We start from the raw sequence: 70139 nt of genomic DNA, 5'->3' as shown, positions 1-70139 counted from the left end.
CAGCACCAGGCACTGCAGGACCCTGCAGACAATTCCTGAAGCACTTGGAGGTTGATTCTGCTCCTTAAGGGATGTTCCTATTGAGCTAGCTCAGGAACTGAAATGGGGAGTGGGGCCAGAGAGGAAAGGGCAAACAGGGATGGACTGATTGCATGGGAGGGCACAGGGAGGGCAAGAGGAAGAAATCTGGATAAGGAAAGACTAAAGAAAGGAAATGTGAAGCAAAGGAAATGCTCAGGGCAGTCTGGGGGTGGCTGCCAGGCAGCCCTGGCTCTGAGCAGCAACGTCTGCAGTGGGACAGGAAAGTCACAGCTCATTGGAACAAACTTTCTGTCTGACTTCAGAGGCCACGACAAACCTGAGTGGTTTCCCTCTGGTCCCGCAGCCCTTGCTGGCCCCAGGGGCTGATGGCATTTGTGCTCCCTCAGGTCCCTCTGCCCACAGCAGCACCATGGCGGTGCTGACGCCAGCTCTGTGCAATGCAAACAGGGGCTCCTGAGGCAGTGCTGCCGTGTGTGTGCCTGCAAGGATGGGGCACCTGTGTGAGCTGGGGGAGAGGCCAGGGCTGCAGAGGGGGGATGTTGTTGGCAGGTGCACGAGGACGCTCTGGGACGCTGCCCTGGGGTGTCCAGCGCACTGGGGATGGATCAGCCCCTGCTCTGCTGCTCCTTGCCAGGCTCTCCCCTTGCAGGGACCTTGCAGAGCACCAGCCATGCTGTTTGGGCCCAGCCTGCCCACGGCCAGCCTGGGGCTGCTCCCGGGGCTTTTCTGTGCTCAGCGTTGGCCTGGCCAGGTGTTCTGGAGAGAGCCTGGGCAAGGAGCCTCCAGCCCCCAGGCCCTGCCCTGAGGTGTCAGCGCTGCCCCAGCAGTGCCCATGGCCTGTCCCTGCTGCAGCCCTGGCACTGCCACCCCCAGGGCTGTGCCCGGCCCCGAGAGCACTCAGGCCCTGCAGCAACACCAGGGGCAGGAGGGCAGCGGGGCAGTGGCACGGGAGCAGCACTGGCAACACCAAGTGCTGCTGCTGCTGCTGCTGGGCACAGCTGCTGTGTCAGCACTGATCTGCCCCAGCTCTGCGCACAGACATTGCTGCTGCAGCTCCAGAGAAGGGAACAAAAGGGGGATCTCTGTTGAAAACTCTGCTGGGAGAGAGATCCATTAGTTCGTTTAAAACCACCAAAAGTGCATGCCCTCATTGATGTGGTCTGTGGGCCACAATGAAGGTGGAGAGAATCAAAATGAGAAATTGCAGAGAGAATGGCTTTTCTTTGTGGACTATATTGCAACTATAAAATAAACACAAAGATTGCCCAATATGAAACCCGCAAGAAGTATGAAATATGATTTTTATTGCAAGTGATTAGCAGAAAGTGCCAAGAAGCTTACTGTTTCATACGCCATCTAGTCATCAGTGTCCACACTGCAGCCTTGAGCTCCTGGTTCCTCAGGCTGTAGATGAGGGGGTTCGTGGCTGGAGGCACCACTGAGTACAGAACAGAAACCACCATGTCTAGGGTTGGGGAGGAGATGGAGGGGGGCTTCATGTGGGTAAATGTGGCAGTAATAACAAAAAGGGAGATCACAGCCAGGTGAGGGAGGCAGGTGGAAAAGGCCTTGTGCCTTCCCTGCTCAGAGGGGATCCTCAGCACAACCCTGAAGATCTGCACATAGGAGAAAACAATGAACACAAAACAGCAAAACACCAAATATAGACTAACAGCAATGAGCCCAAGTTCCCTGAGGTAGGAGTGTGAGCAGGAGAGCTTGAGGATCTGTGGGATTTCACAGAAGAACTGGCCCAGGGCATTGCCATGGCACAGGGGCAGGGAAAATGTATTGGCTGTGTGCAGCAGAGCATGGAGAAAGGCACTGGCCCAGGCAGCTGCTGCCATGTGGGCACAAGCTCTGCTGCCCAGGAGGGTCCCGTAGTGCAGGGGTTTGCAGATGGACACGTAGCGGTCGTAGCACATGATGGTCAGGAGGGAAAATTCTGTTCCAAGAAAGAAGAAAACCAGAAACAGCTGAGCAGCACATGCAGAGTAGGAGATGTTGTTGGTGTGCCAGAGGGAATTGTGCATGGCTTTGGGGACAGTGGTGCAGATGGAGCCCAGGTCAGTGAGGGCCAGGTTGAGCAGGAAGAAGAACATGGGGGTGTGCAGGTGGTGGCCGCAGGCTACGGCGCTGATGATGAGGCCGTTGGCCAGGAGGGCAGCCAGGGAGATGCCCAGGAAGAGGCAGAAGTGCAGGAGCTGCAGCTGCTGCGTGTCTGCCAATGCCAGCAGGAGGAAGTGCCTGATGGAGCTGCTGTTGGACATTTCTGCACTCTGGGCATTGGGTTCTGTCATGGAGAAAGGGACAGTGAAGAGATAGAGGACACACCTGTAACTGAAATCGAAACCATTTCCCTGACATCCTCTCCTCTAACACACACATAGACACAATTTACATTTTAAGAGTTTAAGAGTAGATTTGTAAACTTCCCCCATATCTCTCCTGGTATTTCTGGATATCTGAAATCTCACCAGTTCTGCTCCCCTCAGGGAGACCAGAGCATGTTCTGTGAGGCAGAGTGATGAGTGGAGGGAGCAGGAAGATGGTCCAGCATTCTGACCAGTTCAGAGTTTCTCTAGGCTTTAAACTTGTTCAGGTGGAGGGTGATTATCCTCCCATGTTTCCCTTAAAAACCACCAGGTACTGCTGAGAGGAGATGGATCCACCAGAGTCCAGCACCACAATTGTAACCAAGGACTGCTGTTGATCATTTGACCAACCCAACAGCATGTCAGCCCTTGTCCCGCCCTCATCATCCCCCCACATGCCAGTGTCCTCAGGGATCTGCTGGGACCAGTCCCTGGGGAGCCTTGGTCAGGAATGGCCCTGGGGGCTCCTTCATGCTCCCAGGGACTGCAGGTTTTTCCATGAACTTGGGGTTTTGTTCTTGCCTTGGAGTCTCTGAGAGCTTTGTGCAATCATGGCCTCCAATTGTCTGCTGTAATTAGTCTCTTGAGAGCCTTTCTCAGTAACAACACTCAGTGGCGCTCATTAATGCTTGAAGGTACTTCATTTTTTTGAGGTAATTTCCTTTGTCCTTTCTTCTCTGAGTCTGGGAGGTTTTTGGAGAATCATGGCCTCCAGTTCTCCCTTCCAAGGTGTCCATGAGGATCCTGTGTTAGAGATAGACCTTTGTGGGACCCATTAATGCTTTGAGACACTTTGGGGTTTTTTTCTGGCATTATTTTTTTTTTAGCATTATTTTCTTGGCATTTATTCTGACTTGGACTCCTAGAAAGGTTTGTGCAATGTCCTGTCAGGCTCTGAGGTTCAAGGGCGCAGCACCAAATGCACCACGGAGCTCATTGTGATCAAGGAACTCCTGACAAACCATGGCTCTGCCTTGATTTCCCTCTGGCCTGGTGCAGTTCATCAGGAAGGTTTTCAAATCCACTTAGGGAGAAATATTTCAAAGAGCTTCTAAGAAATATCCATTCCTATTTTGAATGAATGGTTTTTAATACTGCTCTGTTTAGAGCAGAGTTGACTGCAGCACTCTGTGACTGATATTGATCCAGGGTCTCTCCTCAGGAGGTCTGGCCTGCTCAGAGGAGCTGTGACTTGAGGTCTGACCCAGTGTGGACAACCTTGCTCCATATTCCCCAACTCCATCCTGTCTGTCCTCCCTCATTTGGGACATGCTTTGCTTGGAGAACTGGCTGCACTCAGACAGAGACAGGATTTTCCTTTACTTTTTTTAGAAGAACATAGAATTCCTAACTTTCCAGATATAAAAACAGACACACTCCTCAGGTGTGTGCCAGCCCAAGGTGCCACCAAGGAGGTTCCCCTTCCCCAAGGCAGAACCCTGGAAAGAATGTTTGAGACCTTTGAACTCCTTGGTTCCAGGAGGTTCATTGGTGTCACCATGGTCTCTCTCCTTGGTTCCATGTTGTTCATTGGTGTCACCATGGTCTCTCTTTTGTTCCATGAGGTTTATTGGTGTCACCATGGTCTATCTCCTTGGTTCCAAGAGGTTCATTGGTGTCACCATGGTCTCTCTCCTTGGTTCCAGGAGGTTCATTGGTGTCACCATGGTCTCTCTCCTTGGTTCCAGGAGCCATCACAATGTCACAACAGCCCCCTGGTTCCATGAGGTTCCTGCAGCAGGACTTCCCCTGTGGCACAGCACAGCTCATCTGTTCTGTCCATCAGCTGGGCCATCACTCAGGGCATCTTCCCCCTCTCAGCAATTGCTGACATAACCCAGGCTGGACATCTGTCCTGTGCTGAGTTCTCTCTGGTGCCAGGGAGGTGGAATTCCCAGCTGCCCATGAACATCCTGCCTTGAGAGCAGACTGAAGGGAGGGAGATAAGCCTTGAATTTCTGAGTGACACACACTTCACTTTAAAAACTATTAAATATGAACAAAATTTTCACTATACAAAACTCTTGAGCATAGTCCCTGGAAACAGGTAGGGCTTCACTCCCAAGTCTGGATGAATCTTTGTGTTTCCTTTTCTGGAAGCTGAGTGAAAGGGCTCCATGTGCACTCCCTCATCAGTTCAGTGGTAAGTTACATTGACTCCTGATCTCTGCTATTTCTTCACTAGCTGTAATATAGGTAACTTTATTGTGCACTGCGTTTGTATCTACCTGTACTTCTTTTGTTTATCCTGGGCAGTAAGTAGTCCTTTTAAAGTCTCTTGTCTGTTAATAAATTTCCATTCTCCAGAACTTGTGAGCAAGAGGAATTTGGGGATCAGGTATCCTGAAACAGAGCTACTGCCAAAAATGGGAGCATGAGCCAGGACTTGTCTAAGCTTTCACTCAAATCAAAATAGATTTCATTTCAAAATAAAAAGAGAGAAGACAATTTTTCATATTTTTTATTTTCATATTTATAAACTGATATCAGCAATCTCCAGTTGATATTGATCTCCAGCACCTCCTCATGCACTCTGAACAGATATGAACATCCAGACCCTTTATGGCTGACAATCAATCACACTCTGCCCCTACCCCCATCCCACCATTTCCCTCATCCAAGCCCTGGCACTCAGAGCAGCGCAGTGCAAATCTGAGCTTCCTCCAGTCCAGGCTGTGCCTGCAGCTTTCAGCTCCTTGGCACCAAGTCCCAGCTGCTTTCCTTGGAGAAGGAGCTGCCCCAGACACAGAGGGATGTTCATTTGGGGTCAGCAAACAGAAGCCAAGGCAGGCCCAGCTCCATGGCAAACACAAGTGCAGCCCAAGGAGTGCTGGGCAATGGAGCCACATGCAGGGGTGTCCCCAGGGCTCAGGACTGGGGCCAGGGCAGTTCAATGTGTTCCTTGCTGATGTGGACCAGGCCATGGAGGGCACCCTGAGTCAGTGTCCAGGGGAGCCCAAGCTGGCTGGGAGTGTGGCTGTGCTGCAGGGCAGCAAGCTCTGCACAGGGATCTGGCCAGGCTGGAGCCATGGGCCCAGGACAATTGGATGAGCTTCAGCAAGGCCAAGGGCCGGCTCCTGCCCTGGGCTCACAACCACCCCAAATCCCTGGCCGTGCCCTGCCCCTGATCCCCACAGCCTGTCCTGTTTCCTTCATGCCTGCATTGCCAGGGACTTTGTGGGACAAGGGAGCTCTGCTGTGGCTGTGGAGGGAGGTGCAAGAGCCACCAGTGCAGTGGGCACCAGAGCTCATCAGGTTTGTGTCCTTTGGGGGTCAGGAACTGCTGAGACTCAGAGGCACAGGAAGGCTTCTCTTCGTATGCCAACATAAGAAGTGTATCAATGTTATAATTTAATAAACATCAGAATTCTTCCCTCAGCTCTGTGCAATGTCAAACCAGTATCAGATATGTCCACCATGCACAAGGGATTTCCATTCAGAAACAGTTTTAGAAAAAGAAATTAGAAAGGGTGATTCTATTACAAATGAAAACACAACTAAGACTGATGTGAAATTATCAGAGAACAAGTGGAGAAGGAAATCTGGGAGCAATGGGAAAGCCATAGAACCATCTGGTCTAGTGAAGAGACATCCTTAGACATGGCCATTTAAACAGGAGAGCGGGTAACACCCAAATGGAGAGGGACATGAAATAATAGACAGCATAGTAGTAACACAGGTAGAGGGGAAGAGCAGGATTTCTTTTCCTGTCATCAGTACATATCCAGGAAATTTCTGTTCTCTCCTGGTGGGAAGACATGGATATTTCTTCAAGTACTCAAATGCCCCAGCTAGTGAGATGTGTTCATGCACCTTGCAAGTGTCAGGTTCCCTACACCCCCAGAGGGCTCCTGTCCCATAAAAATCTGCTCTGGCCCATTCCAAAATCGAGCGCAGCATTGTTCCAGGATCATCAAGGTGCTGAGGATGGAAGGGACCTCAGCAAGTCTGCAGCCCAAGCTGTCAGAAACTGGGTCAGACCAAGTGGTTTAAGGCCAGATGTGATCTGAATTTGATTATCCCAAAGAAGAGTGATAGGGCATTATCTGAGAACCTGTCTGAGCCCATGGGAACAAAGGTTTTCCACATGTCCTGTCTGATCTCCCCTCTTTCCCCCTTTCCACCCATTGTCTTTTGTCTCCCCCCAGGGCCCCCGGTGAAGATCCTGGCTCTGTGTTCTCCATCAGCTCCTGGCTGGCACTGCCAGGCTGGGATGAGGAGCCCCTCAGCCTTCCCTGCTCCGGGCTGGACAAGCCCAGCTCCCTCAGCCTCTGCTCACAGCCAAAGGGCTCCAGCCCCACCTTGGAGGCCCTTCCCTCACCCTGCTCCAGCTGCCAGACATCTTTCCTGCCCTGGGCAACCCAAACCAGGCCCCAGTGCCCTGGATAATCCACGTCCTTGATGTCCTGGTCCCACAGCCCTGGGTGCTCCTGCCCTGCCTCGCTGCCAGGGCACACGGCTGCCTCCTGCCCAGCTCCTGCCCACCAGGAGTTTTCTGACAGGGCCTGGTGGATACAGGGAGGGCTGTGGATGTTGTCTACTTGAACTTTAGCCTTTGACCCCCTATCCCACAGCATTCCCTGGAAAAGCTGAAGCCTGTGGCTTGGAGCGGTTCACCCCTCCCTGGGCTAAGAACTGGATGGACATCGGGGCCCAGAGAGTGGTGGGGAATGGTGCCACATGCAGCGTGTGTGCAGTGGTGTCCTGCAGGGATCAGTGTGGGCCCATTTCTTATTTCTTATAAAATTATTAGGATTTTTTAATTTTTTTTGTTTATTTTATTGGAGGGTTGTATTTAGGCTTCATGTTTGAAGTTAGGTTTTATGTTTATAGTTAGATTTTGGGTAATGTATATCTTGTTGGGGTTTTTTTGTTAATTAGGTTGGTGAATAAATATTGATTGCATTTTGTTTTATTATTTTTTATTTTGTTTATTGAACTGTTGTAATTTTTTGATGATCTAGAATTCGAGTTTTAGTTAAGATTGGGGGGTTTTTGTTGGTTTATATTTAGTTTGGATGAGTATTAAATGGGTAGTTTTTAGGTGGATTTTTATAATAGTAATTATTTTGTTAAGAATATATGGTTTAAATGATAATTTAAAATTAGTAATATTATTAGTTTGGTTAGAGATGATAAGAGGGTGAGGTATAGTTATGGGGAATGGTTAAACTATGATTTATATTAATTTTGTTGGGGTTTTTTGGGATTTGTTTTTTGAATTTTTTTGTAGTTTTGTTATGGTAAATTGTGTAATTTTGGTATGATTTGTATATATATATAGGTTTTTTTTTTAAGAATATTGTAAAGTTTTTTTTTTTGTTGTAAAAATATTAATGGATGAGGAATGGTGTGGCCATCAGGAGCCGAGCTGCTGTGCCACCCCTGACCTGCCCCCACCTCTGCACACAGATATTGCTGCTGCAGCTCTAGAGAAGGGAGCAGAAGGAAGCTCCAAGGAAAGGACATCTGCAGTAAAAAAAAAAAAAGATAGGGAGATCCTTCAGTTAATTTAAAGCTACAGAGAGCAGAGCCCGTCCTGGACAGAGTCTGGGCCAGAGCAAAGGAGGAGAGACAAAAATATATCACAAATATGGGCATGATTTTGTGCACAAATTATTAGACTAAAAGGTAAAAACTTCTGGCAATGAAGGAAAAGAAAGAATTCTCAAAAATGATTTATATTACAAGTGACTAGGAGAAAATGGCAACTCACAGAAATTGGCAAAGTTCACTGTTTGTGAAACCATCCAGTCATCAGTGTCCACAGTGCAGCCTTGAGCTCCTGGTTCCTCAGGCTGTAGATGAGGGGGTTCAGGGCTGGAGGCACCACTGAGTACAGAACTGACAGGGCCAGATCCAGGGATGGGGAGGAGATGGAGGGGGGCTTCAGGTAGGCAAAAAAACCAGTGCTGAGGAACAGAGAGAGCACGGCCAGGTGAGGGAGGCAGGTGGAAAAGGCTTTGTGCCTTCCCTGCTCAGAGGGGATCCTCAGCACAGCCCTGAAGATCTGCACATAGGAGAAAACAATGAACACAAAACAGCCAAGTCCTAAAAGGACACCAACAGCAATGAGCCCAAGTTCCCTGAGGTCGGAGTGTGAGCAGGAGAGTTTGAGGATCTGGGGGATTTCACAGAAGAACTGGCCCAGGGCATTGCCCTGGCACAGGGGCAGGGAAAATGTATTGGCTGTGTGCAGCAGAGCATTGAGAAAGGCACTGGCCCAGGCAGCTGCTGCCATGTGGGCACAAGCTCTGCTGCCCAGGAGGGTCCCGTAGTGCAGGGGTTTGCAGATGGACACGTAGCGGTCGTAGCACATGATGGTCAGGAGGGACAACTCTGCTGAGATGAAGAAGGTAATGAAAAACACCTGAGCAGCACATGCAGAGTAGGAGATGTTGTTGGTGTGCCAGAGGGAATTGTGCATGGCTTTGGGGACAGTGGTGCAGATGGAGCCCAGGTCAGTGAGGGCCAGGTTGAGCAGGAAGAAGAACATGGGGGTGTGCAGGTGGTGGCCGCAGGCTACGGCGCTGATGATGAGGCCGTTGGCCAGGAGGGCAGCCAGGGAGATGCCCAGGAAGAGGCAGAAGTGCAGGAGCTGCAGCTGCCGCGTGTCTGCCAATGCCAGCAGGAGGAAGTGCCTGATGGAGCTGCTGTTGGACATTTCTGCACTCTGGGCCCTGGGGTCTGTTCAAGGAAGAGAATGACAATAACTCAGTTCTATGTGATATGATTTAGAATCCCCTCAAAATATTGTTCTTCCAGGGGAGTAGCTTTGATTAACTTTTTGATTTTGGGGTCTGCTGCTGCTGATTTACTGCCTTATATTCAACATTGCTCTCATCCTGAACACTTTGGCCTCCAGAGAGATAACAGGACTCCCTGTGCCATTTGCTCATTACACCACCCTCTGTTTTGGAGTCATTGCACTTAAAAATGTGCTTGAAAAATAAGGTAGCCGGTGTCAAGGGTAAAATTCCAAAATAATTTTCTCTGAACTCTTTTCTTTTTCTCTGTGCAGATGGACAGAGAAAGGGATATCCGGGGATGCTCTAGCTCTCTGTTGCACAGAGTTGTGTCTATTATGGGAGCTGTTTCCCTCTATCCAAGGCTTTTCCCTGCCAGTGCTCTCAGAGCCCAGCCCAGCCCTGGGGGCTCAGTTCTGCCCTGCAGACCCCTCCCAGCACAGGGCACTGCCCAGGGGCATCTCCCTGGCAGCAGGGCCTGAAGGGCAGCTCAGACAAACTGAGATGCTGCAAGCCAAGGTGCTGCTGCTGCTGTCTGTAGGCAGAGCAGGCTGAGGAGGAGGCACTTTGTGAGGCAGATCTGAGGCACATCTGCTGATGCCCCGTGGGACAGTGCAGGAGTCTCAGGGACACAGACACACCTGACAGCCCCTTTGCCTTGCCTTGAGGAGAGAGCTGAGAGCAGCCCTGGCCATGCAGCAGCATCTCCAGAGCAGGAGGAATCTGCCCTGATGGGGGATGGCTCCTTCCACCTCCAGCTTCTGCCCACAGTCCATGGGGAGCTGCCAGGCAGGCTGAGAGCTGTCCCTGGCAGGTGGCACATGCCCTGGGCTGGCCAAGAGCCCTGAGGGCTGCAGGAGCTGCTCTGCAGGACAGCCCTGGGCAGCCCTGGCTGCAGCCCCAACTTCAGCCCCTGCAGCCATCCCTGGCAGCAGCACTGGCAGAGTCCTCCTGACACATCCCCCAGGCTGTGGGCTGTGCTGGCTGCAGGAGATCCCTCCAGGAGCACAGGGGACATTGCCCTGCACCCACAGACTCACCATGTCCACACCTGTGAAGATGTTTCCCCAAGTGAAGTCTCAGCTCAATGTCTTCCCAGTCCTGATTGCCTTTATCCTGTCTGTGCCTGGCTCCTGTCCCCTCAGTGCCTGCAGGCAGTGCCCTCAGCCCTGCTGGGCTGGGAGAGGAGCTGCTCCTCAGCAGAAATGTCTTTTTGAAGCTTTCCTTGATTTACCGTGGGAGATGCCTCTGTGCCAGGAGCTCAACCCATCTCAGATGCACAGACACAGCACAAGGACTTTAATGACTCTCTTGGGGACTGGGTGCTGTTTACATCGGACTCAGTCCCTCAGAGAGTGTTCAACAAACTTCTCAAGAACTCAAAACTAAAAGAGAACTCTAAACTTACCTGAAGTTTTAATGGATTCCACTGAGGGACACAACTGAGTAAGTGTCCCAGGTTCCAGTTAGAGCAGAACACTGGTGGCACAGTGATGACAGGAGGGGACAAACAAAGCAAAGGTGTCTGTGATGCTGAGCAAACCTGGATGTGTCTCAGGAGTGCCAAGGGCCAAGGGCTGAGCCCCAGCCCCTGGCAAGGCAGATCCTGTCCCTCCCTCCTTGCTCAGGGCTCTTCCCGGGGCACTGGGCTCTGGGGATGTGCAATGCCAAGGGCAGCACCATGGGGCGGCCCCTGCCAGGCTGCTGAGCAGGGACAAGGAGGCAATGAGGCCCCAGCACAGCAAGGCTCACTTGTCCCCTGCTGGCCAAGGGCCCAGGGCCAGCAGCCATGGCCAAAGTGCTGCAGCACTTGGCTCTGGCAGGGCCTTTCAGCTGCTGCCCATCCCTGTGCCCTCTGCAGCCCAGGCTGTCCTACGGTGTCCATGCCCTGCCCCTCTGTCCCTGCAGGCTGTCCTCATCCCCCGGCTGCCCCACCTGGCTGGCCCCTTCCTTTGCTGACAGCTCTGCGTCCTGCCTGCCTCTGCCTGCACACACAAAGCCTTGGGCTGCTCCAGACTCCTTCTGGGAGATGTGTTGCACCACAGCCCTGCCCTGGAAGAAAAATTCCTTTCTCCTTGGGTCCAGTCTAGGCTCTCCTTTCAACTTTAGTTTCAACTCCACTGAGCACAGAACTCCTTTGTCTCTGTATCGTGGTCTTGTGCCCAAAGCCACCCAACCCCACCTTGGGTGATCTCTGGGCCCTCTCCAAGGTGTTTGCTATTGAAAAGATTCTGCTCATAATCTACAAAAAACACTGGAGGAACAAGGCAGCCAGACCTCTCTGTCCTGCATAATTCCATCTGGGAGCAATTCTTGGATATGTGGAATTTTGGAGGCCACATGCCTGTTCTGGCCATGGCCCCTGGAGGAGAAGCAAGATTCCTTTCCGTATAAAGGAAGGAAGAGTGCACCAGTGTTTCACGGGTGGATGAGAGGTCACCTCCTGAGGACAAGGCCAGCTGGAGTGGTCTGGTCTTGTATCTTTTGCCTTGGAGAAACCCTTTTATATGTGGAATATTTTAGGGGGAGCTCCAATTTCAGCGATGGGTAACAGCAAAGACAGATGGTTCTTTTCCATAGGAAGGAAAGGCAAAAGCCCAAGTGCTCCAGGGGCAGATGAGAAGCAGCCCTTGACATGCTAAATTCAGCTGGACGTGCCAGGTGGTCTGTGGGATTCCCAGCCAGCCAGAAATGTTCCATGTCCCTTTGGTTCCACGAGGCCCCGCAGTGTCAGAACGTTCTCCTTGCTTCTGCAGGATCACAATGTCCCTTTGGTTAAGTGGAGCCCACAGTGTCACAATGGTCTCCATGATTCCATGGGGCCTTGCAATGCCACAATGTTCTCCATGGATCCACGGTGCCCTGCAGGATCACAGTGCCCCTTTGGCTGCACGAGGCCCTGTAATGCAACAATGGCCTCTTGGTTCCACACAGCCCTGCTGCTTCACACCGGCCCCTTGGCACCATGCAGCCCAGCAGTGCCACAGTGATGTCCTTGGGGCCACGGGCTCCCAAAGGTGTCACCACCATCTCCATAGGAAGGAAACAGCTGACCCCCCGTGTTGCAGGGGCAGATGTGGGGCAGTCACCAGAGGCCAAGCACAGCCAGACCTGTTGCTATTTGCAGATTCTGTCTGGGAGTAATCCCCAGATATACGGAATTTTAGAGGTGGAATACCAATTTCAGACATGGAAATCTGGAGGACAAGGACAGTTCTTTTCTGTAGGAAGGAAAGCACAGAACACCAGTGTTTCAGGAGCAGATGAAAGGCGGCCACCAGAGACCAAGGGCATCCAGAGCTCTCTGTTCTGGCAGCTTTCACTTGGGAGAAATCCTTGAATGTATGAAGTTTTGGAGCTGGAATCCCAATTTTGGCCATGGGCGTGTGGTCGAGATGGATGTTTTCATCCATAGGAGAGAAAATTGCAAAGCCCAAGTGCTTTGGAAGAAGATGAGAGGTGGCCACCCTTAGGCCAAGCCAGCCAGACCTGTCTCTCCTGGAACCTTTCATCTGGGGGAAATCCTTGGCCACAGGGATTTTTGGAGATTGAATCTCAATTTTGGTTGTGCCTGAATGGAAGAAGAGTTCTTTTCATTAGGAAAGAAAAAACGGAGGCCCAGTGTTTCAAAAGGCAGATGAGAGCCAGCCCTCAGGAAGCCAAGGCCAGCCAGACTTGTCAGTCATGGCAGCTTTTGTCTGGGAGCTGTTCTTGGAGATAGGGAATTCTGGAGGTGGATTCCCAAATTTTGGCCATGGGTGCCTGGAGGTGAAAGTTGCTTTTTCCCTGTAGGAAAGGAAGACACATGTAGCTACAAGGTCTTTTAGAGCTAAAGAGTCCAATAGAGAATTAACACCTGTATCATTGATGCTTTTAACCCAATAACTAAATTCCCATGTCCCTTAGGGTGACACTGCCTGACCAACCAGAAACTGCTACCTGAAACCCATGAAGAAGGAGGAGGAAGAAGGAAGATGGAAACTGGAAGAGACAACACCAAAGATCCTCCATTTTGTCTCATACCTATTGCTGTATTATAAAACCCTCCAATTTAAAACCCATCACCATTGGAAAGCACACACTTCTATTTCATTATACACTCGTGATTTGAACTTCATCACTCCTATCTAGAAGCCATCTCCTGTCGGGGTTTTTTATTTTCCGATACTTAAGGCACGAGACTCGAGGGCAGTCTCCCCGACCAACCTCTAAAGGTCCCCTGATATCAGGGCTAAGGTGGCGAAATGAGGAACGGGTCCACACCACAATTCTGCAACTAAATACTTTAATAATCATAAAAGAAAATGCGGGACGAGGCCCAAAACTCGTGCACACACTATAAGAGCTAAGGGCAGAAGACAAGGCTGAGGGAAAATCCCGGGTATTTATAAGGGATGATGAGAGGTGGGTCCAGGGTGAGAATCCAATGGGTAAAGGGAAAAGTGGTGCAAGGGAGGAGTAATATGGGGCAGTAACCAGTAAGGTAGGATGGGTGGGACAATGCGGTGAACATAAACCAATGGGGGTACAAGGATACAAGAACTTTCCAGAACTGGGAGGAGAAAAGGGATGACATAACTGGGAATAGAGGCAACCAATGGGAAATGAGGGTTATAAAGCTTTGCCATGAACAGTTTTAAAACCTTTGACAACTTTCTTAGGAACTGTTATAAACTTAAACAAATGCCCTCCAAGGTCTGGGGCCAAGGGGCAACTCACCAAAAACACTGGTCTGGCTTTGGATGTCAGCCAGCTCGATTCCCATATCTCCCCCTTTCTGCTTAACTATAAAAATAGAGCTAAATGATTTTGTAGAACTTTGTAAAAACATTGTAACAAGCAAGGAACAATTAACAGTACAACAACAACAATTATGAAGATAAGTAACCCAGTTTTCATTATAGATAACACCCACCCTTTGATTCCCCAACTTTTCAAGAGTCCATTAAAGCAGTCCGTGTCATCATTGATTTGTAACTCTTTGACTCCATCTTTGAGAGATTGAATACTTTTGTGTATAGATTCGCTATGATCAGAAAGGTTCATGCAGCACATGCCTTCGAAGTCCTGGCATCCATGTCCTTGTGCCAACAGCAAACAATCTATGGCAGCTCTGTTTTGCAATGTTGCATGCCTTATACTGTCAACATCTGTCAGAAGATCACTTAGAGCAACGGAAGTAGCGTTGGTTTGTTTACTTAACCAACATCCCAATCTTCCCAACTGGGTGACTGCTTGTGCAAGCAGCTACCCAAGGTACAAGAGCAGAGGCGATTATCCTTTGTCCCCTATTCCAAAACTCTAATTTACTGTTACAGTCAGATTGGAATTGATGTGCAAAACACTTTTTCCTGTTTTTGCTATTACCAATTAGTGCTGTGACATTGGGAGTTAGTAAAGTAAGCCTACCAAGGCTACATGGTCCACCTTTAATATGAGACGGAATGGCAGGCCATGCTCTGTCCCCACAAACAAGAAATGTACCTGGAGGTAACTGCAGAGGAGTATCACTTGATTTAGATGGATGTCGTGAGGTATAATTACACCATAGGCTCTCATTTTTATACCCTGGATGGTGGGGGGGAAACATCCCACAACACTGGTTCATCTGTTTTCACGATTTGGGGCTTACCTCCGTTAGCCCTTATCATCTGAACTCTCTTTTTATAGCGAAAGGTGATGCAGTAGTCCATTTTAACTGAGCCAAATAGTTCCAGTTCTTGAGGCTCTAATGGCGCATGTGGAAGATCAAGAGCCCACGAGTCCCAAAAGTCTACAGGGTTGTATTTTAACTTACTTTTGGGACTGTTACCTCGCATGGCATTGATGGTCTTTTTATTTACTGGCCATTCGTCTGCTGGTAGACCTACCAGGCATGTTGAAAAGGGGTTATCTGGGGTGGCAACAGATAGACATAACGTCTCTTGGTGCGTTATGTTGGCCAGGGTAATCCAAATGTTCTGTTTTGGCTGTTGAACAATTCTGCTGCTGGCAAAGGGTAGGACATTAAAGAGAACAAGTGCAATGATTGAGAGTCTTTCAGAGGTCATGGTCCCAACGATGACTTGCGATGAGGAGCTGTGAAATAGTCAGTCATAAGGAGTAGTAGTTGCAGGCTTGTTGTTAGGAGTTGGACTACTGGGACTCTCTGGTAGGTCTTCTTTTAAAGGCTGTAGGTAAGGTTTGATGTTCTTGGCTGGCATCCACCGAGGTGCCCTATCTGTGGAGACACAACCATATCCCTTCCCCCAAGTTATTAGTTGGAATGGTCCCCCTAAGATTTGATTTGTTTCAGGATCTTTTACCAAGACTGGTGCTCTTTCTTTCAGTTGAGCCTGTGTTGTATTAGAAAAATGACGGATAACTGGAGGGTTTGGTTCCATAAACGAATTGTTCAAAAAATTAAAGACATATAATGCTGTACTTAACCTTCTGTGTTTGACAAGATCTCTATTCCCCCTTTTTGTTTATCTAAAAGATTTTTGAGGGAACCATGGGCTCTTTCAACTATTGACTGACCCGTGGGGGAGTGAGGGATGCCAGTGGTGTGGATGACTCCCCACTGATTGAAAAATTGTTTTATTTTGTGTGAAATATAAGCTGGACCATTATCAGTTTTTATTTCTTGGGGGATACCTAGGATTGCAAATGCTTGGAGAAAATGTTTAATAGCATCTGCTGCTGTTTCTTTGGTGTGAGCGGAGGCAAAGATAGCACCTGAAAAGGTATCTATAGAAAGATGGATGTATTTGAAACGACCAAATGAAGGGTAGTGTGTTATATCTGCTTGCCACAATTGTAAACTATGGAGTCCCCTAGGGTTGACTCCTGCTCCAATAGCTGGTAGGGAAAGTTTTTGGCAACTAGGGCATGTGTTTACAATGGCCTTGGCTTGGTCCTTGGTAATATCAAACATTCTATGCAAAGCTGGAGCATTTTGATGGAAGAATGTATGGCTAAGCTTTGCCTGCTCAAATATGTTAGGTAATGTTACTTGTGCTGTCATGGCAAGTGTGTCAGCTCGATTGTTACCTTGTGTCAAGGGTCCAGGAAGGGTAGCGTGGGAACGGATATGCATAATGAAGTAAGGGTGCTGCCTTTGGGAAAGAAGAAAAACTCTATTTTTCAGTAAAGAATATAACCGTTCATTTGCAATGTCCTTCAGCAACGAATTTTCCGCCCTTTCCACGATCCCTGCAACATATGCTGAGTCAGTAACAATATTAACGGGGCCGGTGAATTTGCAAAATGCCCTTACCACTGCCGCCAATTCAACAATCTGTGGTGAGCCTTCAACAATTTCAATATCTGACAGCCACTCACCTGTCATAGGGTTTTCCCATGTAATTACAGATTTATGAGATTTTCCTGACCCGTCTGTAAACAAAGTGAGGGCTTTGAGGGGCTTATCACTCCTTAAGGGTTTAGGAGATAAATTGAAATCAGAACTTAGAAGTCTATGCTTAGGGCAATGGATAGAAAGTTGTCCGGGGAAATTTATTAGAGCGATTTGAAGGTGTTCAGATTGTTGCAGGAGCCAATCTAAATAGGAAGAAGTCAAAGGCAGAAATATAATCAAAAAGTCTCTCCCAGATAAAGACAGCAAACGTGTTCTAGCCTTAATAATTAACTGAGCTATTATTTCTGGCTTTGTAGTGATGGTCTTTTTGGGTTGGTGGGAAAGGAAAATCCATTCTAAAATCAACAAAGGATCAGGTAACTCAGGATCCCACTGAAAAATTAAGGCATGAAGTTGAGGACCCCTCCCCAGAACCACTAATAGGAAAGGCAACATAGGGTCCATCCGGTGTGCTTGCCGGGTTTGTATTGCAAAAGACACTTTATTCAAGGCGTGTCTTGCTTCCTCTGTCAAGTGTCTCGGGGAGTTTGGGGCCGAATCTCCCTTCAGGAGGTCAAATAATGGCTGCAAGTCTTGATTTGTAATCCCCAATAAGGGTCTCACCCAAGTGATAGCACCAAGTAACCTCTGCATGTCATGTAACGTTTGTGGGTTCTCTTCCAGCTGGAGCAGTTGTGGCTTTATAGTTCGTGATGAAATTTTATAACCCAAATACCTCCAAGGCTGCATTTGCTGCACCTTTTCTTCTGAAACGGTTAAGCCAGCTTTTTGGACTGCTGAGATGGTATCCTTCACTGCAGTGTCCAGTGTGACAGTATCTTTGGCAGCTAACAGGATATCATCCATATAGTGAAGTATCAACACCTGTGGATGAACTTTACGAACAGGGGTTAGTATCTTAGCCACAAACCACTGACATATTGTTGGACTGTTTTTCATTCCTTGAGGTAAGACCACCCAATGGAATCGCTGAAGGGGTGCTTCCCTGTTGATTGATGGGATGGAAAAGGCAAAACGTGGAGCATCATCAGGGTGTAATGCAATGTCAAAGAAACAGTCTTTAAGGTCAATAATTGTTAGGTACCAGTCTTTAGGGATCATAGCCGGAGAAGGAAGACCTTGTTGAAGTGCACCCATGTCCTCTATGACCTCATTTATTTTCCGGAGATCATGGAGGAGTCGCCATTTGTCACTGCGTGGTTTTTGGATGACAAAAATGGGGGTGTTCCAGGGGCTGGTGGTGAATGTTATGTGTCCTTTTTGAAGTTGTTCTGATATCAGGGATTGCAGCGCGGCTAATTTTTTCTCATTTAGGGGCCATTGATCTACCCAGATAGGGGTATTATCTTTCCAAGTTATTTTCAAGGTGCCACGCTGTTCAATGACCCCAATTAAAAATCCATTTCCAAACGCGCTCCCCATTCAGTTAAAATATCCCTTCCCCACAGGACGACATGCATTCGTGTTTTCACTATGAAGGGTCTGGTGGTGGCAACACGACCCTTAGGTCCCTCTATCTTGATCAAATTCATGCTTTTCAGACCAGTGCTTTCCCCTCCAATCCCCATAAGGACTCCAGAAGCTGGTGTAAGTGCCCACCCTGAGGGCCATCTTGAGGTAGAAATTACAGTAACGTCCGATCCAGTGTCAACAGTTCCCTTAAGAGTTACCCTCTGTCCATTAGCCTCTAGGATACAGGTTATTTTAGGCCTGTCCTTACTTATAATCTGGGTCCACATAACAAAGGATTCTGAATCCTCTTCCTCCGTTTCATCTGGCAACATAATCGCTTGGGCTATAGGCAGTCCTTCGGGAATAAAGCAAGGAGGGTCAGGGCTTAGGGCTAAAACAGTCATTTCCTGGGAAGATGTAACAGACAATACGGAAGGAAGGACAAAAAATCCCTCCGTTTTGATCTACAATTGCCTAAAATTAACACTTGGTGGGGCCGATCTTCAAGCCCAAGTTGTCCTGTTGAAATTGAATGTGTGGAACAGTCAGTCAGCACTACAGGTTTAGCACTCACCAACTCCAGCCGGGCACCTGGTGGAATTGTTGCTGGTAGTCCTGAGATGTGCTGCTGGAGTTCGGAGCCACAGGGCCTGTAGTGGTGGTTAGAATGTTCTGATTCTCCGCAGCCATCAGTATCTTCAGCTTGTGGATTTCTGTCATAGTGCAAGGCCAACTTGCGCTCTGATGGAAGTTTTTTGACGGCTGCCTAGGAAAATTACTTTTAAAGGAAAACTGTTTAGCCTGAGGTTGATTTTTACTAACAACTGGGTACCTCCCTTTCCTTTGTGGACAGTCTTTTCGCAAGTGTCCTTGCTGGCCACACTGAAAACATGTAGACTGGCACTGCGTTTGGGGCGACTTCAAAGGAAAATGTGCAGCAACCAGTGCTCTTGCAACTCCCTGTCCGATGGCCTGGGCTTGTACTGCTGCCACATGCTCCACCGTCCCGAGATGGTTACATGCCTCAATCATCTGGAGGAGCATCGGTGGGGGTTCTCGTGGCAGAGCGCGCAGTACCTTCCGACATTCAGAGTCAGCATTAGCTACCGCCAATGTCTCTAACAATTTATTCCTGGTTTTGTCATCAGGAACCTGTTTTTCCAATGCTTGTTTTAACCTGTCAATAAATTTCATGTATGTTTCTCTGGGCCCTTGCTTAATATTAGTGTACTCCAAGTTAGGTGTGCTGCCATCTGGCACCTGGACTAGTGCCTTCCTAGCAAAATTTTTAATTTCATCAAGTACTTGCCTGGGGACTGCTGCAGCTTGCTCCTCAGGTTGGGTAAATTGTCCTTCCCTGGCTAGGTGGTCCATTGTTAATGCTGCTCTGGCTGGATTGTTCACGCAGTCAGTCAGGAATCCTTGGAGCATGCGTTTCCATCCCCCTTCCCACAAGGTATACTCAGTGGGAGACAACAACATAGTCATTATATATTTTAAGTCATGGGGGGTCAGTACATGTGCTGTGAAGGTGGCCCGAACAAGATTATTAAAATATGGAGATCCCCTCCCATGGTCCTTGGCTGCCCGACAGTTCTTTTATTTCCCCATATGTCATAGGCTCCCATCTTGGTGCACCTCCCCTCCCCCTGTGGTACCTCACTGGGAATGCATTGAACTTAGCTGCTATCTGCCAGTTTCCTTCTTTTATAGCAGCTTTCCGGATCCACTGCCAAAGGTTTTTAGGGGTTAGAGGGCAAGGTGAAGACTCCTCAGACTCACTAGAGCTCGAGTTCTCTCCGGAGGAACATGAACAAACTGGAGCAATAACATTTACATCAACGTTAAGCTGCCGGTAAGGTTTGCAAGCTTCAGCTATGGGCGCAGCCATTTTGGAGGCAGGCTCTTCCGGAAGTGCCTGAAGGGCAGTTCCGGTCTCCTTCCGGGAAGAGGAGCACTCAGCGCCAGTTCCGGCAGGGGCAGGAGTGGGCGGCCCCTGAGGGTGGTGGGCGGGCCGTGAGGGAGCGAGGGCGGGCTGGAAGGCGGAGCGAGAGGCGGGAATAGCCGAGGAACCCAGACTTTGACAGAAGGTGTTAGTGGTAATTCCAAAATGGCCCCCGTTTGTGGCAGGGCAGCCGATGGGGCAAGAGCTGTCGTTAGGAGGGTGAGCGGGACAAACACATGAGGACACCAGAGGGATGGAAGGGGGGAGATCCACGACGGTCCGCGTGCTGCCATCGGGGATCTCAGCTGGAGGGTCACTCACAGGAGACAGGGAGAGAACAGGCTGCTTTGGAGCAGGGTTAGGTGCAGGGTTAGGAGGAACCGACGAGCCGGGTAATCAACGCTGGGATTGGTGCAGGGTTTCCAGGATAAGGTGGAAAATAGGGAGCATGCAGGGTGCCTCAGGGTTCCTTTTTACAGACAAGTGATAAATTTTGGTCCCCACCGAGTCCCAAAAGGCAGTATTCATCATTTCTTCACTCGGGGTGTTGGGGAAGTTTTTACAAACCCACTTTACAAATATTTTCAGTTCTTTTTTTGAAAAGTCCTTAGTGGTACTTAAAAGAATTAACTTAAAATGTCCATATACGTTCCCCTCTACGCTCGACATTTGCCCACCCATCTTCCTTCGAATCCTCCTTAGGGGATCTAGCTGCCGGGACGCCCCTAGCCTAGACTAGGATCCGTATTTTAAAACACGGCAGCGAAGTGGGCTATATTATGTCGGGTGTCCCCAAACACACCTGTATTCTGCAGGTGCTTCTGTCGACGTCCCTCGCTGGCTTCCCGGGTGTCCAGACGAGGTCCCTCTTCGCCGACAACTCCGCCGGGCCCCGGCGCGGCCACACTCCCGGGGACACAGTCCTACCTCTGCAACAAGGTGCCCTGAATATCAGGGTCCCTGTTCGGGTGCCACCTGTCGGGGTTTTTTGTTTTCCGATACTTAAGGCGCGAGACTCGAGGGCAGTCTCCCCGACCAACCTCTAAAGGTCCCCTGATATCAGGGCTAAGGTGGCGAAATGAGGAACGGGTCCACACCACAACTCTGCAACTAAATACTTTAATAATCACAAAAGAAAATGCGGGACGAGGCCCAAAACTCGTGCACACACTATAAGAGCTAAGGGCAGAAGACAAGGCTGAGGGAAAATCCCGGGTGTTTATAAGGGATGATGAGAGGTGGGTCCAGGGTGAGAATCCAATGGGTAAAGGGAAAAGTGGTGCAAGGGAGGAGTAATATGGGGCAGTAACCAGTAAGGTAGGATGGGTGGGACAATGCGGTGAACATAAACCAATGGGGGTACAAGGATACAAGAACTTTCCAGAACTGGGAGGAGAAAAGGGATGACATAACTGGGAATAGAGGCAACCAATGGGAAATGAGGGTTATAAAGCTTTGCCATGAACAGTTTTAAAACCTTTGACAACTTTCTTAGGAACTGTTATAAACTTAAACAAATGCCCTCCAAGGTCTGGGGCCAAGGGGCAACTCACCAAAAACATTGGTCTGGCTTTGGATGTCAGCCAGCTCGATTCCCACACCGTGGGACAGTGCAGGAGTCTCAGTGGCACAAACACACCTGACAGCCCCTTTGCCTTGCCTTGAGGAGAGAGCTGAGAGCAGCCCTGGCCATGCAGCAGCATCTCCAGAGCAGGAGGAATCTGCCCTGATGGGGGTGGCTCCTTCCACCTCCAACTTCTGCCCACAGTCCATGGGGAGCTGCCAGGCAGGCTGAGAGCTGTCCCTGGCAGGTGGCACATGCCCTGGGCTGGCCAAGAGCCCTGAGGGCTGCAGAACAGGCACTCCAGCTCTAGGTTACCTTCCCCCAAGTGTGTTTCCAGGTGGAGGTTCAGATATGCAGCCCCAGGCCCTCTACAAACACAAGCTGCCCGCTGCCTCTTCACCTGCCTGGAGTCCTGCCTGCGTTCATGGTAGCAAAACCAGGCTGTTCCTGGCCATACACCAGAGCTCTGCTCCTGCAGGATGCTCTTGCCAGCACTTTACAGGATTCTGCTCTGCACCCAGCACTTTTCCTTCCCGCTCTCAACAGGCTTTGGCACACAGAGCACAACCTGGCTGGCTCTGCCATCAGCACACCCCAGTCACAGGTGGAGGAAGAAGAAGCAGGGGCTGTTTTGCAGCCATGCCCAAGAGAGACTGGAAGGGTGCCCTCCCTCTGGTCTCACTTGCTTGGCTTTCTGACTGGGTCTGGGGCAGGGGCTGTGATTCCTCATTTGTGGGGACCAGAACCGCACTCAGGATCCCAGCATTGCCTGACAGCGCTCTGGACACTGGCACGGTCACACGTCCGAGTCTCGGGCACTGTGCTGCCGCTTCATTTGTCCTTTGGCACACCCAACGCTCCTTGAGAAGCCCTGATGGTCTCTGGTTCTGCCCTCTTCCTGACCTGGGCAGGGATGGAGCATTGCTGTGCTTTCAGGAAGCTGGTGTTGAAACCTTGCAGCATTCCAGTCTCCTTTGCCCTGTGTGGATGCTTGTCATGGAATCCGTCCCAGTTGGGTTCAGAGCATACTCAGGTGGAGTGGCTCTTCTGAAACCCAGGGCCTCCAAGAGTGCTCAGCAAGACCTTTAACTCCACAGTGTTGTGGAACTGGACCTTTAGCACAGAGATATTTCCAGCCTGATCTGTCCTTGTTCCTCTGCATCTCTGCACAAAACACAGCGTGGAAGAGAACGGCAGGAAGAGCCCATGTGTCCCAGGGCTCCGGATTTGCAGCGCTTGAGCTCCACAGAGATGCAGGCAAAGTGAAGAAGCCAAACTCTTTATTGATGGGGGTCAAAGCAAAGGGAAGAGATGGAGGGGACAAAAGGGATGGGTACAGTGTGAGGGCTGGAGGGAGGGGGCAGTGAAAATGGTGGAATGAGGCATAAGAGAAAAAAGGGATGGGCACAGTGTAAGGGCTGGAGGGAGGGAGCAGTGAAAAGGGAGAGATAGTGGAGGGAAGATGAGAGGATGGGCAGTGTCTGAAGGCTGTAGGGAGAGAGCTATGTACAAGCAGGGAGAGGGCTGAAGCCACATGAACTTCAACAGGCTCAGCTGTGCCTGGAGCTCCAGCTGGTCTCTTCTGGTCTCAAGGTTGCCTCATCTTCCATGGCATCTGGAGAGCTTAAAGGGATGCTGGTTCTTCTGAGCCAGCAGATGAGCATGGTTCTGCAGCTCTTCAATTGAGTGCATCTTGAATTCCTACGTTTGTCTGGGAAGGGCTGTCGTCTATCATCAGGGCTTGAAAGACTGGAAGAGAGAGGAAAGGAGCCATGGTCAGAGCCCAGATCGGTGGGAATCCAAGGTGACCTTCCTGCTAGGGCCATCCCACCTAGCTTATTCCATGGCCAATACAGAGGAGCGGCCAAGGGGATCAGCTGCAAGGTGTTGGCCACAAATACCCCCACCCATGTCCCTGAAATCTCTGTGTGCTCCATCCACGCCACCGTTCATCCACACAGGGAGTGAAACCCTCCAGAACCGGGCCAGGGATTGCAGCTCCCTGCCCAGGGATTGCAGCTCCCTGCCCAGGGATTGCAGCTCCCCCCACCAGCCCCGCTGACAGCCCGCTGCCCTCACTCACCCTCCCTGAGCACCTGGGGCTCTTCCTTCTGCCCCCTCAAGCTCTGCCCGGCGAGCCCTGGGAACACAGAGCCTGTCACTGCCCCAGCGGCACAGCTCCCTGCCAGCGGCGCTGCCAGCCCTGTGGCCACTGGCCCTCCTGGCCCGGCAGGGCTCAGCCCGGGCCCTCGCCACCTCCTGACACCCAAGGAAGGGCACGGCTGGGAGAGGGCGGCAGCAGCCCCGAGGGCAGCCGGGGCTCCACGGCGCCGGGCCCGGATGGCGCTGCCGGGGCAGCAGCCGGGGCCGGGGCCGAGCCGTGGTGGGTGGGGAGGGACCCCGGGCTCACCGATGAACCTGATGGCCGCCTCTCGCAGGGGCTCCTGGGGGCTCTGCAGGTACGGCAGGGCCTGGCGCAGGTGCTGGGCCGCTCGGCTCCTGTCCTCTGCCAGCTGGGGAGAGCGGCGGCAGGCAGGGAAGGGTCGGGGCGGGCTCTGCCCCTTTGGCAGGCGCTGCCCTGAGGCGCCCGGCCCCGGCCTCCCCTGCCCGCCCAGCCCTGAGGCGCGGCCGGCAGCCGCTGGCGCTGGGCTCTGCAGGGGCAGAGGGCCGGGTGCTGCCCGGGGAGCCGCGGTGCCAACCCGCCCCGCGGCCCCGCTGGGCCGGGGCTCCGTCGGCACCCGGCTCGGGGCCACGGGAGCCTGGAGCAGAGCCCGTGCGGCCCCTGGGTGCAGCACTGGGCACGGCCACAGCTGCCAGCCCCACACAGCGAGCACCGCGCTCAGGGGGCTTCTCCAGCCTGAGCCTGGGGCTTCCAGGCCGTCCTTACCAGGCACTCGGCCAACTTCCACAGCTGCTCCTTCTTCAGCAGCTGCTCCAGATTCCTCCTCTTCAGGAATTTGGTCGCACAATGCAGCGTTGCCCGAGAGGCCTGGAGAGCAGCAGAGATGTGGAGATGGCAGCGCAGTTCAGGGCACAGGACCCGTGTCCCTGTGCCAAGGCCTGGAGGAGGCTGCAGCCCGGGAGGTGCCAGGGCAGGAGGCAGCCGAGCCCCCTCCCAGGGATGCACCAGCAGCCCACGAGTCCTCACCTCTGCCACACGCCGATTTTCATCATGACAGTGGAATAAAAGTGGGAGTAGGCTCTGGCACACAGTTGACTTAAGGGGCTTTTTTCCCTCGTCTACTACCAATTCCATCACTTTGCAGAAGAGGTCAAGGGAGAGCAGCTGCACGTGGCTGTTGTCCTGGAGGAAAGGAAAAAACCTCGGCACCAACTACTGCAGCCCCTGAACAACAGCCCAAATAATCCACAGGGCACCAAGTTTCTGGGCAGCAGCCAGTGCCCGTGGCTGAGGACACTGAGCCTTACGTTGTCAAAGAGGGCCAGGAGTGCCTGGGCCAGCTTCAGGGCGGTGGTGCTGGATATCAGGATGTCTTTGTCCTGGAGCACATTGGTGAACACGTGGAGGCTCATGCCAACCACCTCTCCATCTGCATCAGCCAGCAGCTCCAAAAGGCTTTGAGACAGGCTACACATTTTTAGGGCCTGTGTGGAACACAAGGTTGTGCTGTGAAGCCACGAACGACAGCACCACCAACACTGCCCTGGCACTGCAACCCCAACTGCAGGGCCCAGAGGCCAAAGGCCTGTCCCAAAGAACTCAGGGAGGTGAGGCAGGAGAGCTGGGAGCATCTGCCTCAGCTCCTGAAGCCCAGCCAGCCCAAGGGGCTGCTTTCCCCAGCGCAGCTTCAGCCGATGTCCCCTTCTCACCATCGAGGGATCCTTGCTGAGCACCACAAGGCCTCGGAGCGCCAGGCGACGCCTCTCCCTGCACTTGCTCTGCACATGCCTTGACATGATCTCAAGGATGCTGTCAGCACAGTGAGTCAAATCCAAGCAGTCCAGGACCTGGAAGGCACAGGGCAGTGACAGGGGACCCAGCCAGCAGGAGCCCAGATCCGCACAGGGCTGGGCCCAGACAGCAGCACAGGGCACGGGCACCGTCCCAGGCAGCTGTGGCGATGACCAGCTTGGACTGCTCCAGACTCCTTCTGGAGGATGTGTTGCGCCACAAACCTCCCCTTAGAGAGAAATTTCTTGAAGCTTTTGTCCAGTCTGAACCATCCCAGCTGCTCTTGGCATTAATTCTTTCTTTCTCAGCCTGTTTTCAACTCTTTCAAAAGGGTCCTCCATCTATGAAACCTCCCTTGAATCACTCCCTGGGCTCTCTTCTTCTGTCCCCAATCTCCACTCCACTGAATACAGAACTTTTTTGTCCTAATACAGAGGTGATGTTCTTGCAGCCTCCAAACCCAAACTTGGGAGATTCACAGCATTCACAGAATTTAGAGATTTCACAGATTGAATAAGTCGGAAGAGACCTTCAAGAACATCAAATCCAACCCATGCCCTAACACCTCAACTTGACCCTGGCCCAAATTGCCACATCCAGTCTTGGTTTTAACACATCCATTGATGGTGACTCCACCACCTCACCGGGCCGATCATTCCAGTACTTTTATCACTCTTTCCGTCAAAATCTTTTTTCCTAGTATCCAGCCAAATTTTCCCTAGACACAATTTGAGACTGTGTCCTCTTGTTTGAGACTTGTCCTCTTGCCTGGTGATCTCTGGGCCCTCTCCAAGGTGTTGGCAAATGAAAACATTGTGCTCTAAGGAAATCACCAGAGAACCTGTCTGTCCTGCCTACTTTTGTCTGGGCCCAGTTCTTGGACAGATGCAATTTTGGCTGTAGAATCCCAGATTTGGGCATTGGCAGCTTGGTAAGGAGGGCAGTTCTTTCCCACTGGAAGGAAAGCACTGAGTCCCAGTGTGTGGTGGTAGATGGGAGACAGCCCTCAGGAGGCCAAGGCCAGCCTGAGCTGTCTGTCCTGGCAGATTTTGGCTGGGAGTAGCCCTTGTCTATGGAGAACTTTTTATAATGGGTCCAATTCCACCCTTGCACACCTGGAAAGGTGGATGGCTCTTTTTCATCAAAAGGAAAGCCCAGATCCCCAGTGTTCCAGGGGCTGATGAGAGGCAGCTCTCAACATGCCAGGATCAGCCAGACCTGTCAGGTGGCCCCCAGGAGGCCAAGGCCAGCCAGAGCTGTTCCATGTCCCCTTGGTTCCATGGGAACCCACAGAGTCACAATGGTCTCCATGATTCCATGGGGCCTTGCAATGCCACAATGTTCTCCATGGATCCACGGTGCCCTGCAGGATCACAGTGCCCCTTTGGCTGCACGAGGCCCTGTAATGCAACAATGGCCTCTTGGTTCCACACAGCCCTGCTGCTTCACACCGGCCCCTTGGCACCATGCAGCCCAGCAGTGCCACAGTGATGAACTTGGTGCCACGGGCTCCCAAAGGTGACACCACCATCTCCATAGGAAGGAAACAGCTGACCCCCCGTGTTGCAGGGGCAGATGTGGGGCAGTCACCAGAGGCCAAGGACAGCCAGACCTGTTGCTATTTGCAGATTCTGTCTGGGAGTAATCCCCAGATATACTGAATTTGAGAGGTGGAATACCGGTTTCAGACATGGAAATCTGGAGGACAAGGACATTTCTTTTCTGTAGGAAGGAAAGCACAGAACACCAGTGTTTCAGGAGCAGATGAAAGGCGGCCACCAGAGACCAAGGGCAGCCAGAGCTCTCTGTTCTGGCAGCTTTCACTTGGGAGCAATCCTTGAATGTACGGAGTTTTGGAGCTGGAATCCCAATTTTGGCCATGGGCGTGTGGTCGAGATGGAGGTTTTCTTCCATAGGAAAGAAAATTGCGAAGCCCAAGTGCTTTGGAAGAAGATGAGAGGTGGCCACCCTTAGGCCAAGCCAGCCAGACCTGTCTCTCCTGGCACCTTTCATCTGGGGGAAATCCTTGGACACAGGGATTTTTAGAGATAGAATCTCAATTTTGGTTGTACCTGAATGGAAGAAGAGTTCTTTTCATTAGGAAAGAAAAAATGGAGGCCCAGTGTTTCAAAAGGCAGATGAGAGCCAGCCCTCAGGAAGCCAAGGCCAGCCAGACCTGTCAGTCATGGCAGCTTTTGTCTGGGAGCTGTTCTTGGATATAGGCAATTCTGGAGGTGGATTCCCAAATTTTGGCCATGGGTGCCTGGAGGTTAAAGTTGCTTTTTTCCTGTGGGAAAGGAAGACACATGTAGCTACAAGGTCTTTTAGAGCTAAAGAGTCCAATAGAGAATTAACACCTGTATCATTGATGCTTTTAACCCAATAACTAAATTCCCATGTCCCTTAGTGTGACACTGAATGATCAACCAGAAACTGCTACCTGAAACCCATGAAGAAGAAGGAAGAAGAAGGAAGGTGAAAACTGGAAGAGACAACACCAAAAATCCTCCTTTTTGTCTCATACCTATTGCTATACTATAAAACCCTCCAATTTAAAACCCATCACCATTGGAAAGCACACACTTCTATTTCACTACACACTCGTCATTTGAACTTCATCACTCCTATCTAGAAGCCGTCTCCAAGGAAGGCCTCAGGTCAAAAGCAGTGCTCTCCAGTGGGTCAGTGCCTGCCAGCACAGAAACCTCAAAAACCCCAGGTTTCTGGGATCCAACAGTGCCTCTCTTTTTATTCTCTACAAACCAGGACTACACCATTCACCTAACACATGTTCATTTCCTAAGCCTGCTTGTCCCAGCTTTGTATTAAAATTAGCTCCACACCTCTGTGGGACTGAGCACTGCTCCTTGTTGGTCACTCTGGTGGTTTTCTGGGGGTCCTTGGGATGAAGTAAACAGTCTTCCTCTCCGTTGAACTTTTCACCTTGTCTGCTTGTGCATGCTCTTTTTAGTCCTTTGGTCATCTTCTGGACTTTGATACCAGTTTTCCTGCTTCAGGGCTCTGAAAAACCCCTTTGTCCTGTGGTCCTTGCATCCTGTTTGTGCATTCTAGCTCTTTATCTCATCTTGTGACTTTGGTCTCCTCCTGTTCTTGTAAGCACAGTAAATGTTTAGGAATTCCATTTGCTTTTGTCAGCCCCCTTTTACTCAAAGCATTTCTTGATTCTCAATTCCTAATTCTGAATTTCTCTGTCTCAGTCCCCTCTTTTCTAGAAAATTAGTAAATTCTTTATTTAATAATATTGATACCTTTCCCTTTTTCCAGTTTATCTCCACAGCTCGCTCTTCTCGGCGTGTATCCCTCATTGCATCTCCATGTATTGCCACTAAGGAAGTCAGTGCTGCTCTCCACTTTAACATCCTCCAGTAAGGAGCACCTGGTATGGACCCTCCCACTGTGGCTCCAGAGTTCTCTCTGTAAGAGAATTAACAAACACATCATCTCCAGGCTGTGTGTCCTGCACTGCTCCGTCTGTCCCTCTGCTCCGAGTTCCAGCCACATGTTTCTCAATTTCTCTGAGTTTCTCACTTAAGGCTACCATACAGGCAATCATCCTTTCTTCCCCCACTTCAGTGGACAATCCCTTTTGCACTCCATATGGTCTCCCATAAAGCATTTCAAAGGAACTTAGTTTTTCTTTGGCTCCTGGCTTGGTTCAGATCCCCATCAATGCCAGTGGGAGAGCTTGAGGCCAGGGTAAATTAGCTTCTTGTCCCAGCCTCACAATTTGCTGCTTTATTTAATGACTAATTTTCTCTACTCGGCCACTTGACTGTGGACCATATGGGGTATGGATCTCCCAGTCTATGCCCAGGTGACGACTGATTAGGTGCACTATTTTTGAAATCAAATGTGGCCCTCTATCTGAAGATACCGTGGCTGGAACTCTGAAGTGTGTTATTATCTCTTGTAACAATACCCTGGTTACCTCCCAGGCTTTGGCAGTTCTGGTGGATAAAGCCTCTGGGCACCCTGAAAAGGAATCTGTAAACACCAGCAAATATCCCTACCCCCCTTTTCTGGGGAGTTCTGGAAAGTCAATTTGCCACTGTTGTCTGTCGGAGTTGGCGGGAGAAATGCAGCACTCAATGTGAATGATCACTTTATTGAATGCTTTTGTTTACATTTATATCATCAATAATTAAGCTCATACATACTGCAAAAGCAAGCTAATCATTGGCTACCACAGCAAAGGTCAGTCCCACCCAGTTCCTCCTTCTTGTGATCTTTTAGCTGTGGAGGTTCTGCATGCTATCTTAACTGCAGTATCCTGTTATTGCAAAAATGATTGCATATCTGTTGCTCAAGAAAATGCTGTCCTTCAAAATATCTACTGTCAGTATTTTCCCAAAGCCCAGTATTTTCCCGTCAGCTAGTTCTTGCATGGGAATATGGTCTTTCTCTTTAAGCCATTCTTCCACAATTCCCCCGTCTTTATTAAGGGAGTTATAAATAAAGGCACTGGTAGTGGCCTTGTTGACCGATAGTTGAATGGCTTGGCGTATACAGTTTAAAATACAGGGCACAAAAATCAAAATAACTAAAACAACAACGCCAATCAAATTAATTGTTGTAATAAAGATGTTACCCAAGGGCCTAGTCCTAAAGATCACAGCCAATCTGTCAGACCTAGTCCGGTATTCTGCTGCAAATGACTAGTAAGTGTTTGTAGCTTAGCCAACTGTGCGTGAATTGATTTTGAGTGATCAGAAAGGTTCATGCAACACATCCCCTCGAATTCTTCACATCCATGTCCTTGAGTTAATAGCAAAAAATCTATTGCAGCTCTGTTCTGTAGCGTAGTGTGGCGTATTGAATCAGTATCTAATAAAAGTTCTGATATAGCAGTTGTCGTGGCGTTAGTTTGTTTTGCGAGCCAGCAGCCTAGTTTATTTAAAAGGTCTAATGCTCCTGCGCTTGCTAGTCCCGGAGCTAATAATGATGCTGCAATAATTTGTTCTGGGGACCAGAATTTGGCTCAGTCATCACATTTGGCATCAAAGGCATGCGCAAATCTTTTGGCACGATAGTGCTGTTTATGTGCCTGTAATATCATGGAGTTGTTAGGAGCAAGCAATGTAAGCCAACCTAATGTACAGGGCCCACCCACTAATCGGGAAGGGATGTTAGGCCAGGCTCTATCTCCACATATTAAAAAGATTCCAGTTGGCAACTGTATGGGATTATTTGAAGAGCGAGAAATGATATTGCTCGTATAATTGCACCATGCTGAGGAGTTTCTATAAACCGGCAGACTGGAGTTAACAATGACGCTATGGTTGGTGCCTATCTTCCGTCTTTGGACACTTGACCAGTTAAAGAAGATGCACCAGTCTGCTGCTACCGATGCCAACAGCTCTAGTTCCTGGGGCTCCATTGATGCTAATGGGAAGTATGGGATCGTACTGTCCCATTGGTCCGCATAAGCCCTTGAGTTATTAGATTGACAACTAAAAACCTGCTGCAGGCATGGGGTTTCTACAGGTACCCCTACCAAACAGGTGGAAAAAGAGTTGCCTGGAGAAGAGAGGGACAAACATATGGCCTCCTGGCCTGTTTTATTGGCCAGGGTTACCCACACGTTTTCTTTGGGTCGAGCAGGAACCCAAGGGTAACAGGCAACTTGCAGTCACAGAACACTAATCCAATATTTATCATTTTTAGGTTGTAATTCCTAACTTACTTAGTTTTTGATTAAGCTTATCTAAAGCTTTCAAGGAGCCACGCACCGCCAATGCCTCAACCTGTTCGGGTGCTCTCCGTGCAAGCTGTTCTAGGTCTGGGCCTGACAAGCCCTTACAAAAGCCACTTTTCTTTTCACATACTATTGCAAAAATTCTCGTTTGCAAGCAACAAGCTATATACTTAGTACATTGTATAACTTCCCACTTAGCTACCGACCATCCCCATTCTTCTCGATTCTCAAAAAGCTGGCGTGCCTCTCGCAATGACCCTGATTGGGTTAAATTTTGAGCATCTCACCACCAAGATTTGCGCTGTTCCCGCCACCGGCAGGATAGGCAGAGGGGGTAGTGCAGGGCCAATTGATGATCCAACACTTTTTCACCACATCCCCCACACCTCTACAGCACTATCACCTCATCACCAGCCCCACAATCCAAACAGTACCATGATGCCAGTCCAATCTGACTGGCCACCTCTTCCTTTAACAGTCTAGTGAGGTGAATCACGTCTTCTGCCCTTTCCCAGTTCCAGCTAAGTGGTCTGCCAACAACACCTTGCAATGTTTGGAGAAGCAGGTCAAGGGCCAGATGGTCGCGCAGGAGGTCCATCTTTGGATCAGCTGACCGTTCGGGCGACATCCGCAACTTCCTTCACAGCTGCTTTAGTCCACCTGGCCGGAACCCATAGTGGCCCTGTTGGCGTAGACACACAAAGATAACCTCGTCCCCAGTATAAAACTTCTGCTGGCTCACCCCAGGCCCCCGTTTTTGGATCTTGATAGAGCACCCAGATGCGCTCCTTTGTTTCCTCCACTGGGGGCGAATAGTGTCTTATCGCCGCTGGGACCTTATTCTACCCAAATACACACAAATAATTCAATACAAAAAGACATCTTAATAGTTTTTCTTGTGGTTCTTTTACTTCCCTAAATTTCTTTAGGTATTGTTTTACTGTTCCGTTAGCTCTTTCTACTATGGCTTGACCAGTTGGGGAATTAGGTATCCCGGTCACATGTTTAATTCCCCCAAACCTTATATACTGACTAAAATTTTTCATGGAAAGAGTGATGAAGTACTGGAATGGTCTGCCCAGGGAGGTGGTGGAGTCGCCACCCTGGATGTGTTAAAAAAACCACTGTATGTGGCACTTGTGGCCATGGTCAAGGTGAGGTATTAGGGCATGGGTTAGACTTGATGTTCCTGAAGGTGTCTTCCAACCTACTCATTCTGTGAGTTTTCTGAATTCTAAGAATTCTGTGAATCTCCCAAGTTTGGGTTTGGAGGCTGCAAGAACATGACCAATGTATAAGGACAAAGGAGCTCTGTGTTCAGTGGAGACTGAGGACAGAAGAGAGCCCAGGGAGGGAGAGAAGGGAGGTTTCATAGATAGAGGATCCTTTGGACATAGTTGAAAACAGCCTGAGAAAAAAAGAAAGAATTGATGCCAAGAGCAGATGGGATGGTCCAGACTGGACCCAAGGTTAAAGAAATTTCACTCGTAGGGCAGGGCTGTAGTGAAACCTGGCATCCAGAAGGAATCTGGAGCAGCCCAAGGCTTTGTGTGTGCAGGCAGAGGCAGGCAGGACGCAGAGCTGTCAGCAAAGGAAGGGGCCAGCCAGGTGGGGCAGCCGGGGGATGAGGACAGCCTGCAGGGACAGAGGGGCAGGGCATGGACACCGTAGGACAGCCTGGGCTGCAGAGGGCACAGGGATGGGCAGCAGCTGAAAGGCCCTGCCAGAGCCAAGTGCTGCAGCACTTTGGCCATGGCTGCTGGCCCTGGGCCCTTGGCCAGCAGGGGACAAGTGAGCCTTGCTGTGCTGGGGCCTCATTGCCTCCTTGTCCCTGCTCAGCAGCCTGGCAGGGGCCGCCCCATGGTGCTGCCCTTGGCATTGCACATCCCCAGAGCCCAGTGCCCCGGGAAGAGCCCTGAGCAAGGAGGGAGGGACAGGATCTGCCTTGCCAGGGGCTGGGGCTCAGCCCTTGGCCCTTGGCATTGCTGAGACACATCCAGGTTTGCTCAGCATCACAGACACCTTTCCCTTGTTTGTCCCCACCAGTCATCACTGCCTACAGTGTTCTGCTCTAACTGGAACGTGGAGACACTTTCTCATTCCTGTCCCTCAGTGGGATCTATTAAAAGTTTAAGATATTTTGAAGTTTCAATCTGACTTTCAGTTGTTGACAAGTTTTTTGAACACACTCTCTGAGGGACTGAGTCTGATGTAAACAGCACCAAATCCCAGAGACGGTCATTAAAGTCCTTGTGCTCTGTCTGTGCTGCTGAGCTGGGCTGGGATCCTGGCATAGAGGACAATCCTGGTAACCAAGAAGAGATTCAAAAACCCATTTCTCTTGCTGAGCAGCTCTTCTCCCAGCACAGCAGGGCTGAGGGCACTGCCCTGCAGCCACCCCAGGCACAGCACAGAGGCACAGAGAGCTTCAATCAGTCAGGGCTGGGAAGATGCTCACAAGTGCCTGGGGCAGAATCACTCCCAGCCCTGGACACAGGAAGCCTCTGGCTGCAGGACAATGCAGCTGCAGCTCCTGCAGTGATCTCCTAAAGCTGGAACATCCCAATGCCCACAGACTCTGTGAGTACATTCTCTGATTCTCTCTCCTGTAGAGCAGCCAGGGGTGCCCAGGGCTGTCCTGCAGAGCAGGGTCCTGCAGCCCAGGGTGCTGTGCTGGGCAGGGACTCTGCTGCCTGCCAGGGACAGCTCTCAGCCAGCCCTGGGAGCTGCTGACAGCACTGGGGGACAAGGTCTGGGTGGAGGGAGACAGCTGGTGAGACTTGGAAGTGTTCTCCTTGTGTGGTGAGGATGGTGCATTGATCAGGACTGCTCCCAGCATGACATTTAACTACAGAACATTTCCAAATAGATTATAAAGGGAGCACAGCAAGTCAGGGGCTGCATAAAAGAGAAAATCCTGATTTTATAATCTACTGCTCAGGGTTGCCAAGATGGAACACTGCACATTGATATTCATGTTTCAGATGAGGTTGAGAAAGATGAAAAAGTTTTCTCTCAGGTCTGAATAAACCAGACAGTGACAGAAATCAGCACAGGGTCCCTTACAGGCACCATCAGTGTGACTTTTCCAGCATCCTCTAGGTTGCTCTGATTTTGCCATCAGAGCCTGCAGAGGCAGAGCTGGCCCTGGCAGTGCCCTGTGCTGGGAGGGGTCTGCAGGGCAGAGCTGAGCCCCCAGGGCTGGGCTGGGCTCTGGCAGCACTGGCAGGGCCCAGCCCTGGGCACAGGGAAGCAGCAGCTGGCAGGGAGAGCTCCAGGCAGCAGAGCCCTGAGCAGGCAGTGGGGGGAAAGTGACACCAAGCTGGGCTGGGATATTTCAAGTCATCTCCAAACCAAACTATTCCATGATTACTGTTCTTACAGATCCCCATGCCAAGACACAGCAAATGTCCAACAGCAGCTCCATCAGGCACTTCCTCCTGCTGGCATTGGCAGACACGCGGCAGCTGCAGCTCCTGCACTTCTGCCTCTTCCTGGGCATCTCCCTGGCTGCCCTCCTGGCCAACGGCCTCATCATCAGCGCCGTAGCCTGCGGCCACCACCTGCACACCCCCATGTTCTTCTTCCTGCTCAACCTGGCCCTCACTGACCTGGGCTCCATCTGCACCACTGTCCCCAAAGCCATGCACAATTCCCTCTGGCACACCAACAACATCTCCTACTCTGCATGTGCTGCTCAGGTGTTTTTCTTTACATTCTTCATTGGAACAGAATATTCCCTCCTGACCATCATGTGCTACGACCGCTACGTGTCCATCTGCAAACCCCTGCACTACGGGACCCTCCTGGGCAGCAGAGCTTGTGCCCACATGGCAGCAGCTGCCTGGGCCAGTGCCTTTCTCCATGCTCTGCTGCACACAGCCAATACATTTTCCCTGCCCCTGTGCCATGGCAATGCCCTGGGCCAGTTCTTCTGTGAAATCCCACAGATCCTCAAACTCTCCTGCTCACACTCCTACCTCAGGGAACTTGGGCTCATTGCTGTTAGTGCCTGTTTGGTATTTGGCTGTTTTGTGTTCATTGTTTTCTCCTATGTGCAGATCTTCAGGGCTGTGCTGAGGATCCCCTCTGAGCAGGGGAGGCACAAAGCCTTTTCCACCTGCCTCCCTCACCTGGCTGTGGTCTCTCTGTTCCTCTGCACTGGTTTTTTTGCCTACCTGAAGCCCCCCTCCATCTCCTCCCCATCCCTGGATCTGGCCCTGTCAGTTCTGTACTCAGTGGTGCCTCCAGCCCTGAACCCCCTCATCTACAGCCTGAGGAACCAGGAGCTCAAGGCTTCACTGTGGACACTGATGACTGGAAGGTTTCAGAAACTGTGAACTTTGCCAATTTCTGTGAGTTGCCATTTTCTCCTAGTCACTTGTAATATAAATCATTTTTGAGAATTCTTTCTTTTCCTTCATTGCCGGACATTTTTACCTTTTAGTCTAATAATTTGTGCATAAAATCATGTCCATATTTGTGATATTTTTTGTCTCTGCTCCTTTGCTGTGGCCCCACAAAAATTTAAAAAAAAGCACAAAAAACCCCAAAAAATTTAATATAAATCATAGTTTAACCATTACCCATAACTTACCACCCTCTTATCATCTCTTACCAAACTAATAATAGTACTAATTTTAAATTATCATTTAAACCATATATTCTTTACAAAATAATTACTATTATAAAAATCCACCTAAAAACTACCCATTTAATACTCACCCAAACTTAATATAAACCAACAAAAACCCCCCAATCTTAACTAAAACTCGAATTCTAGATCATCAAAAATTAAAACAGTTCAATAAACAAAATACAAAATAATAAAACAAAATGCAATCAATATTTATTCACCAAACCTAATTAACAAAAAAACCCAACAAAATATACATTACCCAAAATCTAACTACAAACATAAAACCTAGGTACAAACATGAAATCTAACTACAACCATCCAATAAAACAAAAAAAATAAAAAAATCCTAAAAATTATATAAGAAATATATAAAAATTCATCAAAACAAACAAACAAAAAAACCTTCATCCTCACAACGACTAGAAAACAAAAAAAACCTCTAAAAACACACCACACCACACATACACAAAACACAACAAAAGAGATACATGACACAAAAAATTAAAAATAAATAAATCAAAACTATCAAATAAAAAATCATACACCGTTAATAAAACAAAAACTCCCCAACTACTCAACACTCTTTTAGTTACTATAACTTACTCAATAAATTATACTAAATCTAATCAAATTTATTTCTATCAATTCCTGTAACTCACTTAGAACACAGGCCAGGTGCCATTGCCCACCTGGGCACACTGCTGGCTCATGTCCACCCTGCTGTCCATCACTGCCCCAGGTCCCTTTCTGCCTGGCCCCTGTCCAGCCACTCTGTCCCCAGCCTGGAGCACTGCAGGGGTTGTTGTGGTCAAGGTGCAGGACCCAGCTCTTGGTCTTGTTAAACCTCACCCTGTTGGATTTGGGCCCTGGATCCAGCCTGTCCAGGTCCCTCTGCAGAGCTCTCCTGCCCTCCAGCACATCCACACTCACACCCAGCTTGGTGCCATCTGCACATTTGCTGATGGTGCACTGTGCTCCCTTCTCCACATCATCAATAAAGATGTTAAACAGGACTGGGCCCACACTGATCCCTGCAGGACACCACTGCACACACGCTGCATGTGGCACCATTCCCCACCACTCTCTGGGCCCCGATGTCCATCCAGTTCTTAGCCCAGGGAGGGGTGAACCGCTCCAAGCCACAGGCTTCAGCTTTTCCAGGGAATGCTGTGGGATATGGTGTCAAAGGCTAAAGTTCAAGTAGACAACATCCCCAGCCCTCCCTGTATCCACCAGGCCCTGTCAGAAAACTCCTGGTGGGCAGGAGCTGGGCAGGAGGCAGCCGTGTGCCCTGGCAGCGAGGCAGGGCAGGAGCACCCAGGGCTGTGGGACCAGGACATCAAGGACGTGGATTATCCAGGGCACTGGGGCCTGGTTTGGGTTGCCCAGGGCAGGAAAGATGTCTGGCAGCTGGAGCAGGGTGAGGGAAGGGCCTCCAAGGTGGGGCTGGAGCCCTTTGGCTGTGAGCAGAGGCTGAGGGAGCTGGGCTTGTCCAGCCCGGAGCAGGGAAGGCTGAGGGGCTCCTCATCCCAGCCTGGCAGTGCCAGCCAGGAGCTGATGGAGAACACAGAGCCAGGATCTTCACCGGGGGGCCTGGGGGGAGACAAAAGACAATGGGTGGAAGGGGAAAGAGTGGAGATCAGACAGGACATGTGGAAAAGTCTTGTTCCCACGGGCTCAGACAGGTTCTCAGATAATGCCCTATCACTCTTCTTTTGGATAATCAAATTCTGATCACATCTGGCCTTAAACCACTTGGTCTGACCCAGTTTCTGACAGCTTGGGCTGCAGACTTGCTGAGGTCCCTTCCATCCTCAGCACCTTGATGATCCTGGAACAATGCTGCGCTCGATTTTGGAATGGGCCAGAGCAGATTTTTATGGGACAGGAGCCCTCTGGAGGTGTGGGGAACCTGACACTCGCAAGGTGCAAGAACACATCTCACTAGCTGGGGCATTTGAGTACTTGAAGAGATATCCATGTCTTCCCACCAGGAGAGAACAGAAATTTCCTGGATATGTACTGATGACAGGAGAAGAAATCCTGCTCTTCCCCTCTACCTGTGTTACCACTATACTGTCTATTATTTCATGTCCCTCTCCATTTGGGTGTTACCCGCTCTCCTGTTTAAATGGCCATGTCTAAGGATGTCTTTTCACTAGACCAGATGGTTCTATGGCCCTCCCATTGCTCCCAGATTTCCTTCTCCACTTGTTCTCTGATAATTTCACATCAGTCTTAGTTGTGTTTTCATTTGTAATAGAATCACCCTTTCTAATGTCTTTTTTTAAACTGTTTCTGAATGGAAATCCCTTGTGCATGGTGGACATATCTGATACTGGTTTGACATTGCACAGAACTGAGGGAAGAATTCTGATGTTTATTAAATTATAACATTGATACACTTCTTATGTTGGCCATGAAGAGAAGCCTTCCTGTCCCTCTGAGTCTCAGCAGTTCCTGACCCCCAAAGGACACAAACCTGATGAGCTGTGGTGCCCACTGCACTGGTGGCTCTTGCACCTCCCTCCACAGCCACAGCAGAGCTCCCTTGTCCCACAAAGTCCCTGGCAAGGCAGGGATGAAGGAAACAGGACAGGCTGTGGGGATCAGGGGCAGGGCACGGCCAGGGATTTGGGGTGGTTGTGAGCCCAGGGCAGGAGCCGGCCCTTGGCCTTGCTGAAGCTCATCCAATTGTCCTGGGCCCATGGCTCCAGCCTGGCCAGATCCCTGTGCAGAGCTTGCTGCCCTGCAGCACAGCCACACTCCCAGCCAGCTTGGGCTCCCCTGGACACTGACTCAGGGTGCCCTCCATGGCCTGGTCCACATCAGCAAGGAACACATTGAACTGCCCTGGCCCCAGTCCTGAGCCCTGGGGACACCCCTGCATGTGGCTCCATTGCCCAGCACTCCTTGGGCTGCACTTGTGTTTGCCATGGAGCTGGGCCTGCCTTGGCTTCTGTTTGCTGACCCCAAATGAACATCCCTCTGTGTCTGGGGCAGCTCCTTCTCCAAGGAAAGCAGCTGGGACTTGGTGCCAAGGATCTGAAAGCTGCAGGCACAGCCTGGACTGAAGGAAGCTCAGATTTGCAAAAGGCTACTCTGAGTGCCAGGGCTTGGATGAGGGAAATGGTGGGGTGGGGGTAGGGACAGAGTGTGATTGATTGTCAGCCATAAAGGGTCTGGATGTTCATATCTGTTCAGAGTGCGTGAGGAAGTTCAATATCAATTGGACATTGCTCATATCCTTCCACATACATTAAAAAGATAAACAGGGCCCAATAGATAAATCTTTTCACTTGTACTGTTAACATAGTGTATCCAATTTGAACAGACTTCTCAAATTGATCAAATTAATGACAGAAGAGTAGACCACATAACTTTTTCTCAGAGTCATGGCTTTTTAAAGTGTTCTGAATGCTCATGAGCTCTTGGGCACTGAATTCCTGAACTGAAGAGCTGAAGGCTGAACAAGCCTCTGGAGCAGTAAAATTCAGCAGCAGCCTCCAGGTTGATGAGGATGTCAGCAGCCCCCAACTGAGGCTATCCCTGCCCAGAGACCAAGGGGGAATGGGCAGACAAGGAGAGCATCCCCGGGTTGGGGAAGCAGAACTCAGAGGCACCAGTGGGTCCAGGTGGAAATGGAGTGTGGAATTTGGCTGTGAAAGCCCTGCCTGGTCTGTGCCAGGCAGGACAGACAAGCCCTGAGCCCATCCCCTGGGAATGGGGAGCAGTGGCCTCACAGGATGCTCGTGGCTGTCCTGAGCAGTGGGATGTGGGGTGGGAATGGTGAGGGCAGGAGAGCAGCAGGAGCCCTCCAAAGCTCTCTGGGGTTGGGGAGGAGGCCACGAGCCCTGGGGCTGGGAGGAACTGGTGTCTTCTCATGGGCCTCATTGGGAGGGACAGCAGGCACAGCCAGGGCACACAAATCTCATTGCTGCTGCCAGGGGTGGTCCCAGCCCCCCAAGGATTTGGTCACCCCCACTGCAGCTCTCCTACCCTAACACAGACATGTGCTGGTTCCCTGGCAGACTTTTCCAACGCCCCATTTCCCCAGCTCCCTCTGACCCTGGGAGCTCCCAGAGCTTTACTGATGTCCCTCTGGCCTCCCTCTCTGTCACTTCAAACCTCCACCTCTGCTCACAAGAACTGCCCCTGCAGAGACCAAGAACGGCTCAGGAAGCATCCTGAACATACAAGTCAGGGAAGTAACTTATATACATTGAAATGCCAAGGGAACAAACTTTCTGAAAGTCTTTTTATTTCAAAAGAAAGGGAGATATTAATGCATTTATGGTAAGAGAAATAATACAGGATTTTACAAATGACACTGCAATAGTAGAAAAAGAATCAGAAAACAGACCAACAAAAATTTGGGAAAATGCATTTAAAAGGCTAAGCTTGTAATGCTCAGCAGTACAAGAGAGATAGTTTATTATTTCTGAATTGATCCAATCATCAGTTTCCTCAGGGCATCCTTGAGCTCCTGGTTCCTCAGGCTGTAGATGAGGGGGTTCAGGGCTGGAGGCACCACTGAGTACAGAACTGACAGGGCCAGATCCAGGGATGGGGAGGAGATGGAGGGGGGCTTCAGGTAGCTAAATGTGCCAGCGGTGATAAACAGAGACACCACAGCCAGGTGAGGGAGGCAGGTGGAAAAGGCTTTGTGCCGTCCCTGCTCAGAGGGGATCCTCAGCACAGCCCTGAAGATCTGCACATAGGAGAAAACAATAAACACAAAACAACCAAATACCAAACAGACACTAACTGCAAGAAGCCCAAGTTCCCTGAGGTAGGAGTGTGAGCAGGAGAGTTTGAGGATCTGAGGGATTTCACAGAAGAACTGGCCCAGGGCATTGCCATGGCACAGGGGCAGGGAAAATGTATTGGCTGTGTGCAGCAGGGAATAGAGAAAGGCACTGGCCCAGGCAGCTGCTGCCATGTGGGCACAAGCTCTGCTGCCCAGGAGGGTCCCGTAGTGCAGGGGTTTGCAGATGGACACGTAGCGGTCATAGCTCATGATGGTCAGGAGGGAAATCTCTGTTCCAAGAAAGAAGAAAAAGACAAACACCTGAGCAGCACATGCAGAGTAGGAGATGTTGTTGGTGTGCCAGAGGGAATTGTGCATGGCTTTGGGGACAGTGGTGCAGATGGAGCCCAGGTCAGTGAGGGCCAGGTTGAGCAGGAAGAAGAACATGGGGGTGTGCAGGTGGTGGCCGCAGGCTATGGCGCTGATGATGAGGCCGTTGGCCAGGAGGGCAGCCAGGGAGATGCCCAGGAAGAGGCAGAAGTGCAGGAGCTGCAGCTGCCGCGTGTCTGCCAATGCCAGCAGGAGGAAGTGCCTGATGGAGCTGCTGTTGGACATTTCTGCACTCTGGGCATTGGGTTCTGTCATGGAGAAAGAGACAGTGAAGAGATAGAGGACACACCTGTAACCAAAATCAAAGCCATTTCCCTGACATCCTCTATTCTAAGACACTCCAACACCCTTTAGTGTTTAAGAATTCTAGATCAGTTTTTTTTACACTTCCCCCATACATCTCCTGGTATTCCTGCATAGCAGAAATCTCAACATTTGTGCAGCCCTCAGGGTGATCAGAGCATTTTCTGTAAGACCAGATGATGAATAGAGAGAAAAGAAAAATGTTTTTTCATCTTGACCTATTCACATTTTCTTTGGGCTTTAAACTTTTTCAGTTGCAGGGTGATCACCATCCTATGTTTCTCTAAAAAAAAACCACCAGGTACTGCTGAGAACAGATGGACCCACCATAATCCACCACCACATTTGTAATCTAGGAGCCATGTGGGTCATTTTATGACCCCAATTACTTTTTCACTGTCAAAACACCTCTGCCTTTCCCTGTGAGTCTTTCAGATAACCTAAAAGTATTCTAGGAGAGGTTTGTGTCCTGGAGAAAGGCTCTGAGCTTGGACTGAAATCTCAGGGAGAGTTCCAAGTGTCCCAGTGATGGCACTGGAGTAAGGGAGATGCAGCTCCTTCCCTGGCTGCACTGACAGCATTGCCCACAGCCGGGCACTGGGGACAGCGTCACCCTGAGCCAGCTGTGCCCCCTCCCAGAGCCCCCAGTGCCGGGCAGCTGCTCCCAGCCCTGTGCTCTGCAGAGGGAACTGGGCCCGGGGCTGCAGAGCTGCCCCACGGCTCTGCTGCAGCTCTGCCTGCACAGGAGGGGCTTCACGCCTTGGAGCCCCAGCCCTGAGGGCAGAGGCTTGGCTGGGGGACAGGAGGGAGGGGCCTTCTTCAGACCGAGGGGCTGCACTGCTGCAGGGGATCCTCTGGAGATCTCTAAACTCTCCGTGACACAACATTTCTGGTTTTTATTTTCTATCAGTGCCTGATCTTCTCTCTGCTTCCTGGAGGTTTTCCTCCTGGAGATCCTTCCCTGTGCCTGATCTCTCCCTACCAGCACTCACAGACCCCAAATCTCTGTGCACTCTCCTTGTCCCTACAGAACCCTGCCTGTCTGCAGGGCACTGGCTGGGGGCAGGTTCTGTTTGCAGCTTGGAGAAAGGACAGGTCAGACTGAGCCTGATGGATCCAGCACAGGGGATGCTGGTGCTGCCCCAGGGCAGAGCAGCTGAAAGCACATTAGGAAATGCCTGTGATCGTATTGATCACTAAAAATAACAGTTTGCATGTCTCAGGCATTTGTGAAAATTCATATTACCTTTAATATTTATCCCCTCCCTCCCTGCCATTCTCCTATACCAGGAAACCAAATACAACGTCTTAGAAAATTTCTTCATTTTTCTCGAAATCCTTGTCTTGGAAATATTCTATGACGTATCAGAAATCCTCAGCATGTCAGAGCTTCATGAGCATTTCACCTCCCCTGCACCAGAAACACTCAGAGTTGTACTCACAGAGTCTGTGGGCATTGGGATGTTCCAGCTTTAGGAGATCCCTGCAGGAGCTGCAGCTGCATTGTCCTGCAGCCAGAGGCTTCCTGTGTCCAGGGCTGGGAGTGATTCTGCCCCAGGTAATTGTGAGCATCTTCCCAGCCCTGACTGATTGAAGATCTCTGTGCCTCTGTGCTGTGCCTGGGGTGGCTGCAGGCAGTGCCCTCAGCCCTGCTGGGCTGGGAGAAGAGCTGCTCATCAAGAGAAATGCGTTTATGAAACTCTTCTTGATTGCCAGGACTGTCCTCTGTGCCAGGATCCCATCCCAGCCCAGCAGCACAGACACAGCACAAGGACTTTAATGAACCTCTGTGGGATTTGGTTCTCCAGACCCTGAACATCAGTCCATTGAGAGAGGTGGAGAAATCTCTAAAGAACTCCAATTCAGAATTGAACTCCAAAAGTTCTAAAAGTTTTAATGGTTCCCACTGAGGGACACAACTGAGAAAGTGTGCCCAGGTTGCAGTCAGAGCAGGAAATTGGAGGCAGTGATGACAGGACGGGACAAAGAGAAGCCAAGTCTTGGTGGCCTGGGGCACAGCAGGGTCTGTGCCAGCAAGGGCTGTGAGCAGACACCTTGTCCTGAGCCACTGGGGCCTCCTGGCACAGCCCCAGCAAGGCTGGGCACTGTCAGCCCTTGTCCTGCCCTCAGCATCCCCCCACATGCCAGTGGCCTCAGGGATCTGCTGGGACCAGTCCCTGGGGAGCCTTGGTCAGGAATGGCCCTGGGGGCTCCTTCATGCTCCCAGGGACTGCAGGTTTTTCCATGGACTTTGGGTTTTGCTTTTGCCTTGGAGTCTCTGAGAGCTTTGTGCAATCATGGCCTCCCATTCTCTGCTTTAATTAGTCTCTTGAGAGCCTTTCTCAGTAACAACACTCAGTGGGGCTCATTAATACTTCTAGGTACTTCACTTTTTTCTGGTACTTTCCTTTGTCCTTTCTTCTCTGAGTCTGGGAGGTTTTTGTGCAATCATGGCCCTCCATTCTCTCCTCCAAGTAGTCCATGTGGATCCTGTGTTAAGGATGGACCTCAGTGGGACCCATTAATGCTTTGAGACACTTTGGGTTTTTCTTCTGTCTTGGACTCCTGGAAAACTTTGTGCAATCTCCTCTCAGGCCCTGAGGTTCAAGGGCTCAGCACCAAAAGCCCCACGGGGCTCATTGGGATCAAGCAAGTCCTGACAAACCACGGCTCTGCCTTGATTTCCCTCTGGTCTGGTGCAGTTCATCAGGAAGATTTTCAAATCCACTTATAGGGAAATATTTCAGTGAACTTTGAAGGAATATGTATTCCTAGTTTAAAGAGTGTCTTTTATTGCTGTTCTCTTTAGAGCAGAGGTGATTGCAGCATTCTGTGGTTGAAATGGATCCAGGGTCTCAAGGAGTCCTATCCTGCTCAGAGAAGCTGTGCCTTGAGGTCTGACCCAGTGTGGACCAACTTGCTCCACATTTCCCAATGATTTCAGGAATCAGGACTTGACACCATAACTCTAGAGAATATGTCTTACTTCCAGGTGGGACACATGGAGGGGATATCTCCTCCAAACCATGCATACCTGGTCAAGACAGGTTCCAGGTAGAAATACACATTGATCCCACCAGCCCACATCTCCCTGCCCACCCATCTCCACCTTCTCTCCCTTTGTATTATAATTAGCTGCCACACCTCCTGGAGGTCGTGCCCGGTGGTTTTTGGGATGAAGGCCGGGTGTCTTCCTCAGTGATCAGTGTTTGACCTCTCCTTCTGGGCAGGTGCAGTGCAGGTTTGTCTCTGCCTCAGGTCAGCTTGTCCTGCTCAAAACCACCCGTCTGCTCCTGGCTGGTTTCTGGAGCCACAGGTTTCTGCTTTGTAGGGTTTGTGCAATAGCCAGGTCTTGCTTTGCTGAGTTTTCACAGTATAGCTTATCTTAATGGATTTATTTTCCTGGCAACTAAGTTCCTGTGTGGTTTGTTCCATACTGTTCCTGCCATGTGTTCTATTTCCCCTCTACCTGCTTAAACATCTTATAGGCTTCTAAAATTTGGAATTTTCAAAACCATATATATTCCCCATCTCAATTCCTTATTTTTCTTCTAAATGATGAAAATTCTTTTGCTTTCTAAGATATTTATCGTACTCTCTACGACTGTCTTTAACTAGTTGATTAGATAACACCATAGGCAGCCATTCTTTGGGACAGTTTCAAATTCCAGAAAATCATAACTAAGAACAAAAAAAACCTACTATTTAAGCAAACCAGAACTAAAACCTTCTATGGGATGACACAATCGGTTTATAAACCTGGCTGCAGTAGGAGACCACCCAAAAAGTACATCCCACCAGTGGTGAGATGTGTCTCCCTCCAACCTTCTAAGGCCTCCTTACAGTCTGTGTCATGGTGTATTTCAATCAAGGTCTTCTTGCCCATGTTTTTAATTTCTTTAAGAATTTCCTGAAGATCTCTGTGTTTTAGTAGCTCTTTAACTAGAGTGAGATTCATTCCTATGGGCACAGGCAATGCATCCTGCTCAGCTGTCTGGTTTGCCTTTATATACTGATGTGATAATACAGGTACCCACTAGGAGAAATTGCATCCCTCAATTTTGACAAAGTTACAAATGCACAAATTAGATTGTGTTTCATTTATAACGAGCTTGTCCACTATTATGGTGGGGCACGTTGTTCTGAGGCATACACAACCCTATACATAATCCTGTATATAATCCTATATGTAAGAACCAGGTTGTTGGGTTGACTGAATGGATTTCCAAGTGACAGATGCTTTGTTCTGTATCCAGGCAGATATCTCAGTCATCGTTTACATTTCCTCCACATATAAACCCCAGTTGTTTTCTTGTGGCACACAGCCCTGTGTTAATAGTCTTCCACTTCCCTTTAACCTCTTGTGCCCACATTCTGTGTTCAGGAGGATGTAGCACAGTTCCCTCATGGTTTAATTCTAAAAGCCTTGGTTTCACATCCCTCTATTTTAAGCCTGAATTCAGAACAGTTATTTAAGCATGTGTCACACCATTCCTTACCAATTTGAATGGGTTTTAGAGGTCCCTGATGGAATCCATCCTGAACAAATGCAAATTTGCATCCCCAGACATCTCTCCCAGAGATGTTGCATTTGTGACTTTTAGCACCTGCCACGGAGAGCTGTGAGAGTCAAAGTCAGAAGCCTTTCCCTGACACATAGAAATGCCAGTCACAATGTATAGAGGAGGTCTTGCACTGATGTCTGCTGTAGCTGTAGCCATGACTGTGATCCTGAGAGCCACAGCTTCCCAGGGTGCACCTGCTTGATTCTCCATGGTGACTGTGAAGCCTTTTTAATCCCAGTGTGATGTACCTATGCCGCTTGTTCTCTGACCTTGATGGTGGTGAAGGAGGTGAGGAGCACCTGGTATGGTCCTCTCCACTGTGGTTCCAAAGTCTTTTCTGTAAGTGACTTCACATACACATAATCTCCAGGTTGCACATTATGGGCTGGTCCATCCAATCCCCTACACCGGCTTCCTTATACATGATTCCTGATATTATTGACTTGTTTCCCTAGGTCCACCATATATTCTGTTTCAGTTTCTTCCCCTATGTGTGCTGATATTTCCTTCTGTATTGCATAAGGTCACCCATACAGGATCTCAAAAGGACTCAGCCTTTTCTTTGTCCTTGGTTTAGTTCATTTGTGTAAAAGGGTTAAAGGAAGGGATTGAGGCCAAGGCAGATTGACCTCCTGTCCTAATTTAAGAATTTGCTGTTTGATGAAATGATTCATCTTCTCCACTTGTCCACTTGACTGGTGATGACATGGGGTATGTAGTGTCCAATCTATACCTAAAGTACAACTAACCTGCTGTACCACCTTTGTGATAAAATGGGGTCCTCTATCTGAGGAAATGGCAGCTGGAAACCCCAAATTGTGGTACTATCTGCTTAACTAATACTTCGACCACTTCTTGGGCCTTAGCAGTTCTAGTAGGGAAAGCCTCAGGCCATCCTGTAACGGTATCAGTTAATACCAGAAAATAACAAACCCCTCTTTTCTTGGGAATTCTGTGAAGTCTCTTTGCCATAATAGGCCAGGTACATTCCCCTCCCCAATTTCACCCATTTCTGGTTTTGGAGAGCTTTTAGGATTAGTCTGGAGGCAGAGGTCACACTGTTGATTTACCTGCTATACCATAGTGTATAAAATTCTAGCCATGGTGTTCTGACTGAAGTGTTCATACAAGTCCTCTGCTCCCCAGTGCCTTTTCCTGTGCTCTTCCCTTATTACAGACCATATTGGATGGCTAGGTATGATTTCCCTTTCTTCTGGAGAATGGACCCAACCATCTTTACTCTATGTCCCATCCAACCTTGTAATTAGCTTCAGATCCTCTTTGTCAGAATTTGGTTTACACGCAAGGGAGTTTTTCCCATTTGGGATTAGAGCTCCTTCCAATTTTACCTCTCTTTTTGCTGCTTCTTTTGCCTCCCTGTCTGCCAGCTCGTTTCCTTTTCTAATTCTGAGTTTGCTTTTTCATGTGCTCTGATGTGCATAACTGCTGTTCTCTTTGGGAGCTGTACTGCCTCCAGCAATTTCAGAATTTCTTCTGCATCTTCAGTGTTCTTCCCTTGAGAGTTCAATAGTCACCTTTCCTTCCAGATTGCTCCATCAGCATGCACAACTCCAAAAGTGTACTTTGAATCCATGTCTATGTTCACATTCTTACCTTGGGCCAATTCCAAGGCTCAGGTCAAGGCGATTTTTTCCCCCTTTTGTGCAGAGGTATTGACAGGCAGTGGTTCCAACTCTATTACCTCATGGCAGGTGGTGATGGCATATCCTGCATGCCTTTTGCCATTCAGGACATAGCTGCTTCTGTCCGTGAACCAGCCCTCTGCATCTCCCATAGGAACATCCTTCAAATCCGGGCAGCTTGGGTATGTTGCTTTGATGGTTTCCAAGCAGTCATGGTGTACTGGTTCCACTGTGTTCCCAGTGAGGAAAGAAGCTGGATTGACAATGTTAGCGACCACAATCTCCACATCATCCTGTTCCACCAGTATGGACTGGTATGTCAGGAACCTCTGTGGAGAAAGCCAGTACCTGCCCTTCACTTGTAATACTGCAGACACTCTATGGGACACCAACACAGTCATCTTTTTGTCCCAAGGTGAATTTTCAATATTTAGCACTGGATATTTAGCACTACTGCTGCTACCACACACAAAGGCATCCTGGCCACCCTTTTGCAGTCCCATCCAATTGCTTGGAGATGTAGCTGACTGCTCTGTGATATGAACCTGAATCTTGTGCCAACATTCCCAGGGTGATTCCCTGTTTCCCATGAGAAAACAAAAAGAAAGGCTGACTCACGTCAGGGAGTCCCAGAGCTGGAGCTGACCTCAGGGCCTTTTTCATTTGTTCAAAGGCTCCTCTGCCCTGTTTGTCCCATTGCAGATGCTTCTGTTTGGAGTTGATTACTGCATACAGGGGTTTAACATGCAGCTCCTACTTACAGATCCAAAGGCAACACTACCTGGTCGTTTTGAGAAAAGTTCTCAGTTTCTTCCAATCTGTAGTTTTGTTGTCTGGCATAAAGCCTTCTTTTTGGGCTTGCCCCTTTGCCTCACACTGATTTTATACCCCAAGTAAGTGTCTTCTTGCTGCATTGTCCGGGCTTTCTTTTTAGAAACGGGGTACCCTTGGAGCCTCAAAATTTTAAGAGACTTATAGTCCAAGCCATGCAAGTATCTTCTGTCTCAGTGGCAATCAGGATGTCATCTACGTATTGTAGCAGTCTCCCCTTCCTGCGTGCTGTTTCCCAAGACTCGAGATCCTTGGTGAGTTGGTTACCAAATATGATGGGGGAATTCTTGAATCCTTGAGGCAGCACAGTCCCAGTGAGCTGGGTCTTTCATCCACTTTTAGGATTTTCCCATTCAAAGGCAAATACCTTTTGTCTGGCTTCACAGAGAGGGAGGCAAAAGAAAGCATCTTTGAAATCTAAACCAGTAAACCAGGTTAGTTCTGGTGTCAATGCTGTTAACAAAGTATATGGGTTTGCTACAGAAGGATATAAATCCTCTACTATTCTACTGAGTGCTCTTAAATCCTGGACTACTCTGTATGTTCCATCAGGTTTATGAACCAGTAATATGGGAGTGTTGAAATCAGATTTGCATTCCCTTAACAGACCCCATTGCAAGATTTTTTTTGTCACCGTCTGGATTCCCTCCCTATCCTCTCTTCTCAAGGGATATTGTTTTGTCTTTACTGCTCATTGTCCCTCTTTAAGCTTTACCCTTACTGGTGATGCATTTTTAGCTCTTCCTGGCTTCTCAGTGGCCCACACACCAGGGCTCACCTGGTCAGTGAGATCTTCACCCATTTTTAATTCGATGGGAGCATCAACTAAAAGTCAACTCATTATTTGAATATATTGTTGAGTATACACCTCCAGAGCAATCTCCCCTTTTCCAAATCTGATTGTTGCATCCAATTGTTCAAGCAAATCCCTTCCAAGGAGTGCATGTGGTGAATTAGGCATGTATAAGAATTTATGCAAGCTTAATTGTTTTCCCAATTTATATTTTAGTGACTCACAAAAATAAGCCTTTTCAGCTTGGCTGGTGGCTCCCTTAATTATATTGTGATCTTCTCCCACTTGAGTAAGAGCTGTGTTTAAAAGTGAATGTGTTGCCCTTGTATCAATCAGAAATTCTATTGCTTTTGATTTTCTCTTTCCCCTAGCTTTGTTATAACTGGAGCACAATCTAGGGAAGACCACGCTGGTTCTTGTCAGTCTTTATTTACATTTGCTACCACTCATGCCCCTTTGTTTCCCTTCTCCCAGCTTTCTGGGCATTCATTTGTTCGGTGGCCTCATTGCTTAGAGATTGCACATTGGTTTATCCCCAGGTGGGGAGGGGAAGCCCCTTTTAAAAATTGTTGTCTTCCCTTTTAACTGCTGCAATCACCCTTTCTTGTTTCCCTTTATTCCCTTCTTCTCAATTGCTAAACACCCTCCAGTCTTCATCCAGTAATATTTCGAAGTTTCTTCCTTCAGTGGGTTTTAATTTTTTATGTCTTGTATCAGTGGTGGATTGACCTAAAACTAAAATTAAAACAAATAAAAAGCTAACTGCTGTACTCCAGTGTCTGATTCTGGGTCCAAAGGTGTACTATGACACATTGTGTCTCTCAGCCTGTCCAAGAACTCAGATGGTGACTCAAAGGGACCTTGTTTAATGGCACACAAAGCTGACCAGTTAATAGATTTGGGGATGGCTTCTCTATTCCCTTTGCAATCCACTCCTGATATTCTTGTAACTTCTGTCTTTCTGCCATTCTATTCACATCCCCCTTTGGATCCTGGAGGGAAAAAAATTCCTTTACATCCTCCCCCCATGTCTTATAGTGCTCCACGGCCAAATCCCCAAATACCTTTAGAATCAGCTGTTTCTCTGTTTCTGTCATTCTATGTAACAGTAACTGTAAAATCATTTCAATCCAGGTTATCTTTTTTTACTATTAAACAGAAGTGTCCAGCTATACTTGCAGGGTCCATTTTTCAATCCTTTAAATTCTTTATCCAAATTTCCAAATCATTGGTATTGAAGGGAACCTTCAGTAACATCATGGCTCCATCTGGTCCCACTGCTTCTCTAAGAGGTGTTTGCAAAAGTATTGGTTGTTCCCTAGGTTTGCCCTTGTATGGGAGGACACTGGACTGCCTGGGAGCATTGGAGTTTGATCTGGTGCCCTTCCTGGGCTCCCACCCAACTCCAGTGATTGAGGAGGGGACATCATCCAGATCAGACTCTTCTTCATCATACACCTTGTTATATTTTTAGTGCATGTCTGACCAAGACTACAGGCTGAGCAGCATTGTTTGAATTTATGCAGGACCCTTCTGTTTTCTCTTTCCATTGCTAGGATCAGTAGGTCTTGTAGAAGATTAATACCACAATCCTTTTGCCATTCTGGGTGGTTTTATAAGGTGAAAAACATTTCTGCATATGATGCCTCATCTCATTTTCCTTCCCACCTTAAAAAATAACATTAAGTGCAACATGGTGTTATAGTTTGTGCATCCATTTAATGGCCCCTTTGCCTCATCTTCTAATGTATGCAGAGGCCACCACTGATGACAATATTTTATTAAAACCCCTTTGCTCTCCATTCCTCTTTTCCCCACAACTTCCTTCCAATGGGGTAGTATGCATCCTAAAGGGCTCCTCCTTGGCACTTTTTTGCTTTGCTGGGTCCCCCTGATTTATCTCCTTATTTCCCTTATCTCCTCTCCCAAAACTCTGCTGGCAATGTTCTTTCACTTCCTCCCAGTGGTCCTCAAAAACATGCCAACCCTCGGGGATTGAATTACTCTTTCCACAGATCAACTCCACAGTCTCACACTCCACATGAATGAATTCCTGAATATGATGCCCTGGGTCCAGGGTACACCTGGGCCATGTAGGCACCCACCTCCTAGATGTGCATTACCACTTCCTTTTACACCAATGGCACCGTAGGAGGACCCAGGCTGGAGGCCACCTTGGTGCCCAAATTGCTAGTCCACATGCAAGGCAAGGAACTCGTCTAACCCTTCTAGGTTCCCTTTTGATTAGAGGTTGCTCCCAATCAAAAGCCAGATAACTCTCTCTTGAATCTGAGACTATTCCTCCTGAATATACCTGCTCTAACTGCTCCATCCTCCTGTACCACCCGTACAAGTTTCCCTTGGTCCCTCAAGAAATCCAGGGGCTCAAGCTGAAACCACCTGAAAAGGGCTTCCTCGCTTGGTCGAGCCTACATCCCTCTCTCCCTAGTGTCCCAAAAAATCACTTCCCTGTCATTGAGACTTATAGACACAAGAGGGCAGAAATACCTCCAAAACAACAGAGTCCTCAGAAAAGAACAGAAATCCTAACCCACTGCAATTACAGTTAATCACACAAGAGGGTAGTGTGACATCAAAGGTATTGCAAAAGTCCACCTTAGAAAACATAGAAAACGTTACCCAAAATCCAAAATCTCCACCACCAAAATTAGAGTGATGCAAACACAAAACTCCAATCACCATGAGCAGGTGTCCCTAGTGTCTTAGTGGCCTCCTTACCTTGGTGCCACCCCCAAAAGAATTAATAAAATGTACTTCTAGGGTGAATAGGAGGTTGGCTGTTTGCTTCCACAGTGAGGGAGCAGGGAGTGGAGATCCCCTCCAGAAAAAAGTCCAGGGCACACTGGGATGTCCATGTCCAATGCACTCAGCAGCCAGACAAAGAGCTCCTGGCTGGCCTTGCCAATTGATTTCAGGAATCAGGAGCTGACAACCAAAATTGTGGAGAGTATGTTTTATTTCCAGCTGGGACACGTGGAGGGGATATCTCCTCCAAACCATGCATACCTGGTCAAGACAGGTTCCAGGTAGAAATACACATTGATCCCACCAGCCCACATCTCCCTGTCCACCCATCTCCACCTTCTCTCCCTTTGTATTATAATTAGCTGCCACACCTCCTGGAGGTCGTGTCCGGTCGTTTTTGGGATGAAGGCCGGGTGTCTTCCTCAGTGATCAGTGTTTGACCTCTCCTTCTGGGCAGGTGCAGTGCAGGTTTGTCTCTGCCTCAGGTCAGCTTGTCCTGCTCAAAACCACCCGTCTGCTCCTGGCTGGTTTCTGGAGCCACAGGTTTCTGCTTTGTAGGGTTTGTGCAATAGCCAGGTCTTGCTCTGCTGAGTTTTCACAGTATAGCTTATCTTAATGGATTTTTTTTCCTGGCAACTAAGTTCCTGTGTGGTTTGTTCCATACTGTTCCTGCCATGTGTTCTATTTCCCCTCTACCTGCTTAAGCATCTTATAGGCTTCTAAAATTCTGAATTTCCAAACCCATATATACCATGTATTTCAAAACCATACCCCATCTCACTAGACCCCACTTGGAGCCTCTAGACCACACTGGAGGTGGGTTTGGGCACATCAATCCTTACTGGTTTATACTGGGAGCTGCTGCCAAAGGACTCAGGGGCTCAGGGGTGTCTCCCAGTGCTTACTGGTTTATACTGGTGCCCTCCCAGTCCATGCCTGGGAACAGCAGCAGGCACTGGCAGCTGGGCAGGACCCCGAGGCCCAGCTAGCCTTCACTGGAGCCCTGCTGAGCCACTGCTTCTCCAACTTCTCAGCCTGGAACCTGCACTCACCAGGAGCTCCAGCAAGGGTGAGGCCAGTGCTAAAGGAAGGAGAGGGATTCCCTGTAAAAATTCCCAGAACTTTATGGGGAAATCCAAAATCCCCAAATTTTCCAACCTCTCCTTCACATGAAGTGGGAGATTGTGGGCTCTGTTGGGTTTAATGGATAGACCTGCTGTCCCTGAATCCCCATTGACTTTTATGGATAGACCTGAACTCCTGCACACCTGGGTATTCACATATTGGTGTGTCCCCCACTGCCCCCCTGAGATTTTGGGGTGCCCCCTTTGCCACCCCAGAGCTGGAGCTGGTGCAGAACTCTGTCTTCACCAACCCCACAGACCAAAACACCTCGGTGTACCTGTGCTGCATCCTCTCCTCAGGTAACTCGGGCCTCTCTCCCACCCCTGTGGCCCTCACCTGGACTTTTGGGCTGCCCTCTGAATGTTGGGGTCCCTTTTGGCAGTTCTGCCACCGAGGGTCATCTGTCCACATTGACTGGGCTGTCATCTTCTCCCAGCCTGTCAGGGTAAGTTGGGACACTTGAGTGCCCCAAGGAAACCCCCTGGATATCCCCAGAAATGATCAGGGTACACCTGAGTACTGCTCAAAATTACTTGGATCCCCCCAGCAATCACCTGGGTACACCTGGGTACTGCTCAAAAAATTACGTGGATACACCTGGGTACCCCCAAAAATATCCTGGACCATCTCAAAAATTACATGGATACACCTGGTTACCCCTTGGACAAATGTTTCAACCAAAAAAAAAACCTGGGCCCCCCCAAACCTGGTGTCCCAAAAATCCTCATGGCTTTGACTGGGTAGACTTGGTGTCCCTGAATCCCCATTGACTTTAATGGACAGATCAGCTGTCCTTATATCCCTACTGATTTCAATGGGGTAGACCTGGAGTCCTATTTATATTCATTTATCTCTACTAATCCCTCCCAGAGGTCCCACTTTTGCCCCAGTGTTCCCAGTAATCCCAGTGCCCCACCTTTGCTACTCCCAGTGCTCCCAGTTTAGCCTGTAACCATTCCCAATCAAACTCTATTAGGGGGTAGACCTGGTGTCCCCAAAAAATCCACTTTGACTTCAGTATGTAGACCTGATTCCCCAAGGTTTTTGGTGCTAAAAATCCCATTTGGGGGCTGAAAATGGAGATTTTTGGACTTGCCTGGATGCACAGCTCCAGAAAAGGCCACAGATGTGGGGTCAGAGATTCTGGATTGCCTCCCAGGAATTCATTCAGGACTTTCCAGAGTGTCAGCAACACAATTCTGGAGCAGAAATTCCTGGAATTCAGCCCAAGATTTTCCCCAGATTTTCTACAAATTTATCCAGTTTTTCCAGTTTTTGCACCAAATGGCCACAAAATCCCCACTGACTTGAATGGATAGACCTGGTCTCCCTAAATCTTCAATGATATCAGTAGGGCAAATGTGATTTCCTTAAATCCACATTGACTTCAACAGGAGAGACCTGGTGTCCCTACATCCCTATTCAATTCAATGGAGCACTCCTGATGTCTGAAAAATCCCTATCAGGAGATTAAAATTTCAACAGATGGGGCAATTGAGAGATGTTGTAAAAGAAATTATTTATCGCTTTATTGCATCAGTCTCATTGAAGGGTGAGATATTAAAGGTGTTACATCCAACACCATAATTTCAGAAGTCATCTATTCTTAGTTACAATGCCATATGTAAGGTTGTTAGTCAATCCAATACTTCTATGAACTTTGCTAGTGTCTTTTGACACCAGACATTAATTGCTTTCCTTCCCATGGCTTTGCTGCAGTGTGTCATTTTTCAACTAATCATAAAACACTTCACAAACCCTCACTAATGCATCTTAAGCTTTTAGCTTTATAACAGGTTCTATTGCTAATCTTTATAATCTTTTACTATCTTACTTAACATACTGCTTTGCTTACATAATACATATCTCTGTTTGCTTAAAACACATTTCTACTTAAACTACAAACTTATATTCTTGTTTTGTGTCTATTTTACTTTTAATGCTCTAACTCTCCAATTCTTCTCCAAGGTCTTAGGTCAAACCTTGGATCCATCTCTATCTCTCAGCCTGTATGCACAAGGCCCTGAGAGCTCTCCATGCCTGCATTTCCCACACCACCTGTCATCTCTGCCTCCAATTTCCTGCTCTGACTGGAACCTGGGGACACTTTCTCAGTTGTGTCCCTCAATGGGACCCATGAACGATATCAGAAACTTTGGACTTTGATTATGACTGAATTCATGAGAGGTTTCCTATCAAAGCACGGTTCTGCCTTGATTTCCCTCTGCTCTGGTGCAGTTCATCAGGAAAGTTTTCAACTCCATTTATGGAGAAATATGTCAAAGAACTTAGAAATCTCCATTGGTATTATCAAGGCTGCATTTTATTACTGTTGTCTCTAGAGCAGAGGTCATTGTAGCATTTTGTGATTGATACTTGTGAGAAATGGATTTGTAAAGGATTCTCAAAGCCTGACTGAAAGCTCTCTCAGTCTTGTTCATGTGCATGCAAACTCTGAGATAAGGTGTGCTGACTTAGAAAGGCCATGGACTAGAGAAGGCATTGTAGAGAGAGAGATTGAACTAGAAACAAATTTCAAATGATGGCCCTGCAAAAAGACCAGATATTTTGGAGGATTTAAACTGTAAAAGATGCATTGTGGCAAGACCACATGGGATAAAATAATATTTGATTTATGTTAGAAATATCAGCGCTATTGTCTGGCAAAAGCTAATAGGTTGAAAAATATTTATTTATTGCATTGCAATCAGGAAATACATTGGCTTCTGATAGACTGGCATGTAGTTTTACCTCTCTTATATTTCACCCTTTACGAGACTGATAATGTAATAATATCTTTCAGAAGAATTCCTCACACTTGCCCTGTCTGTAGAGCTGGGGTGTTCCAAGAGTGCTGAGTCCCTGGACATCAGTCCCTGAGAGGGAGCAGAAAGAAAACTTGTCAAGAACTCAAAGTCTTACTCAAACTCCAAAATTTCTTGAAGTTTTAATGGATTCCACCGAGGGATATGACTGTGAAAGTTTCCCCAGTTTCCAGTTAGAGCAGAACACTGGAAGCAGTGATGACAGGTGGGGACAAACAAGGGAAAGGTGTCCCTGATGCTGAGCAAACCTGGATGTGTCTCAGCAATTCCAAGGGCCAAGGGCTGAGCCCCAGCCCCTGGCAAGGCAGATCCTGTCCCTCCCTCCTTGCTCAGGGCTCTTCCCGGGGCACTGGGCTCTGGGGATGTGCAATGCCAAGGGCAGCACCATGGGGCGGCCCCTGCCAGGCTGCTGAGCAGGGACAAGGAGGCAATGAGGTCCCAGCCCTGCCATGGGATGGAAATTCCTTTCTCCTCGTGTCCTGTCTGTGCTCTCCTCTGCTCTCTTCAGTCTCCACTCCTCTGGGCACAAAGCTCCTTTGTCCCTATATAGTGGTCGTTTGTTTGTAGCCTCCAAACACCATCTTGAGAGATTTTTGGGCCCTCTCCACGCTGCTGGCAAATTAAAACATTCTTCTCATAATCAAACCAAATCAACAGAGGGCAAGACAGCCAAACAGTTGTGTCCTGGATACTTTTGTCTGGGCACAATTCTTGGCTAGCGCCTACATACCAAAATGATGGTCCCCATTAAATTTTAAAAAAATTGTAAGTTTGGTCTGTCTCAATATCAGTGGTTAATTCTCCCTTTGCAGCTTCAGGGAATGAAGCCATGTTACCCCAGTTTGCTCCCCCAAATTCATGTTTATTTATATTTTCAGACCCTGCGGCTGTAGGGTGTCCTTGAGTTTCAGGCCTGGAGGAATTGTTTTGCCTGATCAAAATGTGAAGATGGTAAACTGACATTTTCTATGGCATTTAGAGGTATTCACTGATGCAGTACAGGATTTGAAAAATACCAAGGCTAAAAGCTTAAGGCATCACAGTTGTCACTGAACCAAGGGGCCACTGTGACACTTTGCAGCCCCACGAAACCAAGGAGTCCATTGTGACACTGCAGGGCCCCATGGAACTAAGGAATCATGGAACAGTGTGGGACCCCATGGAACCAAAGGTCCATTGTGACACTGGGGCCTCATGGAATCCTGGAGGCCATGAGGACACTTTGAGGCCTCGTTGAATCGAGGGGCTCTGAAGGGATTCATGGAACCAAGGAGACCCTTGTGACACTGTGAGTCCCCATGGAACCAAGGGTCCATTTTGGTGGCACAAGGCACCAAGGAGACCCCTGTGACACTGCAAGGCCACATGGGAGCGAAGAACCACTGTGACACTGTGGAGCCCCTTGGAAACAAGAGGCCAGTGTGACACAGCTGGGCCTCATGGAACCAAGGATCCAACATGACACAGCCATTGTGACACTGCAGGGCCCCGTGGATCCAAGGGAACAGGGAACAGGTCTGGTTGGATTGGCCTGACTGCTCCAACTGCCCTTGGCATGTCAAGGGTCTCTTCTCGTGTTGCCATGAAACACTTGGGCTCTGGGATTTCCTTCGAATGGAAAAGAACTGTCCTTCTCATTCAAGCATCCATGGCCAAAATTAGATTCCCCTTCCAAAATTCCCAAAATCCAGGGAAAGCTCGCAGACAAAAGCTGCCATTACCAACAAGTCTGGCTGCCCTTGTCTTCCTTAGAGCCAGCTCTCACCTTCCTTCAAACCCTGGGGCTCAGTGCTTTCCTTCCTAAGGAAAAGAACCATCCCTTCTGTACAAGCACCCAAGGCCAAAATGGGAACTTTTCCTCCCAGATTTCTATCCTCAAGGGTTTCTCCCACAAAATGCTGCTAGCACAGATAGGTCTGTCTGGTCTTGGCCTCTGCTGACTGAAGTTTGTCAGCCCCTGAAACACTGGGGCTCTGTGGTTTCCTTTCTGTGCAGACCATTGTGATATTGAGGGGCCCCATGGAACCATGGAGACAAATGTGACACTTTCAGGACTTGTGAAATGACACTTTGTGACACCATCAAAACCCCTTGGAACCAAGTTCATCACTGTGGCACTGCTGGGCTGCATGGTGCCAAGGGGCCGGTGTGAAGCAGCAGGGCTGTGTGGAACCAAGAGGCCATTGTTGCATTACAGGGCCTCGTGCAGCCAAAGGGGCACTGTGATCCTGCAGGGCACTGTGGATCCATGGAGAACATTGTGGCATTGCAAGGCCCCATGGAATCGTGGAGACCATTGTGACACTGTGGGGTCCCATGGAACCAAGGGGTCATGGAACAGCTCTGGTGACTGGGACTCCCACAGATTACCTGGCAGGTCTAGCTGAATTTAGCATGTCAAGGGCTGCCTCTCATCTGCCCTGGAGCACTGAGACTTTGTGATTTCCTTCCTATGGAAAAGAACCATCTGCGTTTCCTGTAACCCATAGCTGAAACTGGAGCTCCCCCTAAAACTTCCATATATAAAAGGGTTACTCTAAGGCAAAAGATACAAGACCAGACCGCTCCAGCTGGCCTTGGCCTCCGGTGGTGAATGCTCATTCGCCCCTGAAACACTGGTGCATACTTCCTTCCTTTCTATGGAAAAAAACCTAGCTTCTTGTCCAGAGGCAATGGCTAAAATTGGCCTCCAAAATTCCATGTATCCAAGCATAGCTCCTAGAAGGAAATAGGCAGAACAGAGAGATCTGGCTGCCTTGTTCCTCTGTTTTTTTCAGTAGACTATGAACAGAATGTTTTCAATTGCAAACACCTCTAAGAGGGCCCAGAAATCACCCAAGGGTGGTTTTGGAGGCTTTGGGCACATGACCACAATATAGAGACAAAGGAGCTCTGTGCACGATGGCGTCGGAACTGAGGAGAGCAGAGGAGAGCCCAGACAGGACCCAAGGAGAAAAGAATTTCCCTCCCAGAGTAGGGCTGAGTGCAGCACGTCCCCCAGAAGGAATCTGGAGGAGCCCAAGGCTTTGTGTGTGCAGGCAGAGGCAGGCAGGACGCAGAGCTGTCAGCAAAGGAAGGGGCCAGCCAGGTGGGGCAGCCGGGGGATGAGGACAGCCTGCAGGGACAGAGGGGCAGGGCATGGACACCGTAGGACAGCCTGGGCTGCAGAGGGCACAGGGATGGGCAGCAGCTGAAAGGCCCTGCCAGAGCCAAGTGCTGCAGCACTTTGGCCATGGCTGCTGGCCCTGGGCCCTTGGCCAGCAGGGGACAAGTGAGCCTTGCTGTGCTGGGGCCTCATTGCCTCCTTGTCCCTGCTCAGCAGCCTGGCAGGGGCCGCCCCATGGTGCTGCCCTTGGCATTGCACATCCCCAGAGCCCAGTGCCCCGGGAAGAGCCCTGAGCAAGGAGGGAGGGACAGGATCTGCCTTGCCAGGGGCTGGGGCTCAGCCCTTGGCCCTTGGCATTGCTGAGACACATCCAGGTTTGCTCAGCATCACAGACACCTTTCCCTTGTTTGTCCCCTCCTGTCATCACTGCCTCCACTGTTCCTTTCTAACTCGATCCTGGGGACACTTTCTCAGTCCTGTCCCTCAATGGCACCCATTAAAACTTCAAAAAACTTTGGAATTTAATTTTAACTTCGAATATTTGAGAAGATTTTTGAGCACTCTCTCAGGGACTGAGTCTGATGTAAACAGCACCAAAGCCCCAAGAGGTTCATTAAAGTCCTTGGGCTGTGTCTGTGCTGCTGACCTCAGATTGGCTCCTGGCCCATAGGGTGATTCTGGGAACTAAAAAGAGTTTCAAAATCACATTTCTCTCGCTGAGAATCACTTCTCTCAGCACAGCAGGGCTGGGGCACTGCCTGCAGCCACCCCAGGCACAGCACAGAGGCACAGAGAGCTTCAATCAGTCAGGGCTGGGAAGATGCTCACAAGTGCCTGGGGCAGAATCACTCCCAGCCCTGGACACAGGAAGCCTCTGGCTGCAGGACAATGCAGCTGCAGCTCCTGCAGGGATCTCCTAAAGCTGGAACATCCCAACGCCCACAGACTCTGTGAGTACATTCTCTGATTCTCTCTCCTGTAGAGCAGCCAGGGGTGCCCAGGGCTGTCCTGCAGAGCAGGGTCCTGCAGCCCAGGGTGCTGTGCTGGGCAGGGACTCTGCTGCCTGCCAGGGACAGCTCTCAGCCAGCCCTGGGAGCTGCTGACAGCACTGGGGGACAAGGTCTGGGTGGAGGGAGACAGCTGGTGAGACTTGGAAGTGTTCTCCTTGTGCGGTGAGGATGGTGCATTGATCAGGACTGATCCCAGCATGACATTTATCTACAGAACATTTCCAAATAGATTATAAAGGGAGAACAGCAAGTCAGGGGCTGCATAAAAGGGAAAATCCTGATTTTATAATCTACTGCTCAGGGTCACGTAGATGGAAAATTGAACATTGAAATTCACATATCTGTTCAGGTTGAGAACAATAAGAACAATTTCTCTCAGATCAGAATAAACCAGGCAAAGAAAGAAATCAGCACAGGGTCCCTTACAGGCAGCATCAGTGTTGCTTTTCCAGCCTCCTCTGGGTTGCTCTGACTTTGCCATCAGAGCCTGCAGAGGCAGAGCTGGCCCTGGCAGTGCCCTGTGCTGGGAGGGGTCTGCAGGGCAGAGCTGAGCCCCCAGGGCTGGGCTGGGCTCTGGCAGCACTGGCAGGGCCCAGCCCTGGGCACAGGGAAGCAGCAGCTGGCAGGGAGAGCTCCAGGCAGCAGAGCCCTGGGCAGGCAGTGGGGGGAAAGTGACACCAAGCAGGGCTGGGATTTTTCAAGTCATCTCCAAACCAAACTATTCCATGATTACTGTTCTTACAGATCCCCATGCCAAGACACAGCAAATGTCCAACAGCAGCTCCATCAGGCACTTCCTCCTGCTGGCATTGGCAGACACGCGGCAGCTGCAGCTCCTGCACTTCTGCCTCTTCCTGGGCATCTCCCTGGCTGCCCTCCTGGCCAACGGCCTCATCATCAGCGCCGTAGCCTGCGGCCACCACCTGCACACCCCCATGTTCTTCTTCCTGCTCAACCTGGCCCTCACTGACCTGGGCTCCATCTGCACCACTGTCCCCAAAGCCATGCACAATTCCCTCTGGCACACCAACAACATCTCCTACTCTGCATGTGCTGCGCAGGTGTTTCTCTTTATGTTCTTCATCTCAGCAGAGTTTTCCATCCTGACCATCATGTGCTACGACCGCTACGTGTCCATCTGCAAACCCCTGCACTATGGGACCCTCCTGGGCAGCAGAGCTTGTGCCCACATGGCAGCAGCTGCCTGGGCCAGTGCCTTTCTCCATGCTCTGCTGCACACAGCCAATACATTTTCCCTGCCCCTGTGCCAGGGCAATGCCCTGGGCCAGTTCTTCTGTGAAATCCCACAGATCCTCAAACTCTCCTGCTCACACTCCTACCTCAGGGAACTTGGGCTTCTTGCTGTTAGTGCCTGTTTAGGTTCTGGATGTTTTGTGTTCATTGTTTTCTCCTATGTGCAGATCTTCAGGGCTGTGCTGAGGATCCCCTCTGAGCAGGGACGGCACAAAGCCTTTTCCACCTGCCTCCCTCACCTGGCTGTGATCTCCCTGTTCCTCAGCACTGCCTTTTTTGCCTACTTGAAGCCCCCCTCCATCTCCTCCCCATCCCTGGATCTGGCCCTGTCAGTTCTGTACTCAGTGGTTCCTCCTGTCCTGAACCCCCTCATCTACAGCCTGAGGAACCAGGAGCTCAAGGCTGCAGTGTGGACACTGATGACTGGATGGTTTCAGAAACAGTGAACCTTTCCAATTTGTGCAAGTTGCCAATTTCTCCTAGTCACTTGTAATATGAGTAATTTTTGAGAATTCTTTTTTTTCCTTCATTGCCGGAAGATTTTACATTTGTTTTAGTCTAATAATTTTGCACAAAATCATGCCCATATTTGTGATATTATTTTGTCTCTCCTCCTTTGCTCTGGCCCCAGACTCTGTCCAGGACGGGCTCTGTTCTCTGTAGCTTGAAATGAACTAAAGGATCTCCCAAAACTGTTTTTACTGGAGTTCTCCTTTCTTTGGAGCTTCCTTCTGCTCCCTTCTCTAGAGCTGCAGCAGCAATATCTGTGTGCAGAGGTGGGGGCAGGTCAGGGGTGGCACAGCAGCTTGGCTCCTGATGGCCACACCATTCCTCATCCATTAATATTTTTACAGCAAAAAAAACTTTACACTAGTCTTAAAAAAAATACTATATATATATATACAAGTCATACCAAAATTACACAAAATACCGTAACAAAACTACAATAAAAAATTAAAAAAAAAACCAAAACACAAAAAACCCCAACAAAATTAATATAAATCATAGTTTAACCATTCCCCATAACTTACCACCCTCTTATCATCTCTTACCAAACTAATAATATTACTAATTTTAAATTATCATTTAAACCATATATTCTTAACAAAATAATTACTATTATAAAAGTCCACCTAAAAACTACCCATTTAATACTCACACAAATTAAATATAAACCAACAAAAACCCCCCAATCTTAACTAAAACTCGAATTCTAGATCATCAAAAATTAAAACAGTTCAATAAACAAAATAAATATAATAAAACAAAATACAATCAATATTAATTCACCAAACCTAATTAACAACAACAAAAAAGCCCAAAATATGCATTTCCCAAAATTTAACTACAAATATAAAACCTAACTACAAACATGAAATGTAATTACAACCATCCAATATAATAAAAAAAAATTAAAAATCCTATAAATTATATAAGAAATATATAAAAATTCATCAAAATACCAAAATAATGAAAAACCTTCATCTTCACAACGACTAGAAAACAAAAAAAACCCCCTAACAACACACCACATATACACAAAACACAACAAAAAATACATGACACAAAAAATTAAAAAATATATAAATCAAAACTATCAAATAAAAAATCATGAACCATTAATAAAACAAAAGTTCCCCAATAACCCAACACTATTTTACTTACTATCACTTATTAAATAAATTATACTAAATCTAATCAAATTTATTTCTATCAATTCCAATAACTCACTTATAAAACAGGCCAGGTGCCATTGCCCACCTGGGCACACTGCTGGCTCATGTCCACCCTGCTGTCCATCACTGCCCCAGGTCCCTTTCTGCCTGGCCCCTGTCCAGCCACTCTGTCCCCAGCCTGGAGCGCTGCAGGGGTTTTTGTGGTCAAGGTGCAGGACCCAGCTCTTGGTCTTGTTAAACCTCACCCTGTTGGATTTGGGCCCTGGATCCAGCCTGTCCAGGTCCCTCTGCAGAGCTCTCCTACCCTCCAGCACATCCACACTCACACCCAGCTTGGTGCCATCTGCACATTTGCTGATGGTGCACTGTGCTCCCTTCTCCACATCATCAATAAAGATGTTAAACAGGACTGGGCCCACACCGATCCCTGCAGGACACCACTGCACACACGCTGCATGTGGCACCATTCCCCACCACTCCCTGGGCCCCGATGTCCATCCAGTTCTTAGCCCAGGGAGGGGTGAACCGCTCCAAGCCACAGGCTTCAGCTTTTCCAGGGAATGCTGTGGGATATGGTGTCAAAGGCTAAAGTTCAAGTAGACAACATCCCCAGCCCTCCCTGTATCCACCAGGCCCTGTCAGAAAACTCCTGGTGGGCAGGAGCTGGGCAGGAGGCAGCCGTGTGCCCTGGCAGCGAGGCAGGGCAGGAGCACCCAGGGCTGTGGGACCAGGACATCAAGGACGTGGATTATCCAGGGCACTGGGGCCTGGTTTGGGTTGCCCAGGGCAGGAAAGATGTCTGGCAGCTGGAGCAGGGTGAGGGAAGGGCCTCCAAGGTGGGGCTGGAGCCCTTTGGCTGTGAGCAGAGGCTGAGGGAGCTGGGCTTGTCCAGCCCGGAGCAGGGAAGGCTGAGGGGCTCCTCATCCCAGCCTGGCAGTGCCAGCCAGGAGCTGATGGAGAACACAGAGCCAGGATCTTCACCGGGGGGCCTGGGGGGAGACAAAAGACAATGGGTGGAAGGGGAAAGAGTGGAGATCAGACAGGACATGTGGAAAAGTATTGTTCCCACGGGCTCAGACAGGTTCTCAGATAATGCCCTATCACTCTTCTTTTGGATAATCAAATTCTGATCACATCTGGCCTTAAACCACTTGGTCTGACCCAGTTTCTGACAGCTTGGGCTGCAGACTTGCTGAGGTCCCTTCCATCCTCAGCACCTTGATGATCCTGGAACAATGCTGCGCTCGATTTTGGAATGGGCCAGAGCAGATTTTTATGGGACAGGAGCCCTCTGGAGGTGTGGGGAACCTGACACTCGCAAGGTGCAAGAACACATCTCACTAGCTGGGGCATTTGAGTACTTGAAGAGATATCCATGTCTTCCCACCAGGAGAGAACAGAAATTTCCTGGATATGTACTGATGACAGGAGAAGAAATCCTGCTCTTCCCCTCTACCTGTGTTACTACTATGCTGTCTATTATTTCATGTCCCTCTCCATTTGGGTGTTACCCGCTCTCCTGTTTAAATGGCCATGTCTAAGGATATCTATTCACGAGACCAGATGGTTCTATGGCCCTCCCATTGATCCCAGATTTCCTTCTCCACTTGTTCTCTGATAATTTCACATCAGTCTTAGTTGTGTTTTCATTTGTAATAGAATCACCCTTTCTAATGTCTTTTTCTAAAACTGTTTCTGAATGGAAATCCCTTGTGCATGGTGGACATATCTGATACTGCTTTTACATTGCACAGAGCTGAGGGAAGAAATTGTATTCTTATTAAATTATATCATTGATATATTACTTATGTTGGCCATGAAGAGAAACCTTTCTCTGCCTCTGAGTCTCAGCAGTTCCTGACCCCCAAAGGACACAAACCTGATGAGCTGTGGTGCCCACTGCACTGGTGGCTCTTGCACCTCCCTCCATAGGCACAGCAGAGCTCCCTTGTCCCACAGAGTCCCTGGCAAGGCAGGGATGAAGGAAACAGGACAGGCTGTGGGGATCAGGGGCAGGGCACGGCCAGGGATTTGGGGTGGTTGTGAGCCCAGGGCAGGAGCCGGCCCTTGGCCTTGCTGAAGCTCATCCAATTGTCCTGGGCCCATGGCTCCAGCCTGGCCAGATCCCTGTGCAGAGCTTGCTGCCCTGCAGCACAGCCACACTCCCAGCCAGCTTGGGCTCCCCTGGACACTGACTCAGGGTGCCCTCCATGGCCTGGTCCACATCAGCAAGGAACACATTGAACTGCCCTGGCCCCAGTCCTGAGCCCTGGGGACACCCCTGCATGTGGCTCCATTGCCCAGCACTCCTTGGGCTGCACTTGTGTTTGCCATGGAGCTGGGCCTGCCTTGGCTTCTGTTTGCTGACCCCAAATGAACATCCCTCTGTGTCTGGGGCAGCTCCTTCTCCAAGGAAAGCAGCTGGGACTTGGTGCCAAGGAGCTGAAAGCTGCAGGCACAGCCTGGACTGGAGGAAGCTCAGATTTGCACTGGGCTGCTCTGAGTGCCAGGGCTTGGATGAGGGAAATGGTGGGGTGGGGGTAGGGACAGAGTGTGATTGATTGTCAGCCATAAAGGGTCTTGATTTTCATATCTGTTCAGAGTGCGTGAGGAAGTTCAATATCAATTGGACATTGCTCATATCCATCCACATACAGGAAAAAGTTAAACAGGGCCCAATAGATAAATCTTTTCTCCTTGTACTGTTAACATAGTGTATCCAATTTGAACAGACCTTTCAAATTGATCAAATTAATGACAGAAGAGTAGAGCACATAACTTTTTCTCACAGTCATGGCTTGTTAAGGTGTTCTGAATGCTCATGAGCTCTTGGGCACTGAATTCCTGAACTGAAGAGCTGAAGGCTGAACAAGCCTCTGGACCAGTAAAATTCAGCAGCAGCCTCCAGGTTGCTGAGGATGTCAGCAGCCCCCAACTGAGGCCATCCCTGCCCAGAGACCAAGGGGGAATGGGCAGACAAGGAGAGCATCCCCGGGTTGGGGAAGCAGAACTCAGAGGCACCAGTGGGTCCAGGTGGAAATGGAGTGTGGAATTTGGCTGTGAAAGCCCTGCCTGGTCTGTGCCAGGCAGGACAGACAAGCCCTGAGCCCATCCCCTGGGAATGGGGAGCAGTGGCCTCACAGGATGCTCGTGGCTGTCCTGAGCAGTGGGATGTGGGGTGGGAATGGTGAGGGCAGGAGAGCAGCAGGAGCCCTCCAAAGCTCTCTGGGGTTGGGGAGGAGGCCACGAGCCCTGGGGCTGGGAGGAACTGGTGTCTTCTCATGGGCCTCATTGGGAGGGACAGCAGGCACAGCCAGGGCACACAAATCTCATTGCTGCTGCCAGGGGTGGTCCCAGCTCCCCAAGGATTTGGTCACCCCCACTGCAGCTCTCCTACCCTAACACAGACCTGTGCTGGTTCCCTGGCAGACTTTTCCAACGCCCCATTTCCCCAGCTCCCTCTGACCCTGGGAGCTCCCAGAGCTTTACTGATGTCCCTCTGGCCTCCCTCTCTGTCACTTCAAACCTCCACCTCTGCTCACAAGAACTGCCCCTGCAGAGACCAAGAATGGCTCAGGAAGCATCCTGAACATACAAGTCAGGGAAGTAACTTATATACATTGAAATGCCAAGGGAACAAACTTTATGAAAGTCTTTTTATTTCAATACAAAAGGGAGATATTAATGCATTTATGCTAAGAGAAATAATACAGGATTTTACAAATGACACTGCAATAGTAGAAAAAGAATCAGAAAACAGACCAACAAAAATTTGGGAAAATGCATTTAAAAGGCTAAGCTTGTAATGCTCAGCAGTACAAGAGAGATAGTTTATTATTTCTGAATTGATCCAATCATCAGTTTCCTCAGGGCATCCTTGAGCTCCTCGTTCCTCAGGCTGTAGATGAGGGGGTTCAGAGCTGGAGGCACCACCGAGTACAGAACTGACAGGGCCAGATCCAGGGATGGGGAGGAGATGGAGGGGGGCTTCAGGTAGGTAAATGTGCCAGTGGTGATAAACAGAGACACCACAGCCAGGTGAGGGAGACAGGTGGAAAAGGCTTTGTGCCTTCCATGCTCACAGGGGATCCTCAGTACAGCCCTGAAGATCTGCACATAGGAGAAAACAATGAACACAAAACAACCAAAGAAAGGAAAAGCACTAACAGCAATGAGCCCAAATTCCCTGAGGTAGGAGTGTGAGCAGGAGAGTTTGAGGATCTGTGGGATTTCACAGAAGAACTGGCCCAGGGCATTGCCCTGGCACAGGGGCAGGGAAAATGTATTGGCTGTGTGCAGCAGGGAATAGAGAAAGGCACTGGCCCAGGCAGCTGCTGCCATGTGGGCACAAGCTCTGCTGCCCAGGAGGGTCCCGTAGTGCAGGGGTTTGCAGATGGACACGTAGCGGTCGTAGCTCATGATGGTCAGGAGGGACAGCTCTGCTGAAATGAAGAATACCACGAAAAAGAGCTGAGCAGCACATGCAGAGTAGGAGATGTTGTTGGTGTGCCAGAGGGAATTGTGCATGGCTTTGGGGACAGTGGTGCAGATGGAGCCCAGGTCAGTGAGGGCCAGGTTGAGCAGGAAGAAGAACATGGGGGTGTGCAGGTGGTGGCCGCAGGCTACGGCGCTGATGATGAGGCCGTTGGCCAGGAGGGCAGCCAGGGAGATGCCCAGGAAGAGGCAGAAGTGCAGGAGCTGCAGCTGCCGCGTGTCTGCCAATGCCAGCAGGAGGAAGTGCCTGATGGAGCTGCTGTTGGACATTTGCTGTGTCTTGGCATGGGGATCTGTAAGAACAGTAATCATGGAATAGTTTGGTTTGGAGATGACTTGAAATATCCCAGCCCAGCTTGGTGTCACTTTCCCCCCACTGCCTGCCCAGGGCTCTGCTGCCTGGACCTCTCCCTGCCAGCTGCTGCTTCCCTGTGCCCAGGGCTGGGCCCTGCCAGTGCTGCCAGAGCCCAGCCCAGCCCTGGGGGCTCAGCTCTGCCCTGCAGACCCCTCCCAGCACAGGGCACTGCCAGGGCCAGCTCTGCCTCTGCAGGCTCTGATGGCAAAGTCAGAGCAACCCAGAGGAGGCTGGAAAAGCAACACTGATGCTGCCTGTAAGGGACCCTGTGCTGATTTCTTTCTTTGCCTGGTTTATTCAGACCTGAGAGAAATTGTTTTTATTGTTCTCAACCTGAACACACATATGAATATCAATGTTCAATTTTCCATCTAGGCAACCCTGAGCAGTAGATTATAAAATCAGGATTTTCCCTTTTATGCAGACCCTGACTTGCTGTGCTCCCTGTATAATCTATTTGGAAATGTTCTGTAGTTAAATGTCATGCTGGGAGCAGTCCTGATCAATGCACCATCCTCACCACTCAAGGAGAACACTTCCAAGTCTCACCAGCTGTCTCCCTCCACCCAGACCTTGTCCCCCAGTGCTGTCAGCAGCTCCCAGGGCTGGCTGAGAGCTGTCCCTGGCAGGCAGCAGAGTCCCTGCCCAGCACAGCACCCTGGGCTGCAGGACCCTGCTCTGCAGGACAGCCCTGGGCACCCCTGGCTGCTCTACAGGAGAGAGAATCAGAGAATGTACTCACAGAGTCTGTGGGCATTGGGATGTTCCAGCTTTAGGAGATCCCTGCAGGAGCTGCAGCTGCATTGTCCTGCAGCCAGAGGCTTCCTGTGTCCAGGGCTGGGAGTGATTCTGCCCCAGGCACTTGTGGGCATCTTCCCAGCCCTGACTGATTGAAGATCTCTTTGCGGTGCCTGGGATGGCTACAGGCCATGCCCTCAGCCCTGCGGGGCTGGGAGAAGAGCTGCAAATCAGCAGAAAGGTCTTTTTGAAGCTTTTCATGGTTGCCAGGAGCTGCCTCTGTGCCAGGAGCCCAGCCCAGCTCACTAGCAGAGACACAGCACAAGGACTTTAATGACCCTCTTGAGGCTTTGATGCTGTTTACATCAGACACAGTCCCCCATACTGTGCTTAAAATCTTCACAAAAACCCAAAGTGATATTCAAACTGCAAAGTTTCTTGAAGTTTTAACAGACTCCAGTAAGGAACACAACTGAGAAAATGTCCCCATGTTCCAGTTAGAGCAGAACACTGGAGGCAGTGATGACAGTTGCGGGCAAACAAGGGAAAGGTGTCTCTGATGCTGAGCAAACCTGGATGTGTCTCAGCAATGCCAAGGGCCAAGGGCTGAGCCCCAGCCCCTGGCAAGGCAGATCCTGTCCCTCCCTCCTTGCTCAGGGCTCTTCCCGGGGCACTGGGCTCTGGGGATGTGCAATGCCAAGGGCGGCACCATGGGGCGGCCCCTGCCAGGCTGCTGAGCAGGGACAAGGAGGCAATGAGGCCCCAGCACAGCAAGGCTCACTTGTCCCCTGCTGGCCAAGGGCCCAGGGCCAGCAGCCATGGCCAAAGTGCTGCAGCACTTGGCTCTGGCAGGGCCTTTCAGCTGCTGCCCATCCCTGTGCCCTCTGCAGCCCAGGCTGTCCTACGGTGTCCATGCCCTGCCCCTCTGTCCCTGCAGGCTGTCCTCATCCCCCGGCTGCCCCACCTGGCTGGCCCCTTCCTTTGCTGACAGCTCTGCGTCCTGCCTGCCTCTGCCTGCACACACAAAGCCTTGGGCTGCTCCAGACTCCTTCTGGATGCCAGGTTTCACTACAGCCCTGCCCTGCGAGTGAAATTTCCTTAACCTTGGGTCCAGTCTGAACCATCCCAGCTGCTCTTGGCATCAATTCTTTCTTTTTTTCTCAGGCTGTTTTCAACTATGTCCAAAGGATCCCCTATCTATGAAACCTCCCTTCAATCCCTCCCTGGGCTCTCTTCTGTCCTCAGTCTCCACTCCACTGAACACAGAGCTCCTTTGTCCTTATACATTGGTCATGTTCTTGCAGCCTCCAAACCCAAACTTGGGAGATTCACTGAATTCTTAGAATTCACAAAACTCACAGAATGAGTGGGTTGGAAGAGACCTTCAAGAACATCAAATCCAACCCATGCCCTAACACCTCAACTTGACCATAGTCACAAGTTCCATATTCAGACTTTTTTTTTAACATCCATGGGTGTTGACTCCACCACCTCTCCAGGCAGACCATTCCAGTACTTTTATCGCTCTTTCCGTGAAAAACTCTTTTCCTAGTATCCAGCCAATTGTTCCCTTTAAACAATTTGAGACTGTGTCCTCTCATTCTGTCAGTTGCTGCCTGGTGATCTCTGGGCCCTCTCCAAGGTGTTGGCAAATGAAAAGATTCTGCTCATAGTCTAAGGAAATCACCAGAGAACAAGGCAGCCAAGCCTGTCTGTCCCAGCTACTTTTGTCTAGTCCCAGTTCTTGGACAGATGTAATTTTG

At 49.5% G+C, this 70139-nt stretch overlaps 6 protein-coding genes across 6 annotated transcripts in view; 2 read left to right on the top strand and 4 right to left on the bottom strand.

The window, feature by feature from the left end:
• Positions 1–1931, bottom strand: part of LOC134057414 (olfactory receptor 14J1-like) — a gene marked incomplete at its 5' end in the record, with an annotated part of 2964 nt that extends 1033 nt beyond the window's left edge. Inside the window, one exon of the mRNA XM_062514402.1 lies at positions 1479–1931. Within this exon, the coding sequence (XP_062370386.1) occupies positions 1479–1931 (453 nt within the window). The remainder of the gene's footprint in view (positions 1–1478) is intronic.
• A 4924-nt stretch (positions 1932–6855) lies between these two features.
• LOC134057386 (olfactory receptor 14A16-like) lies at positions 6856–9081 on the bottom strand. Its single transcript, XM_062514375.1, has one exon. The coding sequence runs from the start codon at positions 9079–9081 to the stop codon at positions 8149–8151; it is 933 nt and encodes a 310-aa protein (XP_062370359.1). The 3' UTR covers positions 6856–8148.
• Positions 9082–34865: 25784 nt separating this feature from the next.
• Positions 34866–36758, top strand: LOC134057367 (olfactory receptor 14J1-like). Its single transcript, XM_062514355.1, has one exon. The coding sequence runs from the start codon at positions 34866–34868 to the stop codon at positions 35451–35453; it is 588 nt and encodes a 195-aa protein (XP_062370339.1). The 3' UTR covers positions 35454–36758.
• Positions 36759–38942: 2184 nt separating this feature from the next.
• On the bottom strand, positions 38943–40736 carry LOC134057413 (olfactory receptor 14J1-like; the record flags this gene model as incomplete). Its single annotated transcript, XM_062514400.1, has 2 exons — positions 38943–38948; positions 40275–40736. Coding segments are annotated over 2 exons (468 nt in total), but the record flags the coding sequence as incomplete, so codon positions are not given.
• Positions 40737–60142: 19406 nt separating this feature from the next.
• Positions 60143–67577, bottom strand: LOC134057412 (olfactory receptor 14J1-like). Its single transcript, XM_062514399.1, has 2 exons — positions 66645–67577; positions 60143–60202 (listed from the first exon to the last, which is right to left on the bottom strand). Exons 1-2 carry the CDS (start codon positions 67551–67553, stop codon positions 60143–60145), a joined length of 969 nt encoding a protein of 322 aa, XP_062370383.1. The 5' UTR covers positions 67554–67577.
• On the top strand, positions 60828–61622 carry LOC134057241 (olfactory receptor 14J1-like; the record flags this gene model as incomplete). Its single annotated transcript, XM_062514238.1, has 2 exons — positions 60828–61491; positions 61597–61622. Coding segments are annotated over 2 exons (690 nt in total), but the record flags the coding sequence as incomplete, so codon positions are not given.
• Positions 67578–70139: the final 2562 nt, after the last annotated feature.

Source organism: Cinclus cinclus, unplaced genomic scaffold (assembly GCF_963662255.1).
Source record: "Cinclus cinclus unplaced genomic scaffold, bCinCin1.1 SCAFFOLD_32, whole genome shotgun sequence".
Lineage (NCBI taxonomy): Eukaryota > Metazoa > Chordata > Aves > Passeriformes > Cinclidae > Cinclus > Cinclus cinclus.
Note: the sequence above shows the minus strand (reverse complement) of the source record. Positions and strands in the feature narration are given on the sequence as shown.

Coding starts and splice junctions, on each gene's coding strand:
- LOC134057386 (XM_062514375.1), bottom strand. CDS start 9,081: ATGTCCAACAGCAGCTCCATCAGGCACTTCCTCCTGCTGGCATTGGCA.
- LOC134057367 (XM_062514355.1), top strand. CDS start 34,866: ATGTGCTACGACCGCTACGTGTCCATCTGCAAACCCCTGCACTACGGG.
- LOC134057412 (XM_062514399.1), bottom strand. CDS start 67,553: ATGTCCAACAGCAGCTCCATCAGGCACTTCCTCCTGCTGGCATTGGCA. Junction 60,203..66,644: donor ATGCCCTGAGGAAACTGATG/ATTGGATCAATT, acceptor CTCAACCTGAAC/AGATATGTGAATTTCAATGT.